This window comes from Passer domesticus, chromosome 3 (assembly GCF_036417665.1).
Source record: "Passer domesticus isolate bPasDom1 chromosome 3, bPasDom1.hap1, whole genome shotgun sequence".
Lineage (NCBI taxonomy): Eukaryota > Metazoa > Chordata > Aves > Passeriformes > Passeridae > Passer > Passer domesticus.
The window spans coordinates 104,487,045-104,557,357 of record NC_087476.1 but is presented as its reverse complement, the minus strand read 5'-3'; the positions used below and the strand labels follow the sequence as shown (position 1 = coordinate 104,557,357).

General features: G+C 43.2%; 4 protein-coding genes across 5 annotated transcripts in view; 3 read left to right on the top strand and 1 right to left on the bottom strand.

The window, feature by feature from the left end:
- Window positions 1-27,311: 27,311 nt before the first annotated feature.
- On the top strand, window positions 27,312-39,690 carry LOC135297372 (plasminogen-like). The gene is made up of 11 exons (XM_064414869.1): window positions 27,312-27,381; window positions 30,217-30,352; window positions 30,990-31,096; window positions 32,137-32,251; window positions 33,295-33,439; window positions 34,051-34,166; window positions 34,279-34,397; window positions 35,837-35,999; window positions 36,862-36,992; window positions 37,789-37,948; window positions 39,440-39,690. Exons 1-11 carry the CDS (start codon window positions 27,333-27,335, stop codon window positions 39,645-39,647), a joined length of 1,449 nt encoding a protein of 482 aa, XP_064270939.1. The 5' UTR covers window positions 27,312-27,332; the 3' UTR covers window positions 39,648-39,690.
- Window positions 39,691-46,841: 7,151 nt separating this feature from the next.
- Window positions 46,842-56,818, top strand: LOC135297369 (epoxide hydrolase 1-like). Of its 2 annotated transcripts, XM_064414866.1 has the most exons (10): window positions 46,842-47,107; window positions 48,430-48,453; window positions 49,330-49,543; window positions 50,330-50,510; window positions 51,293-51,523; window positions 51,892-52,021; window positions 52,344-52,558; window positions 54,387-54,495; window positions 54,833-54,958; window positions 55,924-56,818. In XM_064414866.1, the coding sequence occupies exons 1-10, from the start codon at window positions 46,857-46,859 to the stop codon at window positions 56,123-56,125; spliced, it is 1,683 nt and encodes a 560-aa protein (XP_064270936.1). In that variant the 5' UTR covers window positions 46,842-46,856; the 3' UTR covers window positions 56,126-56,818. The 2 variants fall into 2 exon arrangements, with proteins under 2 accessions (XP_064270936.1, XP_064270937.1); XM_064414867.1 differs by lacking the exon at window positions 48,430-48,453.
- MAD2L1BP (MAD2L1 binding protein) lies at window positions 56,225-59,636 on the bottom strand. The gene is made up of 2 exons (XM_064414868.1): window positions 59,422-59,636; window positions 56,225-58,795 (listed from the first exon to the last, which is right to left on the bottom strand). Exons 1-2 carry the CDS (start codon window positions 59,605-59,607, stop codon window positions 58,265-58,267), a joined length of 717 nt encoding a protein of 238 aa, XP_064270938.1. The 5' UTR covers window positions 59,608-59,636; the 3' UTR covers window positions 56,225-58,264.
- A 1,120-nt stretch (window positions 59,637-60,756) lies between these two features.
- The window catches only part of GTPBP2 (GTP binding protein 2), a 10,678-nt gene continuing 1,121 nt past the window's right edge, over window positions 60,757-70,313 (top strand). The window contains exons 1-13 of the mRNA XM_064414854.1: window positions 60,757-61,053; window positions 63,275-63,301; window positions 63,901-64,085; window positions 64,364-64,472; window positions 65,034-65,231; window positions 65,508-65,682; window positions 66,277-66,496; window positions 66,920-67,055; window positions 67,433-67,491; window positions 68,222-68,393; window positions 68,665-68,829; window positions 69,215-69,422; window positions 69,519-70,313. The exon at window positions 69,519-70,313 is cut by the window's right edge and continues 1,121 nt beyond it. Coding sequence (XP_064270924.1) covers window positions 60,871-61,053; window positions 63,275-63,301; window positions 63,901-64,085; window positions 64,364-64,472; window positions 65,034-65,231; window positions 65,508-65,682; window positions 66,277-66,496; window positions 66,920-67,055; window positions 67,433-67,491; window positions 68,222-68,393; window positions 68,665-68,829; window positions 69,215-69,412 — 1,827 coding nt within the window. The 5' untranslated portion in view covers window positions 60,757-60,870 and the 3' untranslated portion in view covers window positions 69,413-69,422; window positions 69,519-70,313. The remainder of the gene's footprint in view (window positions 61,054-63,274; window positions 63,302-63,900; window positions 64,086-64,363; window positions 64,473-65,033; window positions 65,232-65,507; window positions 65,683-66,276; window positions 66,497-66,919; window positions 67,056-67,432; window positions 67,492-68,221; window positions 68,394-68,664; window positions 68,830-69,214; window positions 69,423-69,518) is intronic.

The window sequence follows — 70,313 nt, the reverse complement described above, 5'->3', positions numbered from 1 at the left end:
TATTTAATGCATTTCACAGCATTTTCATAGCTTTGACTCTTATTGTCCTTTTATTGCCAATGTTTCTGTCACTGCCTTCTTAAGTGCTTAGTCTTCTGCTTTTTATTTAGTGTCTGCACCTATTTTTTCACCTGGTTTTAATGACGCAGGAATCCTTCAATACACTTGCGAGGGTCAAACCTTTGCACCCTCAAGAGTAGGATATATTCAAGGCAAAGCTATTGTGAGCTGTTCTTAATTCAATAACCAGTTACTTTCCTGTAAAAAGAAGGAAAGTGCCAATGATTTAGTCATCTGTCTCACAAGCTGCAAGATAAGAAGAAGACCTTGAATTTTCTTACCTTTATTCATACCTTCCTTGCTGTTACTCCTTTTAGCGTTGCAGGCCAGTCCAAATTAGCAAGACACCACTCATGTCATGGGACCCATCCAACTCTGGAAATCACAGCTACAGTGCTCTGCAATGTTTCTGTGACTTTGCAAATGAAAACAGGTGAAAATCCTCTCTGGGTATCGTGTTTAAATTCTCCATTGCACAGCTCTCCTCTCCATCAGCATTGACATTTCAATCTTGAGTCACTCCTCCTTTTCCTTTTTGGTCCTTTTAATCATTTCAACAAGGGAGAAAGTAAAGGGAGAAGAGAAAGGACTAGAGTCAAGTTTCCGTATAAATTTAGCTCAGTGGAATGGGCTAGGAAATACCAAAGGAGTTGGAAATTAACTCAGTTAGAAACCAAATACCTCCTGCCTACATGCGATGTTGTGGTTACCAGGATCTTTGTAATTTTAGAACTTATCCTCTTAATGCCTTTTTTTCCAAATAAAAATTCATAAGCAGCACTATTTCATGCATCCACAGAACAGCCCTTTCTTAAGGAAATTTTATGCAGATGTATAGTAAGATCAAAGGGTGGGTTGGATCAGAAAAAGTTCAGTTTCAGCACTTTTAAAAGCAAAGCCTACTTTAACTCCCCTCCCTTTGGCTGGTCCAAATACCAAGGTAGATTCAGGAGCAGAAAAAAAGTTTCAGTACTATCTTCTGCCCAAACTGAAGGATGATTTCAGATCACATGTCTGTACTTACACTGTATGTCTTTTTGCTGCCTAAGGACAAAAAGCTGCCTCCCACTTTTCTTATAGAATGCTCATTAATTGCAACCACAGTAAAATATTTTGTAAATTGGAGGTAGAACAATTAGAAGGTATATGGAAGGTATGCATTTTACTCCTGTTTTTGCTTTTTCCCTCAGGAAACGAAAACAATTTGTGGAGAAGAGAGATATTTTCATTGGTGTTACACATTCCTGAGTGGTGATTTTCAATCCTCATTGTCTTCGGGTAATAAACAAGAATAGTGAGCATGACAAATTGATATAGTCAAAGGTGGGCACAACTCTTGAAATGAAAGAGTACCAGTGGAAGTTAGCATGTCAGTGTTACCGTAATATTCGTGCAACCTTAAACAGAGAGCTCTCCTGATTCCTTCAAAGAAGAGGCTCTTCTTCCTTATAGTTTCACATGATGCCTGCTACAGAAAAGAGCTGAACATGTGACATGTGTGTGTGTGTGTGTGTGTGTGTGCTTCTAATGGAAAAAAATTTACTTTCTTACGTTATTCTTTGTCCTCAGACATTATTACTGGATGAGGAATTGTGAGAACTTCAGAGAGATGTATGCCATTTCTCAGTACAGTACCCTGAGTGTAGAGTAAAACGGATTTTTTTTGGTGAAGTTTGACTCAAGATATCTTGAAACATGAACTGAATTCATCCACAAACAGAAATATTAACAATATTCTAGTTTTTTTTTAATATCAGCATATATATTCTCAACAGTAGCAGTGTACACTGTTATTTTAAGGAAATAAATGATGGATGATAACATTAAAGATATTTTAGTGAACTAACCTGAGTTTTACAAGTGTGCATGAGTTTAGACTTTGATGACATACCTTAAGCAGATATGTTCTGGAGAAAATTTTTTTGTTACACCCATAACAATGCTTTAGAAGAAGCACACAAAAAGAAGTTATGTTACTTTGAACTGAAAATATTGATAAAGCACTGCAAATAGACCAGCTAGTATTCAGTTTCTCTTCTTTACACATTTATATTTTAAAATGTGGTCAGTTATCTCTACATATTGCCAGTGATGATATTTTGACTACACTGAAGTCTGTGACAACTCCCTTTGATTGCAGCAGCACTTTGATGGTCTTATTTTCATGCACATATTGAATGAAATATAACAGTAGTTTGTTCATTTGCCTGTTTAGTTTTTTTATTTTGGTTTGTAAAGAAGAAAGAATATGTTACCAATTAATGACAGGACAATAAAAGCTAAATAATAAAAAGAATAAAGCAGTTAGTGATAAGCTTAACATATGGAAATGTCAAAAACTTGTTTTGATAGTATGAACATGTTTGTAATATGGAAAATAAAGAAACTTTGTCAAAGTGCGTATGAGGGCTACTACTATGGAAAACAGCACAAATGAATGCTCCATCAATTTTACATCCTGACTAAAGGCTTTGAGTGGCAAAGCTGCTTAGATATAGCAATCATTGTAAGTAATAGCCTGCACCACGGTACCCCACTGGTCATCACAAAAACCATCACAGGCATGTACTGTCCTGTTTCAAGAAAATGCCAGAATGCTGAAACTTCTGAAGCAGCTTCTGAGGCTCTCCAAAGCCAGCCAGGTGACTCCTGCCTATAATGTAAATTCTCTCTCACTCCTGTAAATATCTATTCCTCAGAGTCTCTTCCTTTTCCAGGCAAGGGAAGTACTGCACCTTTTTGTTTTCTCAGCTATCTTTTGCCACATAATTGTCAGTATTCTTCCCTCAAACTTAATGAAATGGCTGAAACATTAGGCTACCTAGTTATAAGAAAGAAGAAATGTCAATAAAATTAGAAAGATCGTGCACATAGGAGTCTGTAGTCATATATAAAAGCTTGCATTATGGTAGAAGAGATTCTTCTTGACTGCCTGGTTAAGAAAGCATGTATGGTCAGCCCAAACCAATTTGTTGAGAAATCAGTTCTTTCACCTAGTATCTCAGCAGGGGAAAAAAAAAGGAAATTAAAATGCCCAAAGGTTCTCAGCTCTTCCCACCCCATTAATAGCAGTATGGTGAACATGTTGAAGTAGAATGAGAACTTGCTCAGCATATTCTTGGGAACAAATGGAAATTAAGCAAGCTTTCCTTCAATGCGACTATGTACACTGTAGGTGGATTTATCTGATCAAATGCAGAGATCTACAGTGTAGATGTCTCCTGACAAGTTCATCACACTAAATTCCTTTTGTAGTCAATGAGAGAAATAAGAATTCCCAGGATGTGGCTCATCCCAAAGTAGACATATAGGTTTAGTCAGACAACCTGTTTCCAAATACCTATTCCTCAGCTGGTTGGAAAGGGAATCTGAATGGTGACTAATTAGTTACAGACTAGTCAGAGATCAGTATTTACCTAATATCTTAACTTTATCTAAAGTTAAGTGGGTTGAACTCTATTCTACATTTCTTTTGTAGTGCAAGTAAGACACCAAAAGATTTTACTGTATATTCCCCAGGTGCTGCCATTTCACCTGTCTGAATGCTGGGGCTCAGGCGAGAGGTCCTGAGTTTCAGAAAATCCCTCTGTTAATCTATTTTTTGGACAGTCCTTCATCCTCCTCTTCATTTTGGGTAATGTTTCCCCTTTAAAATTCCCAGGTTTCACTATTTGAACCTGGTGAGATTTTTTTTAAATCTTATTTTGGTTGTCCATTCCAAAACTCATGTCCACCTCTTCTTCTTGCACAATAGTGCAACTTTTTCTTCATCAGTCCTATGAGAGGTTTGTAACCTGTCCTTAAGACATCTTTTCAGCTGATTTAATCAGATCTTTCTTTGTTTGCCGTGGCAGATCACAGAATCACAGAACAGCAGGGTTGGAGGGGAGCCACAAGGGCCATCCAGTCAGCCTCCTGGCCCTGCACAGCACCACCTCAAGGAGTCACACCAGGTGCCCAAGAGCTTTGTCCAAATGCTTCTTGAACTGTCAGATTTGGTGCTGTGACCACTTCCCTGGGGATCTGTTCCAGTGCCCAGCCACCCTCTGGGTGAAGAACCTTTTCCTGATATCCAGCCTAAACCTCTTGTGACACAACTTCAGGCCATTCCCTCAGGTCCTGTCCCTGCTCACCACAGAGCAGAGATCAGAGCCTGCCCCTCCTGTTCCCCTCACAGGAAGCTGTAGCTGCAGTGAGGTCTCCCCTCAGTCTCCTCCAGGCTGAACAGAACAAGTGACCTCAGCTGCTCCTCATACGCCTGCTCCTCAAGGTCCTTCACCATCTTTGTTGCCCTCTTTTGAACACTCTAATAGTTTTATATCCTTCTTACATAGTGGCACCCAAAACTGCACACAATATTCCAGGTGAGGTCACACCAGTGCAGAGCAGAATGGGACAATCACCTCCCCTGACCTGCTGGTGATGCTTTGAGTGTCTGCCTTGAGTCTTCCAAATTTAAATTTAAGCCCATCCATCATGAAAACAGAGCCTCTTGAACATCTGAATATCTGCCCACCCACTGCCACAGAACTGCTACTTTTCTCTTGATGTCAAGAAACCTATCTTGCAGGCTTTTTTCCACAAATAATATTTCAAGAGTTTTGACCATTGCAGGCACTTTCAAACAGTTTTCAGCACACAGACTTCTATTAGGAGATCCTATTATAAAAGTTTAAGCTAGAGACTGCTTCCCAGTTTACCTCACTCCTTGCTTTTATGGTTTTTAACAGGTCTGTAAGAGTTAAAAGCAGCCTTCCTGCTTGGAGTAGTATATAGGAGATAAGATTTCAACATGCACCATTTTGCAATGAACTTTGATAATTTTTTTATGTATGATGGCATGATACAATTCTCCAATTGCAGGGGAATAGACTGAAGGTCCTTTTCAGTCTTGTACTCCTTGTCACATGGGTAAACCTTTTATAGCACAGACAACTGGGCTTGGACATGCAGAGACCAGGATTCTGCTCAGGCACTGTCCATGATTTTCAGCAATATTATCTACATTTTAGTTAAGATAAATAAATGTATTTAGTAAGACAAAAGCACCTTTTACCTTTCCGAACACCTGGCGCAAACATTTAAATGTTATTTTGTGACATCTTCCATTCCAGGTCATGTTTGAAGATTAAAAAATGGAGATTGGAACAGAGGAAATTATTAACTTCATTTATCACATTTGTTTGCTGATGTGTAACTCTGGTAGGAATCAATGAAAGTTTATGCACTCACACACACAGCTTCAAGCCCAGCCAGCTGGGCTGAAATAGGGATTAGGAAAGCTGTCTTTCTCTTGCATTTCTAGGCTAGGGAAATATTTATTTGCTCTTACATTTGAATAAGTCAAGCCAAACCCAGGTATTTTGATTGTCAAGTTTGTGAATTTGATTTTCAGATTTTCACATTGTGATTTTTCAGATTTCCTGACCAACTCCTGTCACTGCCAGAGCATCAGACCTATGGTAGCTCAGAATTACAAAAATCAAGAGTCTTTATTAAGTTATTAATCTATTTTCTGAAAATAGTAATATATAGATTCAATGCACAAATATTAGCACTTGTGTTCCACATTAAAGACCTATCAACATAATCTGCAGATATAACTTTTTTGTTTGAGGAATAACTTTTGGAGGTGCTGGCACAGGCATGAAAATGAGTGCCATGCTCCTAACAAGCTGCTGCAAAATTCTCTATGATTTCAGGAGGGGATTAAGATATAGAATCCAGGTATCACTAACGTCCTCTATCAGGCTTGAGAAATTAGGATGTAATGACACTGGTATGAAAATGGCTGGCTGGGGTAGTGCTGAGAAAGTGCCCTATTTGGATACCTTGTTATCCAGGGTCACTTCCCTGGTTATCCCTTTATAGTTGCTTTTGGGGAAAGGATACAGTCTAGATGCCAATGTGTCCCTGACATTCTTAGAATGAGACTTTTAAAAGTCTAAAACCAAGTTCTATTTCATCTCAGTTAAAATGGCATCTATTAAACACCACTGAAATGTAGAACTACTCCTGTATCTGCTTGTCTTTTGCTAAGAAATGTTTCACAAATTAGCAATCCTAATTTTAATTCTCCTTTTCTGAAATTCAAACTTTTAAAAGGCATTGTGAGTAAAAGCACAAAGCATTCACTCTTTTCTACAGCTACATGTTGATGAAGATTTCTTATTGCATATAAAAATAGAACCAAAATAGACTTTAGGAGATTTAAGAATAACTTTCAGTTACCAAGATCTTGCAGGATTTGGTTTTTAGGGAAATGTAATTACCTTTACAAAATGCTAAGTAATCTGATAAACTTTTAAAAGGATTTATATTGCTTTTTAGTTTATCTGTAAAAGTTTTGGGCATTTGGGGTAAATAGTTCAGTAAACACAGTATACGATCAGCTTTCATGTAGCTTCAAAAATCTATGTTTTCCTTTAAACATTAAAAAGCCTATTTTGCTGATGTAACTGCATTTTTAAGATATAGGAACAAACAGGTAAGTACATTTTGTACAACTCTGTAATAATTAGAAATACCATGTGACAAAAGCATTGAAAAAATTATAAAATATAGCAAGGATGTGCTCTGTGTACTTTGGGTTATTAAAAACTGTTATTAAATCTGATTATCCTTATTACTTCCAGTTATTGCAGTATTGTGCTGCTTAAATATCTTTGATCACCCAGTTTCATTTCTAAGAGAAGTGTCTGCAAAGCAAATAGATCCATTTATTTTTGTTGTTGTCCTAATCAATTTTCCTGTGCTATTCCTGTGCTTATAATAGAATGGGCTTCAAACCGTGGTGACAAGTATTGCTGATGTTTTGAAATCAGTTCTTTACATTTTTAATGTAAACCGGTCAGACAGGTGTTTAAGCCACATTTTCCTTTTCTTGCTGCTGCTTAGAGATTAATTTAATTCTCTCTTCTACTCGACTATGCATCCCACCCAAATACTCTTCTGTTCAGCTTGAACCAGCTAGAATGCACGTTTCTTTATGAGAAAAAATGAATGAGTAGCTGAACTGGAACTATTTTGAAGCACACACAGAACTTGAGATTAGAGATTCAAAGAGCCACAGATGGCTCACAAATTCATTGCTTTATAATCCTGTAAGGGGTTGTCAGAGAAGTGTTCTGCCTCACTGTCTACATACTTCCAAGGCCCTCCTTCATATCACATTTTATTAATTTATAATTTTGCATATATTTATCCTCATGGCTCTGCTGTGAGCAAGGCATGCCAGGTAACTGGAAGTGAAATCTAAAATGGCACAGTGCAAAGTGTCAAGGCATTGATTGGGAAGAACCCTCTGCTATGCACTAAGCTAAAATTCATCTTCAGAAGCAATACTCTGTACTGCTAAAGGCTCCATCTTTGCCCTGCCTTCTCCTGTGTTCCTCACTACCTTTTCCAGAAACATTACCCTGCACCACTCCCAGGAGAATGAGCTTCATTCTGTTTTCTGTTTCATTAATGCATTTTCTGTTTCATTAATGAAAATGAAATAAATAACGTTTTAATACAAATGCGACATGGGAAGCTGGAGATAAAGTCACTGCTGTCAGTGACAGAGATGCTGTCAGTGACAGAGATGCTGTCAGAAAGTGTAGCAGCAGAACAGCTTGAACAAAACAGCCTATTGACCTTCATGTGAACAGGGTCTTCCTGTTGAAAATAACATAACTTTAATGAGTTTCCTTTCATAAGTACTCTGTTAATATCTCTAATTTTACTTTATTGATGGTGGTGGAATAACATGAACATTTCTGTAGGACCAGGGTTTGAAATTTGCTAAATATGTTACAAGTGCAGAATGTCAGTTAGGTAAGGCATATATCAAGTGATACTGGTTCATCAGTGGTGTATTTTGTCTCAGTTTATCTTCTAGAGTGAAAAAATTAAAAAAAGAAAGGAGGGGGCAGGATATTACAAAGGAATAAAAGACAGAACTCTGAAGAGGGTGCTGTGCCAGAACTGGGTGGGTAGAACAATAAATTTTGATCTTGTCATATTTGTCTAAATATTATGAGTGATCATTTCTGAAATATCCATTCTTAGCATACTTTTAAGCAATACTATACCATGGATTATCAAAGACAGTTGCTTTCTGATGAGGTCAATTTATAGTGAATAATTTCCTCCACATATCTCTCACTCTGACTTTTATCTCTTACCACAAAAGTAAGAAAGACAAATGTGCTTTGAAGACACTGTGTAATTCACCCCATTTTGATTAAAATGGTATCATCTGCTTCCAGTTTTGTGGTTCTTGTTCAGGCAAAACATGCACTTGGAAAAATAGCACTCACTTACACATCCTTAAATGGAGACAGGATTCTTTTGGTTAGGCAACAGATAGCATGTGAGAAATGAAACTGAAATAGTATCATTACATTGATGCATCTTTTTCTGCCAATATGTTGATGTTACTATATGAGAAGCATGCAAGAAGGCCTGTTTGCTCTTCAAGTGGATTCAAACAGGTATGATGTGTGTTACTGGAAAATTCTATTGTTTAATTAGTTTCCTCTCTATATGTTCCAAAAAAAGCCAACAGTTCTTTATGTGAAACTCCTTTAAACCTTGTAGGTTAGAACAATAGGTATGGCAATAAAAGTCAAATAGCTGATGCTGCATGAAAATATAGAGGAGTATTGTTGCATAGAGTAATATGAAATTAAATTATAATTTAAATAAATAAATAAATAGCTAAATAAATAAATATCTAAATAAATAGATTTTTCATTTCAAAAATACGGAGAAGACTGTTGAATTCCCTGTAAACTGTGGATATGTGTCTGGTGGTTTTTCCAGGGAAGGCAATGGAGAGACTTTTTATGACAGCTTATCCTATGGAAAAATATTCAGGCAAACACAGCGGATCCACAAGGGAAGCATCCATTTTTTTGGCTTTCAGGTTGCATGAACTGAGCCACAAACATTTGCAAAAAATAAAACCAAAAAAGTTTCACTAGTTCTGTAATTATATTTTCTTTTCCATTACAACTTTAGAGATTAAATTTTCATTAATGTAGGATTTGAAAAAAGTACTGCAGGAAACCTGGTGGGAATGAAAATAGACCATGGTGGTCTATTTCACAACTGGTCCTGACACCACACTGAATTACTGTGGCATCCCAGAGTGTAAACATGAGAGCAAGATATATTTAAGTATGAAACAACATTCAGATCCTTCTCTGTTTGCTTTATTTTGAATCAGCTATTTGCTTTACATGTGAATTTAGAGCATTTTTATTGTTAAGACTGGATTTATTCATATGAATCACTAAAACGTAATTTGACAAAGTCCAGTTGCTATGCATAGAAGAAAGGACTGAGGTTTGGCTTCTCCTAAGGGTAGAGTACTCCTACTTCTTTGTAGCCTGTAGTGCTTCTTGTTATACCTTTTTCTTGTCTCTTATTTTCACTTTTTCCTGCTCTCTCCAGTTTCGCTTTTCCAGCTGACTTTTCACATTTTTCTTTTCAGCCTCTCAATCAACCTCCCTAATGATACAGGTCTGAGCCTGGTGGAGTGAGAGCATGTAAAAGTCTCTACTAAAGCTCTCCTCAGCACCACTGATTGTTTATTGATCTTGTGTGCATGCTGCAAATCTTTCTCAGCCAGGGGTAGAAAATAGAGACTTTTGATCACTGGGGGATCTGACACTGAAGATTTCAAGTCTGTTGATTGACAAATTAGAGACTTCTACTTTTCCTTTTATTTGTAAGAAAACATAAGAATTTATCAGAAAGAACACAACTAAAGATAGGTTAAAGATAGGTCCAAACTGCTGGACTCCACATTTCTTATTTCATATGGGAGGGGGGAAATGTGAAAATGAGGAGAGAAAAAAAATGAAAGAATAGCAATTTCTTTCTTTTTTTTTTTTTTTTTTTTTTAATCCTGGACATTAATCTCCTAAATCTTACTCATGAAAAATTATATTTCAAGAAATTTTTAAGCTGTATGTGAAGGCTTCACATACAAATAAATTCAGCATGCCAAAGTGAAATTGAAATGCAAGTGCTCCTACCAAGTACCATCTGTTGCATGAAGTTGTTCCAGACATCCCTAAAAATGCCTTCTGGTCTCTGTTCTCAATCATTCCTGTGACTGCTTACTAATCTGTCTGCTGTTCCTAACTCACTTTTACATATTTCCTAAATACTGAGGGGGCAGGGGGGATTTTTAAAATTTAAATAATAAATGAAACTAAGGGACTGATTTCTGCTGTTTGTTACACATGCTGATATGCCAATGCAGAATTTTGAATTACCATGGGTCAGTTTCTTTCCCAGGATAGAAATGGCAAGCCTGGAGCTTGGTGATGCCACATTGTCACAACAGAACAGTAAGGGGTTTCCCAAGTGCCCTGTGTTTGGTTTGCATTGTTTGTGTTGTGTTAGCCAGCTGCTCTTACATTCCACACAATTGCCTTACAGCACTCAAAAGTAGAGGAGAATGTGCTGGATTAAAAAAAAATAATGATGTTTGCAAATATTAAAAATGACCCTTCAGTCATTTTTTTCGTAAATTGTGACTAGATGTAAATGAAGAGGATCCCTTTAAATTGCCCTTGAAATTTTAAGAGTTGTCATTACTCTTCAGGAACATATTGAAGAACAGCAATTCAGACATATGGCAAAATTGCTGTCTGCTTTCCAAAAGCACCTCTTTATAAATATTTGTGAGAACTGCAATAGCCTTTAAAGTGCTTTAGAGAGCAATAGATGGAAAAATTGAACAGCTTGTCATTCATCAGTGGCCTGGGCTGTGTTTTATGTGGCAAAGTAATCACAATTTGTAGCAAGGCTACCATTAGCTGTAAACTGTAATGGCAATGATAAGACAAATACTGTTAATTTCACTGACTCTTTTTCAGCTTTCTCATCAGTCTTTTTTCCCCAAATACCCCCAGAGTATTCTGACTTCTTCCCACATAAATCTCTGTTCGAACCTGCCAACAACTCATCTCTTTTTTCATGTTCCGTCCTAAATCACTATTTTCTGAGCAACAATTTTTTGTGTGTATGAAATTATTCTGTTTGTGAAGCTGTTGGAGATCCTGTCCCTGTTCTGACTCAAGATGCAAAACTTAATTGAGCTCTTTTAAATTCTCAGGGTGAGAAAGACCATTCCCCTCACTGTCCCACTCAGTGATTGCTGTCCTATCCAGTCATCTCAGTGCAAGCTCTTATGTGGGGAAATGCTCACTGAATTCATTATAACTATTGTTGGTTGGGAGTCCTCACTCAAATTCACATGCATATGTGCTCATGTGTCCTTCAACCTAAAAATTATACAGGACTTACCTTTTGGTTTTGCAATTTTTGATAAAGAGAACCTTTTTAATTTTATGGTAAAATCCTAATTATGAAAGAAGTGGTTCAATTTAAATAGGAATTTAGAGGGGAAAAAAAGGATAATTGGTTTCTACAGTTGCATATGTATTCTCCTGAATGTCAATGAGCAGGAATGCTACCTTGTGGGGCATTACCTCTCCAGTCAGAACATTTGTACAGCCAGCAGTTAAGATTCTACCAACACTGCTGGGTTTTACCAAGAAAGAAATGGACAATTGCCCTGCTCACTGAAAAGGCCCCCAGACTCTGTCACCTCCCAAACAATGTCTAGGCACTCTGTGAGCCCGTGCTGGCCAGCAAGGGGCAGAGCTATGCCAGGGAATGTGCTAAGGTTTGAACAGCTTGCACCATCACGGTGCAGATCCCACCTCTGTCACGTTTGGTTTGCTTGGACAGACGTAGTCTTTGTCCCCCCTTCAGCAAAGGACATCCTGATGCTGAAATCATTACCAGCTGGGCTGGGAGGACTAGGATCATTGCACAAACATTCCAGCACTGGGACGAGTGAAGTACAAAGAAAAGAATATATATATATATTTATCTAGGGAGTTAGTAGTACACCCAGTTCTGGGCATGGACACAGATCACCCTCTGAGATGGGCTGCTGAGGAGAGGATGGTCATTTGTGCAATGATCTGAATCAGCAAGAGAAAGTATGATCCTGGCACTGTGGCAGGTTATACCTGAGGTCTGACAAGAGTGGCAGATGGTTTAGGACTGGGTAGTGGGCTGGGGCAAGGGAGATGTCACAAGGCACAACCATAGATTAATGAAAGCAAATTCAGAAACAAACAGAAACCATAGTGCTTCCTCAAGTTCGCAGGATTAAAACTCTCAATGAAGGGAAAGAGGAAAGTAAAATTCTCTGGAAAAGGAAAATTCAGCTTACAAAAAAATCCTTTTGAGTACTGCAAAATAAAAAAGTTCTCAAACTTAGTCTTTCTTGTGCACACTTATTTATATACACAATTATTTATAATTGCCCACCTAGACAGTACACCGTACCACTGAAGAATAGGAGGGAACAGAAACTGTGGTATAGTCATTGTTTGCAGTCTGGAGGGCACATCCTGCTGCCTACCAAACACTCTTACCTTCAGCACCTGTCTCAGACTCTGAAGGAACTTGTAGAAAGTGGATTGACTGTAATGTGAGTAGATGGTGTGATAGCAAATGCACCAAAAATAATTCAGAAAATATCTAGGTCCAATTTCCAGATAAAATAGTGAGCTGAGATTAAATTCAAAGTTTCATACATATTCCTAACCTAATAGTGCCTTCTTAATAAAAACAACATGTATGCTTCTCTGGCAATGAATTCCTTTCATGTCTGTAGTATGAAGTTTTTCACCCTAGCCCACTGACAATGTTTATATTCTTATATCCTTATTGCAAGCCTGTAGAAAGTACATTGCTTTTAGAAGTTTATTTTTCTAATAATTTGAACCTGTCAATATATTCACTGATTTGCTGTACTATTGTGTATGACTGTATTTCAAGTTTCTGTTTGATTCCCAAAGAAAATCAAAGTATTCTTGGAGAATATTGAATTTACAGTTCAGTTCTTAGATTATTACTCAGGTGATTCATGCTTTAGCCTTCAACTAAAATGTAAGAGCTGAAAGGTGTGTACTGTGCCTTGACTTTCCTTTTATAGCACTCGAACTACATGACTGCACACCCCACTGTGCCATTCCTTTTTCTGTAACTGATCAGGAATACAGACTGCAGAAAAGGAGTTCCCCATTACGTCCCTGACTCCTAAATTATGTAAAAGACGTGTCCAAAAATTTTTAGCCATTGCAAATCAAAAATAACCATAATAATGAGGACTCAGGAGCCAGAATTCCTTGTGTCCACCAATGATCCTGGGCAGACCACTTGGATGCAGAGGTCCAGACCAAGAGGTGCTTCACATGCCTGTGTGTGGGAGCATGAGCAAATGGGGTTCATGACAGAATGAGTTTGAAGGGGTAAAGTCATCTCCTCTGACGTTTTGTGGAAGAAATCGCCTTCTCCTTTGTGATTTTATTACATTTATAAATTACATTTCTTACATTCTGCAGTACAGGTTACAGTGCAGTGCCACAAGAGCGCTCACTAACTGCAGCTGAGCACCTCACTAGGGCTGCCACACCAGCCCAGGAATCTGTACCCATGAAATGCCCTACACTATCTCAGACCAGCTCGGGAGTGTCTCTGCAGACGCTGCTCAGGTTAATTACTTTAGCTGCTGTATCTTGTTGATGTGGCTACCCTGCCTTTTACTCCAGAGCAGACTTCAAAGCTCTCTTGGGTGAATCACATACCTGGCAGAGACAAATAGAAGGAGCACAGGCATGATTGTAAGGGAAGAAACACAGTCTGACTCAAGACATTGTGTTTTCAGAAAAAACCCTGACATTGTTCTGTAAAAATATGAAAAGTAATGAAATTGATTGAAGATTGAAATTACATTAAATGGAAGTCCAGTCTTAGCTCCTGTCTGTGTCTAGTGCTTTTATGCCCTTATAGAATCTTAGAATCATAGAATATGCTGAGTTGAAAGGGACCTAGCAGGATCACTGAGTCAAACTCCTGGACCAGTGCAAGACATCCCAAGAGTCACACCATGAGCCCTGAGAGTGTTGTCCTGAACTCTGTCAAGCTCAGTGCCGTGAGCTTGTGATACCCCTGGAGAGCCTGTCCCAGTGCCCAACCAGCCTCTGGGTGAAAAAATCTTTTCCTAATATCCAGCCTCAACCTCTCCAATTCAGTTTCAAGCCATTCCCTCGAGTCCTGTCACTGGTCACCATACAAAAGAGATTTGTACCTGCCCCTCCTCTTCCCCCTGTGAGAATGCTAAAGAACACAGTGAGAACTCCTCTCAGTCTTTTCCAGACTCAGTGAACCAAGTGACCTCAGCTGCTCCTCATAAGTCTTCCTCTCAAGGCCCTTCACCATCCTTGTGGCTCTTCTTTGGACACTCTCTAGTAGCTTAATGTCATTTTTACATTGTGTCACCCAAAACTGCCCCCAGCACTCGAGGTGAGGCTGCCCCCAGCTCAGAGCACTGCAGGACAATCCCCTCCCCTGCCTGGCTGGTGATGCTGTGCCTGATGCCCCCCTGGACAGGGTTGTCCCTCCTGGCTGCCAGGGCACTGCAGACTCAGGTTCAACTTGCCATTGACCAGGACTCCCAGGTCCCTTTCCATGCACTGCTCTCCAGTTTCTCATTCCCCAGTCTGTACACACAACCTGGGTTGCCCTGTCACACCTGCAGAATCTGGCACTTGCCCTTGTTAAACTCACACTAACTGTGAGACAGAGAGAGCTCTTCCCTGGCCAAAGGTCTGGCTATGGCATTCATTAGCCCTTGTACATCTGTGGTTATACACTCATTCCCCTTCTGTGCCTCCTTTCTGCACATTATTGGTTACTGATGTACTTCCACTAGCATATTTTCATTCTTTCCTCTTTAGGGAGACTATGGAAAACCTTTTGTTTTTCTTATCCAAGACAGCTTTGTACAAAATGCAGCCACATCTTGGGATCTTGGTTATGCCCTGCCAAAAAACACATTCTGTCTTTGGACATGTCTTGGATGAAGAATGTGGTGGGAGCCAACTGATCCTGGGAATGGATTGCCCTCTCCTGGAAAGCAGTATGCATATTCAAAATCTAAGATTTCAACTGCTACCAAAAAATTACATTAAAATCTAAGGGAAAAAATAATCCATTATAAATTAAAATAAACTAACATTCTACTAATTAGCCAAAGGGATAGTTTGTTCTCTGCTTTCAGTATGCTCTGTATTTCAGTGCATTCTACAATAAAAACAGATTAAGCATCCATTTAAAACACCCCCTTCTCTGTGCAGCTGAATCTCACACCTATTTCTAGCTCTCATAAAGGTTGTATTTGTTCTGGGTCCTTTGCGCTCTCATCCTTTTCACTGATCTGCTGTTTTATTAATGGCCATACTTCCAGCTTTTCCTCAGGGACTCCCACAGGCTGTAAAAACATCAAGTTAAATTATGGGAGAGAGGTTCTCCATGGACAGGCTTCGGCTGTGAATGCTTTTTAGACAGCATGTGGCTCTGGTAGTCTCCACCCTCTAGGACTTTTAGTATGTGGCTTTGGTAGTCTCCATCACCTAGAACTCACCTAACAGGCATCGCAGCAATTGCCAATCATGAGGATCATTTTCCCCTCCAGACGCTATGCAGGCAAAATAAAATAGTCAGCAAAGAAGCCTTCTGTCTTAGAAGTTTCTTATACTTGGCAAGTGGCACTAAAATCACACATTGGTGTGATTTTTTGGGGGTCTGATTTGGTGCAGATGGATGGGAATCTTTCTTCACTTTTGTGCATGGCAAATTCAGAACTGTTCCTGAATCTCAGCACTGGAGGAGACAACATCCAGTAACATATGGGGTGTCCATATGGGGTGTCAAAGACACCAGTAACATATGGGGGGTCCATATGGGGTGTCAAAGACACCAGTAATGTGGGGTGTCAAAGACTTCTTCATCAGGCAGGTTGAGGCAAGTCTTCAGCATTGCTGTTGACAACCAATTACAGCACAAAGCAAAAATGGTATCAGATCCTTAGAACGCACCTTGTCTCAGTCTGTACACATCAGGGGCAGGATTTAACTACCCAAAAAGAAATTATTAGGGTCATTTAGAAATATTCAGGTTCTTGCCAGCAGAAAAGTTACAGGATACGAAGGAGACCCAGTTCTTTCTCAAGTGACAGCTGGAGCCTCATGAGAATTCCCTAAGGAGTCTAAAATAGTAGTAGGTACTTTGCTTAAACAAGCCACATCCCAGCTGTAAATCTCTGCCCTATGTGGAAATAATTTTCATCACAGTGAGGCTGTGAAAGGTTGTCCCATTATCTGTTAGGATACATAAATAAGTTTTACTTCTCTATAATTTAAGACATGAAATAGAGGAAAAGAAAACAAAGCTAAAATGCATTTAATTAATTTTTTTTAACTTTTCACTCAGTGGTGACTTTTGCTGTTTGTAACATTAATTTGCTTTTTTTAAAAAAATGCAATTAATTTCTCTGTAGAGTCAACAAAGATATCAAAACCCAGCCTGACTTCTTTTTTAATTCTTCAGCATTTGTTTTTAAATTCCAATGGCCAAATTTTTATTGCTTACAGTGACATGTGTGGATAGAAGTGCACTATTTCATTGCAGTTCTAAAGCCAGTACAATATTATCCATTAAGAGGTCGCTGTTTTTTATCCAATGTCCTTATTTGCCACTTCTGCTTCAGTTCAGTAGAGCTGAAAAAGCTTTTGAGCAAACCCATTGGTTTATTTCCCACACTGCATATTTTGTACAGATGAAAAAGAGCAATTGAATATCTATTCCCTAAAAATATGTATAGAGGTTATTTATTATAATAAATGCACATTTGTAGACTAGAAAGACATAGGACAAGTATTATTATGTAATAAGTTTTCAAAGAAAATAAAACCCTAACAGGTGTTAACATCTTGGCAAGAGCTAAGCAGATGTATCAGAGAGAACACTAGTGCAACAGTTCACTTTCTGACTGAACACCAAACCTGCAGTTTTTATCATTAAAGATTCCACTTTACACATGCAATATGCATTAGAGAGTATACTCAGGAGACTTTCATTATCGTATTTGATTGGATAATATTGTACTTTCAGCATTCCTATTATTAGAAGAGTAACAGTAGTTCAACATGAATTTTGCAAGTGTCTTGACTTCAGTATCTCAAAAAGATGCAAGACTAAAAGTTCTTTCATTACTTGACTTACAAAGCTTTCAAACTCAAAGCATTAAGGCATTACAGAATTAAATATCTATATTACTCCCCTAAAAATATCACTGTTCTTTCATCTTAATCACTATGCACTTAGTGTCTATGGTTTCACTCATGCTGTGCTTAATAACCTTACATGTACATAACAGAAACTGATAAAACTTTTAACTAGGTCTTTCAAAACCTTGCCTTGTTTCTGTGTTGACTTTCCCTGCCATTTTTACTAAAAAACTTACTCTAAATAACACAGACTAACAGTGCATAGATATTCGTTTTACTTCTCATATGAAAATCCTATAAAATGGGGAGCTAGAGAGAGAGGGGGATAAAAAACAAAAAAACTAAAATAACCAAAAACACATCGAAAAGCAGAAGAATTTGATAAAGGATTATTAACTTACCCAGGCAGTTTTTATTATAGTATTTACAATTCAGTAGACAATTAGATTAGTTTAAGACTACTAATCTGATTTGAGTTTCTGTAATATTTTTTTCACTCTGTTTTGTCTTCAGGGATGGTGCAGTCTGTTATGATAGCCTACATACTTCTCTGTTATATACTGGTTTAGAAGACATAGGTTGCATAACTTTATCGTTTTTGATCAATGATCAGAAATATCTGGCATGTCAGGTAATACATTAAGGATTTTATACCTTCCTCATAAAACCTTTCTTCATGATAGAGGAGCAGATACTATACAATCAGTAACTAGTTTAATTATTAATTATTAATCTCATTTGCTGAATTGTCAATCTCAACCTTGCTTGTGAACTAAGTTTTCTAGTTTATTATGGTTTTAAATCTGAAACATACAAATATTTCTAATTAAAATTTTCAGAAGGTGATGGTGGCTTTTAATATAATCAAACTTTTTTTTAAAAAAAATAACTGATTTGTTTATACCAGGTATTGTACAAGAGTCAAAAAACTGTTCAAAATGCTGTTTTGCTCTTAAACAGAAATTTTGTGGGATTAGGTCTTTCAACCAGATGCTCTTATTTAAAAAATTTTTTAAATTTCCTATTAAATCCAGTCAGCAGTTTGGTGTCCTGTGTGTGAGAACGTTGCATTAGGGAGAAAAAAATAATCTGTTACAAGTCCTACTTTTCTTAGAGGATTAATGAAAAAAGAAATTAAACAACATTTCAATATTTCTAGATTATCTGTCATTCCAGGATCATATAAAACATATTGATCTCTGCACATTTATTATAAAATGGAATTGGTTAGCTAGGTCATATTTTAGTGTTCTGATTAAGCCTGTACAAAAAGACTTCCTTCAAAGTAAATTATAAGCTCTTGCAGTGTGTGTGAACCAACCTGCTCTGTCTCGCCCCTGTGTATCTCTTGATTCTCCTGCTACTTCTTTTATTGGCCCAACCTATTTTTACAGCTGGCATGGCTGTAAAAATTAGATGAGCTTTAAGGCCCAAGGAAAGACTTGTGTGCACAAACCTGGTCGCATTTTTTGAACTGTAATAATTGATCCAACGGAAAAATACTCAGTCCACTTTTAAATCTTGTCTTGCCCGTGTTCTTAGACTGCCATTACAGCACAAACAAGCAAATAAAAAATCTTTTCCACCTTGGTTTGCAAGGGGTGGAACCCTAAGAATCAAAGGATTCTCATTCCCGAAAATTATTCCTGTGTCTTCAGAAGGTAACTGAACAGAGAAACTTTTTCCACCTTAAACGTTCTCATGCAGTTACAGCGACAAAAATACCCAAAAGCAGATGTAGTTATGGAAGAGTTCACAGCAATACAGGTGCTGCCTGTGCCCTGCCCAGCATAAGCTGCACTTCTGTGTATGTTCTTGACTCCTAAAGCCCTGTTTTTAAGGATGTTTTTACTGATGATGGGTACCTAAGCTTTCTAAAGATGATCTGGTCATAGCTTATCCATTACTTTTTGCTGAAGATGTACATAGATAAATTGCTAATCTGAACACTAAAAGTGTGCACCATAAAAGTGGATGAAAAAGCTTGGTTTTAGTTCTGTGTGAGGAACAATTTGTTGAACAAGCCACACAGCTGAGTTGTTGAATTTTAAATAGTGTTCTGATCCAACTGCACACTATCTGCCAGACATATTATCACAGCAATACCAAATACCCTTGACTGTGAACAAAAGTATAGATGCTGCTTTAGTAGCAACCCTCTTTTCTCCTTTCTTCCAGCTGTAGGTAAGGTTGCTGAAAGAAAATATATTTTTCAAACATAAGCAGCAGTTTATCTCCCTGTGAAAAGGGTGATAAAAGCCAATATACTTCCTGGAAGGATTCCCAAGATGAACAGCTAAATTAATTTCTGGTTTGCCAGATCAAGTGGGCTCGTTTTGCATTGTTAATGTGAAGCCTGGCTGCAGAGTAGAAATCACATTTGCACAATGTCTCTGAACATCAAGGCCTCTTTCCCAGGGTACCTAAGTATGCATTGAATTTACAAGTGTCAGGCTAAATTTTAAAAAGGCATTTGCAAGTCCCAAGATCTGCAAGTTTTGCAGATGGTTGAGGGGTTGTGCTGCTTTATTTATCATTTACTGAGCACTCTGTCCCTGGATGTGTGTCACATATGGAGGTTTGATTGCAGGGGAAGAGGAAAGGAAAACATTTTCTGTAACTGTCCAAAGGGACATTTTCTGGACCTGTCCTACCTTCACATAGGTAGGTGTCTCCTCACTCTCACAACAGGCAGTCAATTCAGGTCCCTTTCTTATACAAATACCTCCTCCTAGTGTCTCTAGCCAAGAAGCAACAGAGCTAAAGACTGTATTGTTTCAGTCTCTGCTGTGAAAAAAAGCACGGTGTCTCAAGAAACAAATTGCATAATCTGACAGTCTGAAACTCCAAAGCAGAGGAGAAGCAAGAGGAGAACCTGGGCAACAGCTGCACAGAGGATCGTGGTGCTGAGAAGCTGTTTGCTAACGCATCGGGGAAGAACGTGGCATGACCGTACGTCAGAAGAGGGAGAGAATAAAAATAGTGCATTACAGCCTGGATTGGCCAGCATGTCCTAATATAAAGAGTAGTAGCTTCTGCTGTAGGAATTTAACGTCAAATAAAGTTGTTTCCAAGGAAAATAAGACTGATGTTGAAATGAACTATGTCCAAATGCATGTCTTCTAGAGTGGTTTTAAAGGTGAAATAGTTTCAGCTCTTGTGATTTCTTAAAAACTTATCCTTTACAAGAAAGATACTACTTTTTTTTTTTTTCTAGAAAATCCAGTTGCAGCAACACAGGCTAAGTTTCGGATTTGCTGGAGAGCAGCAGCTGAAGACATCAGACATTCTTTCAGTCTTAGTTACAATTGGACAAACAGTATATTGTCTTCATTTTGCTAGACAACATTAGCTCCTACCTCTGAACTCAGCTGACTGCTGGCAGTTCATTTAAATTAAATGTATGTTGCCACTGCACTTGTTTGGTATTTCTGTTGTGCTGGTGAATCTCAGTCACTGACAAGTGACCTGTGACAGCTTATGCAGCTGATCACTGCCACATCTGTCAGGGAGAAAGGAGAGGTTTGGGTGGGAAGTGTTCTTCTCAGATGAGAAGGAACAAGATTTCCTTCACAGGGAAGTTTAGTTTAGGACAGAAAAATAAACTATGACACAATACCTGAGAAATATGAAGGAAACAAGGTGAAGGTAGAGCTATGTAGCCTGTACAATGTGCATGTAAAATATTGTCCAGCATTGTAGCTTTTTTTGATCTTATGGTCAGTTTTGACATTTACTTGAAGCCAAATAAAACACGTACTAATAGATGTCATAGCAGATTTTTATCTCTTTGCTCAGTGAAATTCTCCACAAAATGATTAAGTTCTTCCTGAGGGCTGTAAGAGGCAATTGTGCCAGTTTTCCCTGTGCCACTCCAGCTCCCGCCCAGCACCATTCAGGAAAAGTCACAACAGACGTAAGCAAAGAAAAAATCAGAAAAAAAGGTCCTTTTATGTGATGCATTTGTGCAAGCAAAGATAAGAGGCAGTCAGGTGTTCTGAACTTTCAGTTTCTCTGCTGAATTAAACTGCATTTGCAGATTTTTCTGTACAGAAATTCCTCTGGCCTTGGACTCCTTCCCGCAGAGCTGAACAGCAGATCAATCTAGGGAGAAGTGCAGAGGATGGCATGGGTGCAAGATGGAGAGAAATAAGCTCCTGTTTCCCCAGCTCCCTGTCCTGTAGCTGTCGGGCACCACGAGCCCTGTCTGTCCCTGCCCAGCACACAGGGCTCCCCCACAGCGCAGTGCTGCAGCAGGGCTGGTCTCCAGGTCCCACTGCCCTGACCAGCCACGGACCCCTCAAAGCCAGGCAGGCACAGCCCCAGCCCATGCCCATCCCCAGGGATGAGCCAAATGCCCGGCACTGGGGCTGCCCTGCTGCCCCCCAGCTACTGCTCCTATCTAGAGGTGGGAGAGGTCCATAGAGAGTGCCTTAGGGAGAAAAACTGTTTTCTCCATGGTCCTCGCATCAGGGAAGGGTTTGTGCCTTGCTGTTTGACCTCCTGCTCCCCCCTTGGTTGTGTCCACCAGTGATCCCTGCAGCAGGGAGGGTGCAGGAGCCAAAGCAGGGGAAGTGCCTGTGTGGCTCAGGCAGCTCCCTGGCACAGCCCTCTCCTGGCTGGCTGCACAGAGACCTTCGCGCTCTGCAGGAGCTGCCACGCTCCCTGTCTGAGGATGTTTCACAGCAGGGCTAGGAGACCTGCCGCTGTAAAGTCATCCTGGGACAGGTTTTTTTAGGAACTAAATTTCTGGAAGTGAGCCCTTAGCCCAAGATTTGCCATCTGCCAGGAGGGGACTTATCCTCTAACATGTCAGAGCACCAGCAGGCCTCTGGCTTTGTCTGCGGCTGCAATGAAGATGTTTGAGAACCACTTGTGGGAGAAGGGTAGAAAGGAAAACGCAGTAAACATCAGGGATGCAGCCCCGGCAGCCCTTCTTGCACTGCTTGTGTAAAAGCTCTGCTGGGATAAGGAGCAGCATGGCTGGCACAACTGGAGCACAAGTAAAAGAGTCTCAGGGCAAATGTCACAGAAGTGGCCGTAGGACTGTGGCTCTGTAGGGGGCTATGAGACACTCGGAGCAGTCATTACAAAACCTCAGCTCAGATGCTTCTCAAACAGCTTTTTGAGGCACTATCATCATATGCCTGCTTGCTTTAGCAGTGCTGATAGTCACTATTAATATGGAACGAATATTAATAATTCATATGAATATTAAATATGTGTATTATTTATGTGTGGTTTACTTGAGGTATTCTGCATATACTTCAAACTTAGTATTGCATCCAGTTGTCTGAATGCATTGCAAAAAAACCCAGCCATTATATTTGCTATATTATGTAAACCTAACACATCCATGCAGAGGAGGTAGTAGAAACTATGAGGCTTGTACTATTTCTGGCTAGTACTATTATTTTTTTGTAATTCTGTTATTTCTTGCCTTGCTAATTTCCCACATGCTGTAAGATATGAAAGAACTATACTAAGGCAAAACCCTTTAGGTTAGACATAGCCTTAACAGTAAGGATAGTTGTTAGCTGCATTCTTGAGAAGGGAGTCCTGGGAGGTTTTTAACCTGGGATTGTTCAAGCAGCAGTCAGGAAGGATATTGTAGAGTTGATACTGTTTGGAGGAAGGGAGACTGATTAGGTGGCTTCAGCCGGTATAAGAAAGGGCACAAACTTGGGTGTATGCACTACATTTCAAAGATTCAGTTGTTGGTATTCACATGCAGGGGGAAAAAAGACACGAACAATTGCAGGAGGAAATGAGCTCTAGGCCTGCACCTCAAACCTTCCTCAAAGGTAACAAGCTATAGTGATGTACAGTTTTGGAAGGAGTTTTGCCTGGACAACCAGCTGCTTATGACTATGGACAAGGGCATCACCTCTGAGCACACTCCATGAGAATACTCAGTTCTTTGCGTGGGTCTCATTCATTTACCAATATGTTAGGGCCATATAAACTAAAGTGAGTATGTCTCTTATTTAGCAAGGTCATTGTAGTCTAGATGTTTTCCTAAAGCATTTTATTATCTGATAATGCTACTATCCAGCTATTCCAAGTAAAGAGCTTTCAGCAGTCCTGGGAGCATGCAGGTAATGCCTGTAGTGCTGGTGCTGAGAAGCTGGGTGTATGAGAGCCTGAAGCAGCTGCTGGGTGGGAGCCAGAGCACAGTTTGGTGGATGCCAGCAGGACACAAAGTCTCCCTCGTCAGCTGCAGAACTGGCAGAGGCCAGGGATCAGGCCTAAACAAGTCTGACTTGCATCTCTCATCATAGCTGGGGGCAGACCAGCTGAAAACAACAGAGTTGTCAAGGTGAGGTAACTCCAAAAGTTTCAATTATGTTGTGAAAAGCAAGGGCAAACCAACCGTGCTTGGTGTGCCCCTGGGGCAGAGGAAGCTGTCACCTGAATGAAATTATGTTGCTTGTAGGCTTATACTGGAGATATCTTGAGAAAGGAGATTTCTGTGTGTTCCCAGAGTGATTTGGAAAAGATTTTTCTTTCTTTTAAGGGAGTTGTTCTGATCAGTCATTCTTTCTGGGGCAAGGATTCAGTGTGCTGTACTTTTCCCAAAGGAAACCAAAGTGCTCTGAGAGTGACCCACAGACCCACAGCACAGAACTGCAGCCTGCCAGCTGAGCAGGGCATGTGGATATAACCAATGGACACAGTGCTGTGGGAATGTGAGCATTTCAAGAATCACAGGATATTCTGAGTTGGAAGGGACCCACAAGGTTCATCAAGCACAACTCTTAAGTGAATGAGTCTGGAGTTCTGGAAACGTGTTTCTTCTCTTCATGTGTGTATTTGTGGAGAAGGAAGACAGAAGATGCAAAAGCCATTGAAAAGAGAAAGGACCATTATTAGTAATAGCTTATAGGGAGTTGCTCTCTATAGCTGTGCTGAGGAATTGTTTAGGTGTCACAAATCCAATTCACAGAATGAGAAGAAAAACGCAATAAAAAGGATTATTGAGTTCAACCATCATGGTGTAAGAAAATGTACAGATCTAAAATGTCTGTCAGATGTTTATCAAACCCGTTTCTGAAGTTTCTAGTTGTGAAGATCCGAAAACCTCCCCAAGCAAAATTTCAGGTCTTCCCTGAGTCTCCTTTTCTCCCGGCTAAACACCCCCAGCTCCCTTAGTCACTCCTCACAGGACTTGTGTCCCAGACCCTTCACCAGCTCCACTGCCCTCCTCTGGACTTGCTCCAGGGCCTCAATGCCCTTCTCGTAGCAAGGTGCCCAGAGCTGGACACAACACTTGAGGTGTGACCTCCCAGTGCCAAGTACAGGGTGATTAAAACTTACACAAGCCTGTCTAAAAGCCTTCTGATTCCACTGGCAGAATGGAGTGAATCAGTGGCTGGAAGTAACACCATGGTTAAATAACAAGTCCCCTGCTCAACTCTTCCAGAAAATACACACTCCAAGCCAGTGCAGCAGAGCTGCATGCTGTTCTCTAGCAAAAGTATAGAATGAACAAGCATGTACAAACCTTTCTTCCTCTAAGCTGCAAGGCTAAAGAAAGTATTTCGTAATTTGATACTGGACATTCAAATTCTTTTTTGTATGTTTTTCATTACTGTTCAGCTCTTTATCTGTGTTTTTCCAAATTAATTCTAAGAACATTATTTTGAACTTACTTTCATTTATTTGTTTTATCAATATTTAGTTTTTCTTTTCAATCTAGTAATTTCTCATCCTTCTAATTTTCCTATTTTTGATTAAAACTGTGCTATTTTCTCACAAAATTGTGGGGTTTTCTCTGCTCCAAAGAGGTGACTCTATTTTTTACTGCATCATAACCTTTATTATGTTTTTGAGTACCTTACAGTGTACTTTTTTCCCCTCACTCTTCCTCATTCTGTTTTTAATCTGTATTTCAATCTTGCATGTTGTCTTTCTTATATGGAGTATTGCATTGAGAAAACAAAGCTTTTGAACCTATAAGTTCAAACCAATCAACTTGAAACCTGTTGTATTAAGGTGGGAAAGAAAAGGGGAAACTGAGAAAGAAAAGCAAAGCATATTTGCATACAACAGATTTCCTTATAAACTTGAGCTGCAATATGAGCTAGCTTGTGGACAAGCATTGCCTGACAACGTATCCTGAGTGTGGTCTGATGCTTTTTTCCATGCTGGGGATTTAATGTCACTCACTTTTTCCAAAAGCTATCGTCTGCTGCACCCCTCTGGACACTGTCAGCACAGCACGTTCTCCAGAAAATCTCACGCAGCGTGAAGTGGAATTGCAGTATAGTTTTTGTCACAAAGATGTGATTTTATTTGTTGCTATTAGAACATGGGCATAAAAATCTCTTTGCTTTTGATTGTTCTAATATTTAAATTAACTCCAAAAGAAAAGACGTTTCCATGCTACTTGCTAGCAGATCTAGAGCGGTTTCAGACTTCTGCATCTGCAGTCTGTGGCATTTGCTATCTGAGGACAGGGTATGTAGGGCTGTCAATGACAGGAAAAGTGAGGCTTGGCTCCCCGGAGTTCATGTCCCTGCTCATCATGTCCCACTGCATCTCTTGGTAACTCCACTTCTCTGCTGTATTAAACTGGGAAATCTTCAGGTCCTGCATGCCCTTCTACCCACCTCCCCCAAATGGTTCTCTAGTCCTGCTTCCTCCCATTCATGTCCCCATAATGTCTCTGTGAGCTGCTCCTGGCTTCCATGAGGACAGCCTGTCTCTTCCACAGCCATCTGGCCCCAGGATTCACCTATGCACGTGCTGACATGATGGTTGGATACAGACGGGCTGGCAGCCAAGCAGAAATCAGTGGTGATTGCTTCCACCATGAATGTCTTCGTGGAAATTTTGGGTTCTTTGGGTTATTTTCTGAAGCCTTGTAGGAACATTCCTGTAGGAATATCCTTCTGTCAGATGTGATACAGGTTGAATGATATGCTCAAACCCTGACTGTGTAGGCTGGGATGCAGATGAGCTGTGGATGTGTTGGCATATAGACACAGCTCACCACAAAACAGGACCAAAGAATTGTTTTCCTGCTAGTGTCACTCCTGCCTGTTCTCACTACAGGTTACACACTGGCTAAGAGCCCTCTTAGCAGTGTGACAAAGCTGAGGCAAAAAGCCCACAAAAAGGCCACTCCCCCACTGCCTCCTCAGCAGCCCAGGGTGCATTTCCCACCTGTGCCCTGGAGGCATGTACCTTTCACCCCTGCCTTTAGCCCAGGTGATCCCCAGCACAGAGGGGAATATGCAGGACTCCCACCTTCTCATCTGCCCTCCCAATCCCAGCTAAAGGCTACCTGACTGGCCAGGCAAACCAATGGAAGCTCCTGAAGGCACTATGGCTGGCAATGCCTTGTTTGCCTCAGCTGAGCCCCATGGGCTTGACAGATGTGACAGATGTTGCTGAAATGCATGGGAAACCCTGCACACACCCTGAGGTCTGGGCAGACTTAAGATATTAGCAGCTTTGCCTGGAGGTGAAAGGCACATCATACACTGAACCAAAGTGAATGATGCCTCCGAAGTCATGAACAACAAAAAACTAAACCAGAAATGGAAAAAAGCTGAGGGAAGTAATTTTCTTTCCTCCAGAAAGGGCATTGGAGGCTGTTAAAAACAATTCTGATACAGAGTTAGCATTATCAGGCTCTGTTTTGTGGGACTAACTTACACAGGAGCATAAATCAGCAGCAGTTTCAATCTAAAGCAGTCTCTGACTAGAAATACTATTGGGACCTAAAGCTGAATACCCAGGACTACATAGAATTAGGTGAGTGGATTGTGTCTTGTTCCCATACTTTCCACCACTATGATCCTCATCTTTACCTTAACAAAGTGATGCCAAGCAATCTGAGAAAAAAAAATAAAAGAAGCGAAAACATGTCCCACAAAAGAAGAAAGTGCCTTCACATTTCCCAGTATCCAGTAGAAATTATTGAGCCTGATTTGGTAATCCATCCAATTCAAGGTTGTTTTGATAGCCACACCATGGATAGGGGGGCACAGCACAGGAGAATTATTAACTTAATCCTCCTGCCTTGTTTGTTTGATGCTGCCTCACTCCAGTGCAAGTCAATAAAACTTTGTGCACCAACAGACACAACTTCCAGCACCCGCCAGCTGGGCCAAAATGGGGATTAGCACAGCTGCCTTTCTCTTTCTTTTCTTGCTCAGCTCAGGTAAGAGTCCTTTGCCTCCTGCTTGCCTGGTTGAGCCTGGAGCCAAACACTAGCAGGCTCCGTGTGCTGAAGGTAGGTCCCTAAGTCAATGTGTCACTGCTCCCTGGACAGTGATGGGTTTGGGCCTTGCTGGTCAGAAAGAGCTGCTGTTGAGCAAAGTGAGAGCTGTGGTTGCCCCAGGGCTGTGTTCATTAGCAACACCAGAAGACCAGCTGCCTTGGTGTCTGTATGAGCAGCTAATAACTCCAGGGAAACCTTTCCCATGGCCAGAGATGGGGGCACCCTTGGGAAGCAGCCTGTCAAAGGCTTGTGCAAAACCCACAGCAGTCAGTGAGAAGTTCTCTCTAATTTCAGCAGGCTTTGGACCAAATGCTAAAGGTAAAGCTGTGTTTACTGCCAAGCATTGTTTAGCACAGTGATACTGATTTTCATCCTTTATGACAAGAGTTTTAAAATTTTGAAATTGAATATTTAAAACAAAATGACAAATTAACAGGCTTCTTTATATTCCAACAATGTCACATTTTCTGTTGTCAAACACTTACAATAAAATGTTCTCCCTTGTTTTCCTGAGGGCAGTAGGTAACCGTTATTTATTTAAATAACCTTTATTCCCCAGTAACCTAGATCACCTTTTCCAGGAATATGTCCAGAATTCTTTCTTACAGTTCCAAAAGATTATATGTGTTCCACTGATGGTAATATATGGGTTTCAAGGTTATCTACAAATTCTGTAAATAAATATTCTAGATGTAGTATATATTTCAATCAGATTTCAATCAGCTACTACACTCATACTTTGAAATTACAAATAATTGCATGGCACTTAAATGACTTTTTAAAAGTACTGATAAATACATATCAGTACAGTTTTTATTAATTTTTAATAGTTCAGGTCAGAATACCAGGGACATATAATTGTATGATTGTACCAGGTTATAAAAAACAACTGAGAAAGTGGGGTGTTTTATTTGTTCATTGTTATCAGCTCTGGCTGACTTGCTCAAAAGTGATGCTCCACAACTGCCTTAAAGCCAATTTTTATGTCTTCTGGGTTAGTACTGGTCAAATCTGGGTAGACGCTTATGGAACTTTAGAAATTTGTTTGTTCACATGTATTTGAATATTCTGTTTGATTATCCTGTGCAATATCTGGGTTTATATAGATTTTAGTCAGACTAATATATTCCCTGATGCCTTTTAAATCTCTTATATTATTTTCTTAAGTTTACACTTTCTAGTGTTTTTCAGACAACCAGCATCACCTTTTCTTTTCTAAGCTTTTGCCAGTCTATGTTGACTTTTAGTTTATGCATGTCATCCAAATTCCCATGTATTCATTCTCAATCCAACTGTAATTTTTTTTTCTTATAGTCACTGAAAAGGAATAGTATCCAAATTGAGCTGTTTGAAAAAATACAGAATTGTAAGATGAGTAAGTAAAGTTTGGAAAGGAGTACTTTCTTTTTCTAGTCCACTGGAACAGTGGCCTCAGTTAAGTTAGGAAAAAAATCAGCAAAGGAAGCACTTGTTTGCTAATTCCACCAGAGAAATTAGTAGGCTCGGCTACTGGTGCTCTGCATAGTCCTGCTGTAACAGTAGGACTAGATATGGGAAGCCTCAGTGTCAGGGATTTCTTAAGACATGCAGGTTTTCTAGCATTGAGACAACTCTGCAAAGATACACAGAAAATGCCCTCCGGCAATGAATAATCTTATTTTCATTAGTGGCCAAAACATCTGTTATTTTGAGTGGATCTGTGTCATATGGAGGTAGGTGATGAATGGCCCACATGTCATGGGAATTGGTAACACTGGAGTGATGTTGAAGTGAATTCAGCCCTAATATGAGTGTGTAAATGAAAAATTCACAACATTACCTGTGAGCATGCTGTACAAAATTATGAACTTCCTGCATCTGTCAATAATAATCTATATTGAAAAAAATGAAATAATTAAACCATATGACCAATTAAAATCATTTGTGCAATATTGTAACCTGATGCTGGAGACAGAACTAAGCTCTTGTAGAAATTAGAAACAAAAACATAGAATCTTTTTAGGTACAAAAAGAAAAAATCAATTAGATGGTAAACTCTATTGTGAGCTACAGTATTTTAGAGGTGTGTTAGAATTATTAGCAGGTAGACAATATAATTTTTATGCATATGTCACTTTCAGATCTAATAATACAAACTGATTTTCTAATTTAAAATCTTGGGTTAATTTGTTGCAACAGAGATGTAGCCTGACAATTTCATTACTAAGTCTGCTCAACCCATTGCAATAAAACAATGGTGGGCATTGTAAAAGGCTGTATAGTAACTTTGTCATTGAGGTGTCTTGCTTTAAGGGCAGGACATCTTGGAACAACAACTAGGCAGTGACCAATGAAGCTGCAGGGATTGCACAGTCTGCATGACACATAATCTCCCATCCACCTAATTCATGCTTCTCCAAAACCTTGATATGGGTATCACTTCCCTTCATCTTTCTCTGATTGTTGTTGACACCACTTAGTCTCTCTCTCCATTCCCCCTCACTCTTGTTTCCCATTTTTTGCTTTTAGTTTCAAACTCATGCATAACTCTAATCAGAATTGCCTCTACATCTTTCTTCTGCCTCTTTCTTCCCATGATCTGTTGCAGTCATTCAGCTGTAATTCTGTCAGGAGACAGAAATAACCTCAGAGTTTATCATCTTTTACCCAGAATTATGCAAAATAAATTGTGTCTCCACCTGTCCAAGCTACATGGAAAATGGGACTGAAATCCAGAGATCTTCTTAACTGCAGAATTCTCATTTGTAATGTCTAGTTCCTTTCCTTCCCTTCTAGTGAAAGGAGATATACTGGATGACTATTCAAGAACAGATGGTGTTTGGATACTTACACGAAAAAAACAGTTTTATGAGACAAATAATGAAAAAGAATGTGCAGACAAATGTGAAGCTGAAAGAAATTTTACCTGCAGGTAATTTCTGTTGAATCTTAAAACTGTGCCATTGTGGGTGTCTGCATATCAATGATATGTTCCTACCTTTACTCAGAACCACATCCCCATTCTGCTGCAGCTCTGCCTACAGCAGTGTCTCCCTTGCTGTGCCTTTAGCTTGTGACTTATCTCCAGCCATAAATTACCCCCAGATCACATAAAGAGTGGATTTACAACATACTACTCATTTTATAGTAAATGTTCCAGTTCCCGTTCTTATCCAGCATTTCATGGAGAACTGACTGAGCGTCTCTAGCTGGATGCTGATTTTTTTCACAAGAGTGCAAGGTTTCTTGTTCATTGTAGGGACAGGAACTAACCTGAGCAGCTAGGATGACGTTGATAATGTTTTGCCAAAGCAGTTTCTAGTTTCCCACACAATAATTTATTCATGTTGTCATATATCCTGAATAAGTGAGCCACTTGGGAGTAGTAGAAAACCCTAACCTCTTACTCATCTAAAATATTGAGTACAGTATCTGAAATATAAGAATGAATAAAAGATAGTGCTAGAAAATTAATAATTTATAGAAAAATACTTATGAGATAAATAATTTGAATTGAATTTAAAATATTGCTTCCTATGTCAATATTTCTTCCTTCTCAATTTCAACAGGGCTTTCCTATTCACCAGGAAAAAGCTACAGTGTTTAACACTGGCTGAAAATGCTAAAATGACAGTGACATTCGCCAGCGCAGACACAGTTCTTTATGAGAAGATAAGTATGTTACAGTACAATGTTACATATTTACTCATCAAGCCTATTCTAATGGCATCCTTCTCTTCTCTGCTGCAGTGCTGGAGCAAATTCCTGTATAGGGCAGAAAACTAATAGAGAATTTGGGGGGCAAACAGGAATAAGCCACGTTGCTAAAACTGCTGTTCAAGAAGGATCAAATACCAAGGCCTAGATCCATGGTGGTCTCCATTTGCCATTTGAACTGGAAAGTTACTTGTTGCCTTCCTCCCAGACCCAGTTATATAGTCTTCACCTCCTCTCCCCAGGTGTCAAATGTATCCAGCTTTATTATTTAGACAGGCTACAATAATTTAGGAGGAACCCTAAAGCATTTTTTCCTAGCAGATTGGTCTCCTCTCCTTGCTCTAACACTTCCATTTTATGTTTTGAGGTTTGGGAAGATTCTTCTTGTGCAAACAAGAATGGGGAAAAGGAAGGGGAAATCAAGATCACTGACCTCAATAACTGGAAACTTTTCAGTGTCTGTTGCCAATAAAAGCACCATTGACATGACTTGCACTCTCTGTCTTGGAATCCCACTAGAAATACACCTGGGAGAGGCTGAGGCCAAGATGAATCAAAAGTTTGGGGGCCACTTATGCGACAAGTGTGTTTTGATAACTAAGTATTTTCTGGCTTAAAGGGATAGCTGGGTGACACCCACACTGCAAATGTACTTATGAACAAAGCCTTTCCAAGAATCCCTGGCTGCTGGGGATTCCTATTTATCCCGGTATTATGATAGTATAAGCCTGCATTATTTTCACATCAAAAACTTGATATAGCTGTTCTCTTTATTATATAGCTTTATAAAAATGCTTCAGAAATTTTTCTCTTTGGATGCCTAGCAGCTGTAACTAATTTCTTTAAAAATACATTATAGAATGTTTGCAGGCACAAGGGGTTCAAAACAGGAGTAAAACATGGACCATCATGTACAGATGAGCTTTAGTTATATCTGCAGATTTTCAATACCAGGAAATTAATGTTGTAACTGAATTTACAAATTTGATTCCATTTCAGTTTACCTTATGCAGTGTAAAAGAGGGATTGGGACAGACTACAGAGGAACAGAAGCCAAGACTCAGAGGGGTATTCCATGCCAGAAGTGGGCAGAAAAAATACCCCACAAACCAAAGTATGTGCCTATTTACATTTCTTTTTGCTGTTCTAAACCTTTTCCAAGTTTCCTCATCTTCATATATATATATACAGATATATAGTGCAAGTTATCAAATCCTGTTGTCAGATGACTTTTAAAAACAGCTTTATCTTTATCTGTCTTGTTACTTTTGACTCCACTGCAATGATCTGGATAAGGAAAGGATGCATTTTCAGCTAGAGAAGTTGTGTCTATATGTGAGGTGTCTTAAGCAGATTAAATGCTCCTTCTCTCACCACAACGAAGATTTTTGCTGTTGGTAACAGTGGGGTCATAATTACTCTCCTCTGTATAAAGTGACATCTGTCCAACTCTAGGCCCTCCCTACCTGCCATACAGATAGTCAAAAAACAAAAAAATTGAGAAAAGTATCCAAGGGCCAAATGCATCTGGCTAGGTAGAGTCTTCTCAGGGCTGGCTGCCATTGGGCTTACTGAAGCAAGTGGGGAAGCAGAGGTCCTGTGTCCGCTCATTTATGTTGAAGCTTTATTTAAAAAATTATTTTGTTTTTATTCGAATTAAATGCACTTGGATACTCTTGTTTAGATAATTTAAAAGTAATTTAGTCTTCTCTGGGAAGACTGCTGTAGGAAGAAGCCTAGCTTCACTTGCTTCAGATCTCTGTGAGACCCAGTTATGTTTGGTGAATAGTCTCTAGAAATACACAACTTTTAAAGCAGCCCCACTAAGAAAAACACATGAGAGAGCCACAAGTTGTAGTGAGCTGATTAGGTCAATTGGATGCACGTATTAAAGATAACAATAGTCCTTTGAGACTGTCATTGTCCTTACAGGCTGTAAGCTCACTTCTTGCTGGCAAGTGGGGCTTGGGAGAAAGCTACTAATAATTGTAGTTAGGAATGATCTTTTGGTTTTCATTTATGGCTTACAATGGGAAATAATTTTCCCTCATTTTTACTGTGAATGAATAAAATTCACAGCTAGCTGAACAGCTTAGATGTTTCCCTTCTGTGCCACTAAAGTACTGGCATTAAAATAGAAATTTAATACTATTACAGTTATACACCTGAAAAACACCCCAGTGCAGGGTTGGAAGAAAATTACTGCAGAAACCCTGATGCAGATGAAAGTGGACCCTGGTGTTACACAACAGATCCTGCTGTGAGATTTGATTACTGTGCCATCCCAGAGTGTGAGGACCAGGTCATGCACACTGGAGAAGGTATATTTACTTTTCAGAGAAGGGATGTTCAATTAGGTAATATTATTCCTGCTACTTTTTTGTGCTTTATTTTTACAGGTTTTTGGTTCTTTTTTTTTCAAATTAGAATTTAAATCAAGATGAACTTAAGAAGTTCTCAACAGAAAGGTGGTTTTCCTAATTGGCTTGAGTTATCAAAGTTATTTTGTAAATATGGAAGAACTAAATTTGCTGATATTGTTTGCTTTATCTTTATCTGCCTTGTTACATTTGACTCTACTGGCAGAGAACTGCAAAGATCTGGATAAGAACTATATTGCTCTTACACCAGTAATTTATTTAATTGTAACAAGGGTAAAGACTGACCCAAGTGCTGTGCAACACACTGAACTCCCATTGCTAACAATACATGCAGACACATGACACATTCCTCCCTGCAAGTGAAATATATTCCTGAAGCATTATTGATTTAGCCAGGCTGTAATGCACAGTTTCCTGAATTCCTTTCATTGTTAGCTGGAGCAAACCCCACTTGTCCTTTCAGCATAATCTCCCATGAACAGGCTGGTGGTTCCTCGCTTTGTTTTCCTTCTGCCTAGGACCTGAGGGGGAGTGCATGCAGTGTAACGGCGAGGATTACCGCGGAGAAGTTTCCAGAACAGAGTCTGGACTGGAGTGCCAGCACTGGGGTGTCCAAGAGCCTCATATGCATGGATTTATCCTGAAACAGTGAGTGACACTCAGCACCGAATTCATTCCCACAGAGGCTGCCTGCAGACAGCCTCGTTGCTACACATGGCTGTTGCTGACTCACAAGCTTCTCTTCATTTTCAACGCACAGCTATCCAGAAAAGGACCTGAAGATGAATTATTGCCGCAATCCTGATGGTGAACTTCGGCCCTGGTGTTTCACTACCAACCCGAATAAACGCTGGGAATATTGCAACATTCCTCGTTGCAGTGAGTCTGATTTCCTGAGATCACTCCAGAGGGTAGCTCATTAAAATTATGCAGGGAGGGGAAAGAAAAGAAACCACAGTTCTGAGTAACCCAGAGGTATCTCTGTGAATCAGGGAAAGTGCACATTAATAAGCAGAATCACTCATTAAACTTCTATTATGTACAATCATGTATGGTCAGTGAGGATGAAGGCGCCACAAAGTGCAGTACAGCCAATGATGTTATGGGAAACCATAATTTGCCCTTAACCACTTTACTTTTCAACTTACCTGGAGGCAAGACATTAAGGTCAAATCAGGTGGTAGTTTACTGCTGATTTGCTAACTCACAGAAATCATCTAAATTACCATGTGGCTATAGTGTGATATTTTACCTGAATCTTATCTGCACAGCCAGCACTCCTTTTTCATAGCAAGGCATGAATCCTGAGAAACAGGTTCAGGCCTCAGGAGTAAAACCTGACTTATCAGTGAGCTAGCTTAACCCATTAAGTTGAGCGCACTAAATCTGGATATTTCCAAGGCACTGAATTAAGAGGTAACATTCCCTATTGTAGAAGTGTATTGCACTTCGAGAAAAAACAATTATAAGTGTGTTTTCTCTCTGTAGAGATTGCTTTCTTATGTATCTGCACTTGCCAGTGCTCTAAGCAGTGTGTGTTTGCTAGAGGTAGTTCTCTTAGCATGCTCAATTACAGATGGCAGAATAACTATCTATAGACTTTTGTATAATAAGTTGTGACAGTTACCATAGCATTTCCATCCTGCACTTAAAGTTTAAGGAATATACCAACCTTTTAGGGTCATACTCATGTCCTTGAGGAATTCTGTATATTATGGGTTTGTGCTGTAAATTCATTTTCCATTTGCCCTCTGCAGGTTCTATGCCTCTGATCATTACTCTTGTTTTCTTTGCTGTTCCCCACATGTCAGACCATTTCACTTTCTTTCTTTTTTTCACTATTCCTTTTCTCCCTCTTCCCCAGCTCACTGACTGCAGAGGTTCAGCTTTCAGGGCTGCTCTGCTTTCTCTCACAATTTCTTCTTGGTCCTTTCTGCCCTTCCACACTACCTGTGTGTTTTATATTACTGTACTCCATCTCACTTAGGTTTACAAGGCTGTACAAGACTACTCACTGCCTTTCCTGTTCTGTTCTCAGGGGAGAGTAGGCACAGAATCTGGCTCAACCCAGCAAAGTTATTTACTGGCTGCTGTAAAAGGGCAGACACAGGGCATCCATCTGGCAGTCTGGAGGCCCATAAAAATGTCCTCTTTGATTTTGACATGGCTTTTAACCAGTGTAACCTCTGCTGAAAGAAAAAAAAATCCATCTTCAACATTACAGAAACAAAGGTGTTTATATCTTTTTGAAAGCACTACTTACTAGTATTTTCCTCCCCTTCCCTTTCCTTTTCTTTTCTTTTCTTTTCCTGTTACAGCTACACCCCCAGCAGTCTCTGGCCGAGACTCCCAGTGCCTTTCAGGGAGAGGTGAAGACTATCGAGGAAGGATAGCCATCACCGAATCGGGCAATGCCTGCCAACCCTGGAACACGCAGTTTCCTCACAAACATGGCTGGACTCCTGACAGATATCCCTGCAAGTACGCTGAGCCTCAGCATTCTAACAAATACCAAGGGTTATTCCCTATCGATCCAGATGCAGAGGCAAGAGGAGGACAGGTTTTCCCCATTTATGTTGTTAAGTTGTAATTCTCACTGTTTGTCAGTTCTCATTACTTCTGTTCAGGTTTTGCACTTCATTTTTTTCTGCCTCCCTGTTTATTCTTATGTACTTTTCTCACTTGTCTCCTCCACATCCCACAGCTGAGCTATTTTTAGTTCACTGCTTTTTATGTTAAAAATCCCTTGGCTGTGTTTTGGCACATTTTCAATGCATTACTCTTCTGAAGAGTGATGGTCCAAGGACAACATATTCCCATACATCCTTGTGCTCCAAGGTCAGAGGAACTGGGTTTGCAGAGCACTACCGATGTGCAGGAGTAGCTGGGACTGACCTGGTTTATAGCTCTGTAGTTTGATCCTGCAAGTTTTCCTAAAAAGTGAAACCCTGTTCACTCTCACAGGGCACAGAGCAGCATGCACCAGTGCTCCTTTGTAAACACTTCCAGTCTGTCACATCCAGCCTTGCCTGGCTCTTACTGTAATCTCAGGGATATCAGTGCCTTGTGTTTTGAAGTCAGCTCTTACTGCTGCATCTTGACCTCAACAACAAGAGCAGAAAGTGTAAGCATTGGAAAAGTTTTTCCTATGTCTTAAGCATTCAGACTGTGAAGTTGAAGACCATTGGTTAGTCCCAAAGGAGCGATGCATGGGTTAATCAATCTCCAAAAGGAATATATACACCACTGAGTTGAATTCTATGTGCAGTAGTTGCTAATGGTCATGCATACAACTCTTCTGGATGAGTGGTTTAAAGTCAGTGTTCCTGTTTCCTGTTTCAAGGGGCTTAGAGGAAAACTACTGTAGAAACCCTGATGGAGAGAAGAAGCCTTGGTGCTACACCACCAACAGCAACATTAGATGGGAATATTGCACAATTCCTCCTTGTGACAGAACAGAACAAGAGATTGCTGGTATGAATAGTGGACTGTAATTGAGATAAGGAGTTTAAAACAGTGAAAGATTTATTGTTTCATATTGTAAATGTATTAAATCTTTTTCTTTTTTTCAGTCACTTTGTCACTCTTAATGTTTGTCTTCCTGGCATGTTGCAAATTCTGACAAATATTAAACTTTCAGTTAGGGAAATACAGTGAAAGATGCAAATCACAAGCTGAATCGACAGAAGAATTACAGGATGAAAGATATTTATGTTTTTATATTCCTTTCTTCCTAAAGGTAGGCCAATTATAGCAAATTAATTGAAAAATTAAACGGCTTAAAGAGATGAAAAATTGCTAAACAAAATTAACCCCTATTTTTGGAAGTTAATCACAAATGAGAGGACAAGACTTTCAACACAATTAAAAATCACATAGAAACATTCATTCATTTAAGCACAAAATTAACAAGTCTTACAATCAAAAGGATAATAGAGATACTGAAGTTTAACATAATGTCTGTTTGAGAAATATAACGGGCAAAATTACCAGTATCTAATCTTTGAGGATTTTGCATGAGAACTTTCTTATCTTTAATTCTGACATGTTCGTTTATGCCAAAATGAAACTAACTGGTGAACCCTTCACTGAAAAACATCTAACATAAGATGTTGAAAGTTTTCTCAGTATCTTTGGAAATGCCCTTCTGCTGCAGGTGTGATGACTTCATTCATTTTTGTCATCCTTTGTGTTTGAGGCTTTCTTGTGCCCACTCAGCAATAACATTAAAATTATAATGTCGAAGACCAGTTTCTGATGCTCATTGCAGATGTGCCTGTACTAGTTCCCCTAACAGAGGAGTGCTACCGAGACAAAGGCCAGAGTTATCGTGGCACAACTTCAGTCACTGCCTCGGGAAAGAAGTGCCAGGCCTGGAGCTCCATGTTCCCACACAGGCACATAAAAACCCCGGACAGATTCCCGGACGCGTACGTTTATCTCACCTCTTCTCGCTTTCTCCCTATTATCTTTGCACATCTATGCTTTAAAACACTGCTAGGGAATATATCGATAAAAGAGAACTTTTCTAAGATGCAGAAAAGTTTTCTGTTAGTCTCATTTGTAAGAATTTTCTTTTCTTGTTATCAAAACTCTGAGTAAAATACAGCTGTGTCCCTTACTATTAAATATGATCTTCTGCAACCAACAACAGGAGACTTGTATCCAGAGACAAGGCATCTACTGAAATATGTGTTTTATTTATGAATTCGAGACTTTTTGTTGTGGCCTTTCTAATGATTTAATCTGGGGGAGACACAGCATTTATGATACAAAACACGCAGTCAGATATGTCATGTTTAGAAATACCAGCTAAGTGTTCTTTGCAGTTGGAATTTGGCACCCAAAATTGTGTACACTGAAATTTCCCCCCTTGATTTATCTTCCTCAGATTAACAAAACTGCACCAGGAATGACTGGAGCAGTGACAAGACAAGCAAAATAATCATTAATGTGCCAGTTTTTAGTAAGGAGAAGAGAGCAAGAGGATTACAATTACAGGGGCAACTGGGAGGAAATCCATCATGCTTAGTGGATTATAAGTAGGAAAGTTGATACCATTCTATTTTTTCCCCTTTGTATGCTGTCACTCTAAATAATTTGAAATTTTCAGTCATATATTGGCATGAAAAAACTGAAACATCCTCAGAGGGGATGGATGATATCTTTCAAAAACATTTTAAAAAATTGAAATTTTGCTGGTAAAATGTGGAATTCGCATGTTCTGTCATATTCAGAGAAAAAGCATTGCAGTTCTTTTTTACTCTGAGACTGTGCTGTGATTCAGGAGGGGGAAATATTGAAACTCTGCACATTATTGAAAAGAGAAGCTCTCCTTCCACATGCCCCAACAAGCACAGACATGGGAGTGGTCTCACTGAAGTCAGTAGAAATGGAGTTTTGGGGTGTAAGAGGGGATCAATTGCATAAATATTTGTTTGCCAGTCTTCTGAATATGAGAAGGAACCTTTTGACATCTATAAATTTTGGAAAAGCCTAAGTTGCCCTCAATAGTATGAATTTTCCTGCATATTCATTACTAATTCACACATTCTGTACTAATTCACAATTGTGTATGCTTACACACACCTACTTGTAAATTTTTTAAAATTGCCGTATGGGCCAATTATTTAGGTACTCAGTACATTGAAATATTACAGCCAGAGTATAAGCCAGTAGTTGAATTGTTTCCTTATGTGTAAATATATTCAAGACTCCAATGCACATGTGAAATACAACTCTTCACTAGCATCACAACCACAGATGTGCTTGCTGGTATGAAGATATCTGACCATAAGTAAAATCAACAATAAATCTATTTATTTGTACATAGTAGATGTGCATAGTACATCTTTTTGCCAAGATATTCCTATGCTTATTTTCAGTCTTATGCAGCATGACTGCTGACTTTATTTTTGCAGGGATTTGAGGGACAACTATTGTAGAAACCCAGATGGTGACAGCAGCCCGTGGTGTTTCACCACTGACCCCAACACGATATGGGAGTACTGCAACCTCAAGAGGTGTGATGATCATGCACAAGAGCCTGCATCAAATGCCTCACCTGGAATGATGGAACACAACATTGGCTCATCTACCTCCACCACATCTGGTAACAGCTGGCTATAAGTGTCACCTCCTGTACAGTCTGTGGGTAAAGGAAATAGCAACCTATCAAAATTATTCCTGAGTGTCATGGTTTAACCACAGCCAGAAACTAAGTACCATGCAGCTGCTCACTCATTCCCCCATCCCTTCTTTGGTGAGGAGGAGAATTTTTTTAAAAAGTAAGACTCGTGAGATAACAATGGTTTAATAATTGAAATAAAATTATGTACAATAACTATAATAATAATAGCAGCAATAATAATAGTAGTAATTGTAATGGAAACATGGGAGAGAGATAAAACCCAAGGAACAAAAGCGATGCACAATACAATTGCTGACCAATGCCTAGCCTGTCCCTGAGCAGCAATTAGTGGCTCCATCCAGTGTATGCAATGTTTATGTATGTTGTTCTATGGGATGGAACATCCCTGTGGCCAGGCCAGGTTGGCTGTCCTGGCTGTGCTTCTGCCCAGCTTCTTGTGCACCTCCTTACTGGCAGAGAAGGAGAAGCCGAAAAGTCCTTGAGTTAGAAAAAGCACTACTTAGCAACAACCAAAATATCAGTGTGTTATAATTGTTATTCTGATATTAAACCTAAAACATGGCACTCTACCAGCTACTAAGAAGAAAATTATCTAAGCCAAAACCAGGACACTGACTAGGCTTGCAATGTAACAATTACGTCCCTCCTGCTGCTCTCAGATCTGTACTGCTGTACTGCTACAGGATATATACCAACTAAAGAGCAAGTGATCTTTAGTTAGTATATGTCCTGTAGCCTATGTCATTTTACAGTGCATTTTGAAGGATGTCTTTTTCATCTAGGTGAACAAGAGGAAAACAAACATTCTATTATTTCTCAAGCTGTGTGCTATTGAAATATGTGACTGTTATTTATCATAAGAATTTTGCTTGTGTTGTGCTTTATGTTTTCAGGAGGGTGACCTTAGCTTGTATTGTTCAAAGGCAGCTTTGTTTTGCAAAATTAGATAAATGAGGTTTTGCTCTGTCCTGTTTTCTTACTTCCTTAATTAATAGCTCACATTGGTCAAAGTGGTATTACACCTCTTATAGTGGAGCTTTCATGAGTTATTTATTTTGCAAAGGAAGGTGGCAGGGTTGAACAAAAGACACATTCCTAAATTGAGTTGGGTGCTCTTCTTACATGCAGCAGAAAAGAAGTACTTGTAGCAAAATGCTTGGAAGCAAAAGTTGCTCCTTCAGTCTAATGTGCTGCTGAAATATGGTTCTCTCATTAAAGTACTTACTGATAACAAATTAGCAAAAATCTTGAAGTCTTTCAGATATTTGCAATATGTTACAGAAAATGTTTAGCCTGAAGTTCCTTGGTATAAATGTATAATCACTCTGAATTTATGAATGGAAGTGTTAAAAATCATTTCTTTTCTGATGAATTTACTTTGGGAAGCATAGATAACTGTGGGTTAAGAATAACCTAACTCTGACTATAAGCAGGTAAATACATATAATTTGAACTTTCAAGGCTCAGAAATAGTTTCAGAAGTTCAATGTTTCTGCATGAAGCCTAGGAGCTAAGGTATATGCAGTATTTTTTTTTCTTAACTCACACTGTCAACCAGAAAATCAGGAAAATTGGGTAAGGTAACATCTTACTCATATTAGCCCAGTGTTGTGAATATCCCACTCACCTGAAGCAAAGCCTGTAATATACTGCCTGCACTTAGAGACTGTGGGCAGTGTGCTCATTGGTAAAGTCAAAAATCATCAGACACAGGTATTCATATCCTGCTATGCCTGCATTTCAAGGAATTTCAAGCATTCAAACAGTTAAATTATCTTTGTCCAGATCAAGTAGATTTGGGATATGGAAAATTAGGAAAGTTCCATTTTTGTGTGTGTAATTGACCTCACAGTGATCCAGGGATGTCCTCACATCCATGACTGATGGATCTTCAGACCAAGAGCATGGCCTGGATGCTTAGAGACAAGGGGTTTTTTACCCCCAATTCTTTTATTCCAGCAGGTCTAATAAAACACTTTCTCTCTCTACAGTCCTCGTGTCAGTCACATTTTAAAGCCTTTGGAGCTACAATATTATTCCTGCCAGTATTTTGCTGTTTGCATGACTAGTGCCCCCATTACTAGAGAAGTTACTTCATACTCTCTTTTCCTCCCTAGGCTGAAGTTGGAGGATCCCTGGTCTGCCAAGAGAAGAACAAATTTGTCCAATATGGAGTCACTTCTTGGGGACTGGACTGTACCCAGCCATCAAAGCCTGGTTTTGTCCAAATTCCTGGTTTTGTTTCTTGGATCAAGAATGCAGCCCCACTGAATGTGGGTGCAGGCTAATTTTTCTGGAAAGCAGTCGCTGTGTCAGAAACAACATTCCAAGTATGGGTCTATGACTAGTTTTAAAAATTATGTAATAATTCATAGGAATCCTCAATAAATACCACTACTGGTTTAGTGTAAGTAGCCAGTGCAAAGCAGAAGCCAAGCTGACCAATTGTTGCTGTCTGTCAGAGTATCTGTGTTGTACCTGGGTGAGTCAACCGTGGTGGCATGTCACAGCAGCTCCTACTTCACCCCTGTTACATCCCAAATACTTAATCCAGGAATTAAATTGAAGGTTCCTTTACACTAGTTGGCACAAAGAGAAATCCCAACCAGATACTCTCAAGAGGTGAAAAATCACACAAAAGCTTACTGGCAAAAACATAGAAAATAAAGGGACTTTGACAAAAGGATTAAATATGACACCATATTCACCTATCATAGCATTACTTAGCATTAATTTAGTACTTAGCATTTATTTAGCCCATTTCACCTAGAAACCTTTAAACCTATGAGATCTTACATTGCCCACAAAGTTTCATGAAAAGAGAATTAGGATAAGAAAGAGAGAGAGACAGAGAAAGACAGAAGATATTTAGAACACACGTAGAACTAGCACCTCCTAGGATTCCATTGTGGGTAAGACAGGAGCTCCAGGGAGCTGGCAGGGTCAAGACCATGTGCTGGCCTTGTGCTCCATCTGTTAAGCCTCCTTGGGCCTTTCCCCTAAGGAGAGACTTCCAGTCACTTGGCAGTTCAGGGGCTGGGTTAGCACCATCCCCCCATGTCAGTGACTGATTGATTGATTGATTGATTGACAGCTCTGCCAGGGCTGAGGGGGTCTGGGGGCAGGGCAGGGCACCACCTCACCTAGAAGCACATAAGCAAGCATTTCAAGCACCCCAAAAAGTGGCTCAGAACACTAAACTTATCCAGTCTCTGACAAGGATCCTGCGTCTCAAGACATCAACCAGGACCACGACAGTGGGACCTTTCCTCTTTTGGTCTAATCAGGGTCCCATCTAGCAGGCAGAGTAGAAAGGAAAGAAGAGGAAAGCATATTGAAACTCATATAATGGGCAATTGCTATAACAATAAAACCTAATTAATATCTTTTTATGCAGTTCATTCCCCCCACCATCCTATGAGTTCAAAAATCACAGGATAATCAGGCTCCAGGGGGCGAGTTCATGCATCAATCTTTTAGCACCTAAGGAAATCCAGCAGATCATCTGTGATTCCCTGTGCTCCTGGAGGCATCACTTTCCTACTTTGAGGTTTAGCATTCCCTAACATTAGATAATTTACACAACTATTTGTGATACTTGTTGGACTTGTAAGCCGAGTTCCAAAAATAGCTTGGCAAATTCAATTTAGGCCACCATGCCTTTTGGTCCCCACAATCTTACATGTCCAGGCATCCCTACAACACAAACAAATACACACGTCCCAGATTACCCCCCGTATCCCTCCCACCAAGAAGCTTTCAGGGAGATTCCCAAAACCTGTTCTCAGGGAGAGAGAAAAGGTCAGTGGACATCATGGGAAATGACATACAGTACAATTCTACTATTAAAATGATCTGCATTGCCTCAGGGGTGGGAGTCAAAGAGAAAGTAACACTCATTCATGCCAATCTCCTCAGCATATCATTTTGAGGGTCATGATTTCAGACCACAAGCCTTTTCAACTTAACCAAGCCCTTCAGTGGCTCTCCAACTTAAATCTTTCTTTTAACCCTTCCCTGTCTACAGCTGGAAAGAATCAGGAGCTGGTTTAGCACAGCCTCTAGTGATTGATTGATTGATTGATTGATTGATGGACTGACAGCTCAGCCAGGATGGGGGTCTGGGGGTGGGGCACTGTATCCTCAGACTATCCTCAACCACACACCAGCACTGGTTTGAGACACCCAGCTTATCCAGGCTCTGAGAGCCACCCCATATCTCAAGGCAGTAGGCCAGAACCACCACACTGGGACCTTTTCTGCTCCAATCCAGTAGATAGAGAAGAAAGGAAAGAAGAGGAAAGCATGCTGAAACTCCTGTAAGGGGCAGATGCTATTCATAAATCTAATTAATATCCCTTTATGAAGTTCATTCCCTCCAGCACCTTTTGAGTCTAAAACCTGCAGGACAATCAGGCTCTGGGGGGGAATACATTCAGCAATCTTTCAGCACACAGGGAATCAAGCAGATCATCCATGATTTCCAGTGTGTTCTTAGAGGCAACATTTTCCTTCTGTGAAGTTTAACATTATCTAATATTACATAATTAACATAACTATTTTTGATACTTGAACTTGTAAGGTGAGGGTTTTTTGGTTCCAAGAGGTTTTTTTTGTCTCAGGCCTGATCTTTAAATTTTGGAAAGAATAACAATAATTTGGGAGAAGGCCAACACACGGTATCAGCTCCTTCTTGGGCACTGTAAGGAGGCCCACCACTTCCCACACACTCCCAGTACTTTTATCCCATGTTGGAGCAGAGAGGGATCAGTTCTCCCCCTCTAACAAATTTAAACTTTTCATGCAACAGTATTAAACAGTATGGTTAAAAGACCAGAGTCCTTTACCATGTGCTTTCCCTTCAAAATGCTTTATTTCATTTCCCCAGTAAAATTTTCAAAAAGTCTTTGACCTTGTAACTTAACCAATTCTGTTGCAGAGTGTGGTATTATCACCTTCAGCTCTGCTAATTCCTTAACAAAAGGGCAGGGCTGAGTGTGAATGTCCAAGGGCACATAATGATTACAAAATCAATAACGAGAAATCAACCACATGCTAAAAAATTCCTACATGTTGTTTGAATGAAAGGCTTGGAGAGTGCCTATGCACATCTAAAGTGCTGCTCTGCACAGAAGCTTTGACCACCCCAAATTGGTCAGGAGCCAGTCAAGCGTCACATGGAACCTCAGAGTGAGAGGCCCTGTCTGAGTAATAACGGTGAAGTGACCACGGCTCATGGCAGAAGGCAGTAATGGTGCCCCTTCACATCTGAAATATTTGCATTCAATGCCATCCATGACACATCCTGATGGCAATGTTCAAATCCAAACTCATGTCCTGAAGCCAGGGAAGGCACAGCAGTTGCAGCAGAAAGAACACCCGGGCACATGCAGCCTCAGAGCTGCTGCAAGGAGGGGCAGGCAGGCTGCACAGAACTCAAGGGCTGCAGCACAAAACAACAACATGGGAGCAAGTTAGCACTGAGAGGCACCAATCATCAGCCCTGGCTGGATAATCAGAGGTAACTGTTCGTACTGGAAGAACTTAGTAAACATTTAATTTTGAAGCACTATTTACTCCCTGATTGTGGAGGTCTTGAGAGTGTGTCACGTGCTTTTTGCCATGGGGACTGGATTCATAAACATCAGTAAATAACTGAAGGCATATACATGAGTCACTACTTAGGCACATCACAAAGTTTTTGATTTAGCAACATTTTGATTTAGGAAACCCATGGGGTTATTGTGGAGTTTATGCAGTGTAAATGCTTCTTTTACTATGTACTTGCCTGGGAACATAAGTTGTCAACATAAAAAAGCTAGAAAGCTGTGATTCATTTCTGTTCCGCCTGCTCTTGTAATTCTCTCTTTTGTTTATAAAGCCTTCCACTAATGTATTTTATTTGGAAGCTTAATAACAGAGACAGCACAGTGGAAAAGAATCTTTAACTACAGGCTTCTGAGAGACAGAACAAACTAACAGAAGGATGAATATCAGTCTTTCTTGACTGTAAGCAAATAAAACCCTGGTGACAGTCTCCCTGCCTCTGCCCTTCCACTCATGGAAGCTAGGAGAATAGTCCTTACTGAAGTACATGTTTTTGCTGAAAATGTAAAAGGAAAATACTGAGCATAGTGCATAATATGCCAGTGATTAACCTTCCTCTTTCATGTATGTATTCTTTTTTCCGTACTGCTCTTCTGGTCACTTTCCCCCCACCCAAAACTCCTTAGGCTTTGAACTCTCCTTTACCCAAGCTGTCAGATTCCTATGAAGGAGAAGCCTTTATCCAGGACTATTTTACCAACACGAGGAAAACAAAACCTCAGTACCTGAACAAAAACACAGCATTGATTTCAGTAGAACATTAAAAACTGAGCTTTTCCTTTATGTTTTGGCTGCTGCAAATCATGGGTGCACCTGGAACACAGCCAAGTGATACACAGGTTGCAAGGGACACCTGGAGGAGAGCTCATCCCAACACCTGCTCCGAACAGGTTCAGCTCTGTCAGATTGCTCAGTGCCTTGTTCCTGTCAAATCTGGAATGCCCCCAAGGGTGAAAATCCCAAGGGTGAAAATTCCAAGGGTGAAAATCCCACATCCTCTCTGGACCCCTGTCCCAGCATCTGAATACCTCGGTGGAGGACTAACTTCTCCTCAGATCTAACCTTATCTTGTTACAGTTTTGGTCCTTGCCTTTTGTCCTCCACCTGCTGCTTCTCCGGGATGACTCTGGGTCCATTTTCCCTCAGCTTTTCACTGGTTACCTGTAGACAGCGATAAGATCCCACCCTTTACTCTTTCCTCTCCAGGATGAAGATGCTTCTTCACCTCCTCACGCACCACACGGCCCAGCCAGCAGCTTGGTGGCCCTGTACCCAAAGGCTGGGCCCACTCCGCTCTGTCTTCTGCCAGCAAGGCCAGAAGAGGCTGTGGCAACCCAGGGGTGGTCTCTGAGGAGAGTGAAGGATCCCTTCCCTCGGGCTGCTGGCCGAAGTTCCCACTACAGGGCTTTGCACGGGCAGTATAACCCAGCTGGCCTTTGCTGGGGGGACGCGGTGCTGCCGCAGCCGAGGCCTCAGGGCACCTCTGCAGGGCTGCTCTCGGTGGTTTGCAATGGAGTCGGCAGTGGGGCACTGCTGCTCCTGCTGCCTGCAGGAGCAGGAGCAGCTCTCGGTGGCTTGCAATGGAGTCGGCAGTGGGGCACTGCTGCTCCCGCTGCCTGCAGCGCTCGGCCTCCGCCGGGCTCCGTTTGCAGCCGCACACTCGGGCAATAGGTGGCACTGAGGGACGGTGTGGTTTGTGCTGTCCCCGAGAAAACGTCACTGCGGAAGAGAGAGCCGGGGAGCAGAAGCTGGGATTGTGTCCTCCCTCCCCCGGAGCAGCAGCCAGGCAAGGGGCAGCAGACATGTGGCCAGAGATCCTTCCGGACGCATGGTGAGATCTCCTGGGCACGGGGAGCGGGGCTCCAGCCTGGGCTCCCTGCGCCTGGGCTGCGTGGAAGCGCCGGGAGGGTCAGCAGGGGTGGGAGCGGGAGCAGGCAGCTGAGTGCTGCCGGGCATGAGTGCGGAGGAGGGCTTGATCGACTGAGCCTTGCCCGTGTCCCTCCGGGACAGGCTCGCTGTGTTAGCAGCGCGGGGTTTGCGCTGCTGCCTTGAGGGCTGGCTCCACGCCTCTGCTCGCCGACCTCCAGGATGTGAGTGCAGGGGGATATTCCTACCTGTTGCATAAGCTGTTTGTTCTTAGGAGCCATGTTCTTCCCTGTCTGGAAGTGATTTAAGTGGAAAAAAAAAATCACACATAGGCAATCTGAGCAAATGTTAGCAAATTGCCTTGGAGGTTACTGAGATATCCAGTACAGGCTCCAGGGTCTGCACTTCAGACAGCAGAGGGAAACAATTCTAGGTGATAACAAACACCCAGTGGGGTTAGTTTTTCATGGATTTGCAAGTCTTTTTCCTTTTTGGCATTTGTTTTGATTTGTTTTCTCAAAGTATTATAATTATTGTACCAAAGAACTCCCTAATATGGCTGCGTTGCGCAAGGCAGAATAACAACACTTGCTTCTATTGTTTCTAGATTTTAGATTGTGCTTTTGTACCACTAGGCTTAAAGGGAACCGAGGAGGATACTTTCTTTTCCTAGCAGACAGGGCAGACCTAAAGGCTTGATGTCCAGTCAGGAGTAGCTAGAAGTGTCAAAGGAACAGCAGCTCCTTAAACTCTGGACAAGGAAGGGTCCACAAGCCTCTGCTGGTGGCAGCCCTGCAGCACGATCAGCACCACATGGCCGGGAGCAGAACTTTTCCAGCTTGAATAATTCTATGAACCCTGGAGCTTGGAATTGCCCTGCTGAGGCTGTGCACCTATTGCAACACAGCAGTCAAAGTAAACTATTTTCTTGGCTGAAGCTACACAGCTGCCCACAGGATGAAACACTGCAAGGACGCCTATACTGCCTTTCACCTAAATTGTGCTGAAGGAGGGAATATTATGGCAACAAATTATCTAGCTAAAGCACAGCCCAGAAACACTGTCTCTTTGTACAGAGGCAGTGCTTTGTGATCCCCTCTCCTCCCATCCTATCCAAAGAGTTCGAAAAATAATGGCAGATGTTGCCAGGTGGCTAAAGAGCTTGTGATCACATCCCTGGACAATGAGGGGTGCTGGCAGGGGACATTCTTTGCACCATCCAGAAGGGCTGGAATTGGACAGCACTATCAGACTGTAAGGATCTTTCTGTTTTTTCCCCTTTTGTAGGGAGAACATCATGTCCCAGATCAGGTGAGTGGAATAGCTGTTCTGTGCTGTAGTCTCCTCTTTTGGTTAGTGCCCTGACTGGGGCACAGCATCATCCCTTCTGTACTCCGGATGACAACAGCAACAAAATCTTCACTCACAGACCCCTTGCAGCCCCTTGCAGGAGCCCCCAACACCTCTACTAATCCCCAAGGGAGACTGGAGAACTTGAAACACAAGTCAGAGGGGTGGGAAGGTACTCTACATTTAGGAGTGCATGTCTGTCAACTCCAGCTCTGGCAGCTTGGCTCCCACACCTCAAGTGTGGGACCTTGCTGTTCAGAACAGAAACAGGGACACCAGCAGGCACTCTTTATTTGAGAGCTACGGGAGAGAACCAGGATTGCCCTAAGAGACGATTGAACCTGTAGGGAAGCTGTGTATGAAGCACTGGTGAGAGGAGCATGTCCAAAACATCCTGCTTTCTTCAGCATCTGAAGACTTTTGTCTCTCCTTCTGCTCCTCAGCCCTCTCTACCCATGTAGTTTTTATTCCTGGACAAGTCCAGCTGCTGCTCTCTCATTCACTGCAGTACCTGCCTCAAAGTTGCTTGACCCCTATCCTATTGAACTTTGTCCCCCTGGGCATCCTGGTTCACAAGGAAAGGGACAAGTGAGACCTGTGATCAGCAAGTCCTGATCAGCAAGGACTTGAGAACCCTAAGAAGCCTTGGTAGATAGAACCCTGCCCCAAATCTTACCTGTGATCTTCAAAAATGACAGAAATGTCCAGTCCTTGCTGACTGCCTAGGATTTGGAGGCATCTGTCCCTGCTCAGTCCCAATGGATGTGCCAAGAAGCCTCAGCATAAGTCCCTTTGACACTGCTATAATTGAACACAAGCAATTTTATGCCTCCCTAGGCCTTTTGACTATTCTCAGAAGAATGCAATCCTGATCCCTGCAGCTGCCCTGGGCGTTGGAGGGATGCTGCTTTACTGGCTCAGGTCTGGACGCAAGATCAAGACTATTGACATGGGCGATGGGTGGTGGGGCGCAGGCGAGAGGCCCCCCAAAGGGAAGGAAGACACAAGCATCCGTCCCTTCAAGATTGAAACATCTGACAAAGAAATCGAGGTACCACTGGCTGGGGGGTAAAGAAGGGCAGAAAGCTGCAAGGGGAGGCAGTCCATCACCCACCTCACTGCCTCAAGGGGATGCCTTGGGGGTCACAGCAGGGCACTTCCATGTGCCAGGGCAAATACCCAGCTCCATTAGATGATGCTCTGGATTCTTTACTAAGGGGATTTGACTCTGATCACTTGCAATGTCCCCTAAAGACTTTCTGAGACAGCAGCCCCTCTGTGCAAGCTGGGGCTTCTCCGCAGAAAGGCCATGCTTTGAGCAGCAGACTTTGATAGTGGTTCTGTGGGTGCTGGAGCAGGGCAGGAGGGTGTTGGGACAGCAGTGGCACCAGTAGGGCAGGGCTGAGGAGCTTCCAGAGGGGAAAGGGCTGTAAGGCTGAAGAGGGATGGTGTCTTGACTGAGTCATAGCTCCTCCATCCCTGCATGCCTGTCTCTAATTATCTGACCAAGCAGCAGCCAGCAGCTCAAGTGAGATTCTTATTCTCCCAGCCAGCAGCGCTGCCAAGCTCCTAGCGCCAAAACCCTGAAGTGAGTCAGCAGCAAGCCAGGACTATGACCAAGTATTCCTCAGTGCCCATGGGGAACTTGTAACCTGTAGAATATTGTATTCCACATACAAACAATTCAGGTGGTCAATTAGAGTATGGCACTTCTTCAGGAGGGCTTCTGGTGTCCCAGAGAGCCATAAAAAAGCCAGCAGAGCCAGGAGAGCCTGTCAGTGCCTGCCCTGGCATAGGGCACGTGGCAGCAGCTGGCCAGCCTGGCTTCCTTCCACAGGATCTGCACCAGCGCCTGGATCGGTTCCGCTTCACCCCCCACGTGGAAGGAGCCGCCTTCCACTACGGCTTCAACTCCAGCTACCTGCGGAAGGTGGTGGCCTACTGGAGGAATCAGTTTGACTGGCGCAAGCAAGTGGAAGTGCTGAACAAATATCCCCACTTCCACACCACCATTGAAGGTGAGGGGGCCTCTGTGACTTGAGCAGGTCTCAAGAAATGCACAGCAAGAAGGGGGAGATGTAAAAAGTGACAATATTTGAGATAACCTATGCATAACAGCTTAGTGATACAAGTGAAATATAATTAGTGGAGGCTCTATTATTAATAACCTTATAGAGATTGAGGCGATTACACAGTGGTAATAAGATAGGTCTGCTTCAAGATGGGCTTCATCTGGCTCTGAACCTGTACTAACTAATGATGAGGTGCTCTTCAGTGATTGCCTTGAAGCCAAACTGTGAAATTTAGCCAGACTGAGGCTGAAATATCCCTCCCAACCATACAGTAATTTAGCCAGATGAGCTTAGCCAGACTTTACATAAACGATCTCTAGATTAGGGTAGAAAGACTACATAATTGATCTCTATGTTAGATTTCTATCATGCCCTTTTTCATGTTTCACTTTTAATTACTATAATGTTTTTGCATGTATCTTACCTCCATTGTGCTATTCATTCAAGTGCAGTTCTTACTTATATACCAGTTTCTCAGGAGATGGATGCTAATCTCCAGTGACCCCAATATCTGTGGCTGGGGTCAATATCTCTGTCTGTATGTAAAAGATGAAACAACCAATACTATGCCAGGCATCCCCTTTCAGCCAGGCATCTTCTTGCAGTGGGCTGATTGTGGAATTTCTGCTGCAGATGCTAATTACAGTTTTGTCTCCCTCCTTCTACAGAATGCAGAGCAGAAACTGTGGTCCCAGAGCTTTAATTTTTCTTTCTTGGATGTGTGGCAGGGATTGATATCCATTTTATCCATGTGAAGCCATCCTATGTTCCTCATGGTCAAGCTGTTCGACCTCTGCTGATGGTCCATGGCTGGCCCGGCTCCTTCTATGAGTTCTACAAGATCATCCCTCTGCTCACGGAGCCAGCCAAGCATGGCCTGAACGAGGGTGATGTGGTGTTTGAGGTCATCTGCCCCTCCATTCCAGGATACGGTTTCTCAGAGGCTTCTCACCAGAAAGGTAAGTAATGAAAAGGCTCTGTTGGAATTGCAGTTTTTGGAGTAACACCTCAACCATCCCAGGCAGCCCTGGGCACCACAGTTTGTAGTGCAGATGCCTGGCTCTTCACTGAGGCCCATGTGGCTGAGGCTCTGGGGCTGGCTGTGAAGATTTGCAACACAGTGGTAACTGGAAGCCAGGTCTGATTTGCTTTCCACTGAATTTCTTTCATCTTGTGCTCACTTTCTTTCCAAGGAGTGAGGCAGAGCAGCATTGTACACTGTCCCTTCCCACAGCTCCACACACACATGCCTCAATCAGGTCACAGTGTTTGGCCAGGGAAGGAACACTAGGACCAACAGGTCTCCTGTGTTTCCCTTTACCTACAGAGTTTGATTCCATAGCAACTGCTCGGATATTTCATAAGCTGATGAACAGATTGGGCTTCAAGGAATACTACCTACAGGGAGGGGACTGGGGATCTCGCATCACCACAAACATGGCCCAGATGCTGCCACAGTAAGTAGCAAATGAAATCAGTGCAGAAAAGCTGCCTCCAGTTCCTACCCTACCTTCTGGCTCCATAGTCCTGCCTTCTGATTGCCCTGCTTCTCATGCCCTTCTGCTCTCTCTTTCCTTCAGGGACAACCCCATCCTGCATATTCAATTGCATTCATATGCTTTGTGTTGAATTTTTTTTTAATCATGATGAACCTGAAGGGCTTGGTGTATTTAATTCAGTCCAGTGTTTATCTCACAGCTGCAGTCAGACTTGTTTTCTAGAAAACTTGGAGACAGAAAATTGCTTGATTTAACCCTCTATTCTTTAACTTACTTTTAGATCTGTGAAAGGGCTTCATCTGAATCTCGTTTTCGTCAGCACACAAGGTTTGGGAAAGATGATCCGTACAATGCTTGGGGCTTATGTGCCATGGCTTGTAGGCTTCACTAGGGAAGATGCTCGACGTTTCTACCCTTTCATGCAGAAAAACGTATATGACGTCCTACGAGAGTCTGGATACTTACACATCCAAGCCACCAAACCAGACACTGCAGGTAATGTACCTTCCCTGTATCCCTGTGAACGTGGTACACTAATCACTTGTGTTACATGAAAACAAAGGCCAGCCAAATTTGAGAAGCAATGATTTCTGTGACTTGAGTGCAAGACTCATGGGGGTAATGAGTTTATGGGGATGAGAGCTATATAAAATGAAGCTAAAAGATGGAGATTTCAAGTATAACTTTTCAAGGTCTTTTAAGTAGCACACCACTTTCCTTGAGAATGAACCCATTTCCATAGAGTCTCTCAAAAGTAAAACACAGGGTTCTGAAATTGAAGCTTTGAGAAGTAAATGGGGCTGAAGAAAAATATCACAAGCAACGAGGTGCAATGTAAAAGTTGCAAAAAGGTAGACAAAGCTCAAACACCTGAAAAGCCAGAATGCTGACATCCTGGGGCCAGTGGATAAGGACTGTGAGGAAAGATATGGCCATTTCATAATGCTAAGAGGAACTCTTTGCATCAGTCCCCACTAGAGAGGATTCTGGGGTATTGTTTTATTGAAGTAATCCCACATCAGGAAAGACAGCAGAGCTGTCTCAGGCTGGTGTCAGATTTGGAGACCAGAGAGCAAACAGCCCCCCATCCCAGCAATTCACCAAAGGAGAAGAAGAAGCTCAAACTGGAATGTCAATGAATGCCTAGACTATTGCTTGAAGTGAATGCAAACCCAAAGAAATAAGAGATAAACTATACATTAGGTGAGAGGGAGTCGCAGCAGTGGTGGTGTTTCTGGTTGCTTGAGTCTTTTTAAGGGCCAAAAAGTGAAGGGATCCACAGAAAAATGAAGATTAGTATGTCTAGTCTCTGATCAGATATCTGACAGAGTTGTTTAAACAAGGATAATTACAGGGGATAATATCACAGGGAAATCATGCTTCAAAAATCAGAGCTCTGGCAGAATCAAACAACTGTAGATCCACCAATGGAACTTCTATAATTTCAAAAAATGTTTTATTGAGACTCCTTCCCCAGTATTCTTAAGAAATTGAACTGCCTAAATAAAATAATTAAAACTGGTCAACATGAGAATCCAAGTGTAGGAATAAATCCACAAGTTCCAGGGGAGGAGAGAATCACAAAAATCTGTGCTGAAATCTATACCCTTCAACAAGATCCTAATTTCTCTAGGAATAAAAGTTAATAATTAGATGTAAAATTGACAGTTATCCAACCTTTGGTTTATAAGTGACTGGTTGATAAAACCAGCCAATAAAAACTGATATCAACAAAGTTCAAAGCAGTTTAAGAAAGTCACAGTTCAAGTTTGGCTGCTCCCATATGAGAGAATCCATGAGTCAGGGGTAGTGCTCTCAAAAATCAGCTGGTTCAAAGATTAAGGCAATTTTGCAAACTCTAAACATGAAAAGCAACACCACATAATCCATTATATTCATGATATTCTGAATCTGTTGCATTCCTGTTAGCCCTGTTTCATAAATATATTTTAGAATCAGAATACATCCCATCCTAAGCAAGACAGTGCTCCCAAATATTTTATCTGAAATTTCTTTTCAGGCTGCCATCTCTTTACATCTGAATTTTCTCCTTCTGCCACAGATCACCAAGAAGCCAATGGAACTTCCTTAACTCCCAGCTTATTTTGTATAGGAATTATCTGAATTTGTAGTGCCCTCAGATATAGCCAGAATTCCTCTGCAGGGAATTTGTCACAAATAAAGTACTATAAGGGATAGATAAATACAGACTCTACTGAATTCTCTAGAAAACTCTGAACTTTTCATGAAAGTCCAGTTTAACTTTCACTGAAGTATTGCAATACCAGGCAACTGCAACAGCTCTTCTCTTCTCCTCAATTAGGCTGTGGACTGAATGACTCCCCAGTGGGACTTGCTGCATATATTATGGAGAAATTCTCAACCTGGACAGACAAATCATTTCTCCATAGAGATGATGGAGGCTTGGAAAGGTAAGATGTCAGGTTATGATGTTACTCCATGAGAAGTCTCATTAAAAGAATGAGTGGTGGGAACTAATATGAGGATACAGGTAAAACACTGGCCTGTCAAAACTGAAATCTAAGGATGAAAGGCTGATGTGACAAGCACTAGTTGAAACTTACAGCAGATTGCCTGCACACGACTGCTTCAGCACCAGGCGGTTTTGCTCTGAACACACAGGTGCCAACTAATCTGCTGCTTGAAAATAAGTGGAGATTTAGAAGGACAGCAGTTCTTCAGGGCATGAGCCCAGTATAGAGCACTGAGGAACAGCTTCCAGTTAAATTTCTTCCTCTCTCTCAACAGCAAATACTCTCTTGATGAGCTTTTGACCAATGTGATGATTTATTGGGTGACATCCTCCATCGTGTCCTCAATGCGATACTACAAGGAAAACTTTTCCAAGGATCCTACTCTAAGTGTTCATGACAGGTAATTATATGTGGCAAGTTACAAGCAAGATTTGCAAATGAGGTTGAAACATTTGCCTGTATCAACAGTTAGATCACTTAGAACAGCACATTTAATTAGTTCTAAGAAAAATGAAAGCCCACAATTCTTACTTGCTTTTGATCAATATTAAGGGTCACTTTTCTTTTGAACCTATAATGCACACAAGGTAGCTTGTAGCCAAGACAATGCAAAAGACTCATCAACAAAGCACCAAGCACAGACCTATGTTCAAAATAGAAGTCTACAGACTTATTCACCAAACATGACTTGTAGCCCAGTTCAGTAAAAACAAAACAGAAGATCATGGGCACACCTATGAGAGAAGTATAAACTGAATTAGGAAGGCTACTGCTTGCTGGAGGATAAGCTAAGAACTACAGGAGTTAAGCACAAACCTGGGGTAGCAATTTGGAGAGCAGTACTTGAAGCCCAGCACCTTGTGACAGCTGGTACATTAACACGATGCTAAGGGAGGTTGACCGCAAAACATTGCTGAGCAGATTTCTCCAAGTAATTGATCATCTGAACAAGTGGGGGACTCTTTTTCTTGGTGGACTGAACCAGGCCCATTTCTCTCCAGAGGGTCATTTGTTATGCATTTGGTGCCAAACTCTAAAGCAAACAGGAGCTAGCTCATTTCTCAGAGGTGTGGTATCTTGTCATGTAGCACAACACTCACAAAAGTTAAACTCAAAGATGGGAAACATTTCAAGATCAACCTGTGTGCAAGGTTGGCTCCACTTTACACCTCTACAGGTATCATCTTCTTAAACTCAATGATACCCAAATAGAAATGAAGCTCCTCAGTGGAGTGCAGACCAGGAGGTGCACTGCACAAAGTGGGGAAACTTCTCCAGCTGAATGTGTGCCCAGACACATTCAGAGGATTTTATAGACTTCCCCCAGGACTTGTTTCAACAACGCAATTAACTTATGTCTTCTAGGGTTGGCGTATATGTTCCCACAGGGATTGCAGCTTTTCCTCAGGAGATTGTACATGTACCACGTATCTGGGCAAAGAATGTCTACAAGAACATCATCACCTACACTTACATGCCACGTGGAGGGCATTTTGCTGCCTTTGAGGAACCAAAGCTCCTGGCACAAGACATCATACAGTTTGTCAGAAAAGTGGAACAGCTGTGAGCCTGCAGTTGAAATATATGCATAGAATGGAAACAAGTGGTTTTACCAGTGGCAGAACCTTTAGACTGAATTTGTTTAATCACTCAAAATAATCACATATAGAAGCCAGCATTTTATTTTGATAATAATACAGTCATGATTTTTAAAATCGAGTTGTAATGTTTTCATAAGGAAAAAAAACCAAAACAAAAAAACCCAAAAAGCATCTTGTGTTCCTTTGTTCCCAGCACCCTATCATTGCTGCATTCATAGTTCAAGTACAACAGAATATGTAAACTGTTTATTGCAGTACATTGCACTCAACTGAGGAAGAGAGGTGAAACGAACTGGCCAAGGCTTCTGCTTAAAAGCTTCTTTAAGCACATTGCACACTTTAAACTTGCATTCTTAAACGTGTTACAAGCAGCTTTGGTGGAAGCATAAAAGGTTTTGATCTCCTAAGCACAAACACTCCTACATTCAAGTTATATTTCCTTCAAGAGACCTGAGATTTCATATTCAAGTGGGCAGCTGCACATAAGGCGGCTTTCTTAACTCAAAGCTTTTCCCCTAGAATGAGCTTAAGAAGCAGCTACTGCACATTGTAAACAGATAGTAATGGATACTACAGCAGAGAGGGCACTCTAGTGTTCTCTAAGCTCAAAAATTTCAAATGAAGTTCCTACTGCTTCTATCATCTCATTCCATCCAAAAGGTCAAAGTTAAAATATGCACCAAGCGTAGAGGGTTACCTAAACCTTCACCCTCTTCACAAAGGACTTTTACCACCCCACTGTGCATTTTTGCCTAGTAACAGCAAGTACCCTCGCTACCAATACGTTCACTTTCTCTTCAAATGGGATGGAGTTATTTCAAGGTACTGAAAGCTCATTACAGCACAGATAATAGCCCAGCTGACTGGAGACAACTCCAGCAGATATCTAGTTCCAACACACTGCTCTCAGGGCTTCTCTCCCTGTCCTATTCTGCGGTAGATACCAGTCCAGAAGAAAAGGCTCAAGTTCTGATTCTAGGTAATACAGTCTGACTAAGAACAGGAATTTGGCAGGTAAAGATAGTCCTGAACTTGATCACATTCCCCTGATTTCTATGCATTTCAGAAACATTTAAGTCAAAGTTTCTTCCTCGAGTGAGAGTAATCTTCCATTATTGCAGCAGCACTTCTAACATTCTCTGAAGAGGGTTAGCAAAGAAACTGCTTACTTTTAATCTTATATCTAACCAATTGTCAGGGCTGTTAGGAAATATTAGTAAAAAAAAAAATAAATTGCTTATTGCTACCCTGCCTCCATGGCACCGGTCTCTTTCCATCTCCAAGACAGCACTAGCTACAAGATTGCTCAGTTGCTGAAAAGTCTTACTTTTGGAGTGTTAAGGAACAGAAAGTGAGTTACAGGGAAGTGTAATTGCATCAAGTAGATGGACGAGCACTTGAGTGCTCAAGTGGGGCGCACACCACGGCAGCTGAGGCAGTGTTGCCAGGGGGCCCCTGGAAGCAGCTCTGCCCATCTCCACGGCAGCCCCGGCAGCTCCAGCCCTTGGCAGAGGAACTGCCTTCATCCTGCCCCATTTTTTACTAGCTGGAAATAAATCCGTCTTCCACAACAGTGTTACCTCTGTGTTCTGCTCAGGTTTTGCCCGCTGGTTTTCCTGCTATGGTGAGCCTTTTAAGGACTGCAGAAGGTTTTTCTTCAGAGTTATTTTGCAAGAAGTAACCTTCACCTAAGAAATCCTATGGGTAACACGGCAAAGGCAGGGTCAGAAAACGGCCATATTAAAACTCAGGAGGAGATTGGGTGTATCCAGTATGTACCAGTTCAGCAAGCACTCAGCAGGGAAATTTTACTCATTAATTAATTACACATCAATTCATCCCATGTCACAGATCAGGTCCCTAAAGAATTGCTGGACCTGTGTGCAACTGTGCCTTAAAGTGGATTTGCCCTCAACAACAACTCAGGAAATAAGGACAATAGAGGAGTGCAGCAAGATACAGGAAGGCAGTAGACACCACGAAGCAAAAAAAAAAAAAAAATTCAGACAGACATGGTTCAACAATACATGGTTACATTTGCTAAAATTAACACCTAAAGAAAAAAAAAGTAATCAATATTCCAATTAAATTTCTACGGAAACCATTCATTCACTAAAGCCTTTGAGGGTCACTGGTGCTTGGAACCAGACGTAGTCCTCCCAAGCAGGTGCTGTGAGCTGTGGAGGTGAGGCACTAACATGGAGATCTCCATCACAGGACAACTTCACAGTCAGCTTCCTCCCTCGGGTCGGCACTTGGTAGTTGAGCTTGGGCCGGAACCACTCGACACCACAGTTACGGTGGCCCTGGACCAGGACGAGAGTGCCTGTGACAGGGAGAGCCTTGAGTTCACTGAAGACATCAGCCACAAACAGGCGGTGAAAGAGCTGGCGAACACAGGGCGCAGTCTGCAGGCTCTCTTCAGCAGAGCCCTCACAGAACCCTTCCAAATTCAGCTCATAGAGCTCCTTGGGGTTCATGACGTTGCCTCCAAGTAGGAAAAGAACCCGAGGAACAAGCGTCAGACTAAACAGGACTTCCAGGTGCTGGAACAACCCCTCCAGCTCCATCAGCAGCTGCTGGCACTTTCTGCTTGCCAGGCCCAGGGAACGTGGTTTCTCAATTCCATCTCCATCCTGGAAAACAAAAACTCATATTAACACATTTTGTTATGAACATGTATTATACTCTGCAGAAAGCATGGCCCATCCCAGAGGGTCAAGGAACAAGCAATTTGTGTTCATTTTGAGAGCAACAGGTACCCACAGGGGGAAGATGCACATCTTCTCTCCACATCAGGAGATGCAAGAGGAACACAAAAGCACAATCCATAGCTACTCAGCTGGAATCTGAACAGGAGCTACTGATGAATTCCAATAGGAATTAGAAGCCCATCTTTCAAAGATCAGCCATTTCTCTGAAATCACTTAATAGTATTTTTGTTTGGGTTTTTTTTTGCTTAGAGGTAACAAACAAAGCAGCAACACGCTTTGAGCGGAAAGCAGGAAACAATCAACAAAGAGCAATTTGTCGGCACCTTCAGCAGCCTGAACTTAACGCTGCCTTTGCCTCGTTTCGAAAAGAGGTAACATTTAAGGACGCAGCCACAACAAGCTCTTTACTTTAACAGCGCCGACACGTTGCTGTGCGAGTCCCCGGGCGAGAAACAGAGCTCGCAAACAAAACTCAAACTCCAAGGTCCCCCCAATCCCCCGGGGCCGCCTCCGAGCACGGGGACGGCCCCGCGGCCGCCGCGCCTCACCTGGGCCGCCCGCCGGCAGAAGTAGGCCAGCTGCTCGTAGGGCAGCGGCAGCTGGTTCCGCTGGTGCAGGACGTGCTTCAGGAGCTCGCAGGCGAAGCGGTAGCCGCTGCCCCGGCACACAGCTCCCGGGAACTCCACGGCCACTGCGGGGCTGCCCAGCACCGAGCTGTCCCGCCGAGGCCTCATCCCTCCTCCCGCGCCGCGATCCCGGCCCGCCAGCGCCTGGAACGGGAGCCCGTGGCGCGCGCCCCCAACGGCCGCCGCGGGTTTAAATGCCGCCGCCGCCGCGGAGCCTCACGGGAGCGCCTCACGGGCCGGGCCGCGCGCCCTCCGGCGGCGACGCAGCACGGACACGGCGCCTGGTGGGCGGGACAGGAGGCGGGGCCTCCGCGTGGCCCCGCCCCTCCGTTCCCCCCCGGTCCCGTCCCGGGCCCGCCCGGCTGAGGCCGTGCCGGAGCCCGGGGCGCTGCTCGCAGGGCTGTCCGGGGAGCGCCGCAGGAAGCGGCTCCGCTGTCCTCCGCCCCGCTCCCGGCAGCTCTGGCGGCTCCGCTGTCAGAGGAGGAGCCGCCTTCGCGCTGCGGCGGGGAGGCGGGGAGCGTGCGGGGAGTGCCGTGTTTGGAAACATTGTGCCCGCCGCCCCATTGGGTGCCGCCTCAGCGCACGGCGAGTGGAGGGCGGGATGGCGAGAGGAGCCGCTCCCGGCTGCTGTACGGGAGCCGCGGCCGCCTGTGCGGAGCGCCACGGAGGGCGTCAGTCGTTCACGAACAATGACCCGGTCCAGCCTCGCTCTCCCCAGGGCATGCGGCGGGGAAAGAGAAGGCGCAGGGGCCGTGGAACTGGAGACTGGGAATACACTTAGTGAGGGGATGCGGCGCACAGCTAAAGGTTCTTTCGCTGTTCCGGCCCGCCCCAGTTGGATCTTGATGTGTGCTTTGGGATCGCTTTGTGTCAGGCTGCTGCCTCCGCGTAGTCATGAGTACCTCCAATGCCAAACAGCTTCGAAAGTGCTCCAGTTTCCCGACTCCAGAATGGCTGATCGCTCGATGTCAATAAGCAGGGAACCCGGGGCTGTGAACTGCCAAAGGGATAACCCACGGGCGTCCGCAGATCCCGGGGAGCGGGATCCGGGGAGCGGTGGCATCCCGCGCGTTGTCAGCTGCGGCCGACAGGTGGCGCCCTCTCCCTTGGACTCCAACTCCCATCAGCCCCCTTGGATGGAACCCGTACGGGAGCGAGCTGGTCGCTCCGCGGGGCACGCCGGGAGGCGTAGTTTCGAGCGGGAGGCGCGCGGTGCGTTCTCGGCGTTGTAGGCGGGCGGGACTCGCTTTCCCGGGGCGCCGCGCGGCGGTCGGTGACGCCGGGGCCGGAGCCGGGCCGGCGGGGCCGGGCGGGGAGCGGAGCGGAGCGGAGCGGGCGCTGCAGCAGGGCGGGGGGCCCGCGGTGTCCGCCATGGACTCGCGGGTGTCAGAGCTGTTCGGGGGCTGCTGTCGACCGGCGGGCGGCGGGGCAGGCGCAGCGCTGCGCGGGCGCGGGGGGCCCGCGCCTGGCGGCGGCGGTGGCTCGAAGACGAAGAAGAAGAACGGGCGGAGCCGCGGAGGGAAGGCCAACAACCCCCCGTACCTGCCGCCCGAGGTGAGCTGCGGCGGGCGCCGCGTCCCGTCAGGCGCGGAGGGAGCGAGACCAGGCCCGGGGGCGGGGGGCGCTGGCGCTGAGGGGCGGCAGGGGCCGGAGGGCCGGTGCCCCCGGAGCGGTCGCTGCCCCGGCCGGACCCCGCCGGTGGCGCGGCGGGTCTGGCTGGAGGTGCCGGCGGTGCCGGGGTCGGGCTGACAGCAGCCGTAGGAGCGGTCGTGCCGCCCGGCCCCGGGAGCTCTGTGCCCGCCTGCCCCGGCTCTCTCCGGGCCCTGCTGGCGGCCCTGGTGCCAGCGAGCTCCGTGCGGGGTCTGCCGGACCCTGTCCGGGGTGGTATCGCACTGCCTGGCGGCTGTCTGCGGGCGCTTTGCCGCCGGCGATCGAAAAAGCTTCGAAAATAAAGCTTTGCTCGCCTCGTACTTCCAAACATCCCGCTTGCATCTCTCTCTCCCCGAGAGACGATCGGGTGGGTCTGAGCCCCTTTCCAGGTGCCGGACGGGTTCTGGTGACTCCCTTGCCAGCTAATTGGACAGCTTTTCCCTTACATAGGGCTGCAGATGTATGGGCAGAGGGTGACACTTGTCTCCTGCAGCAGGAAGAAGTGGCTTTGGTAGTGGCTGGCTGTGTGCTCAGCTGGGACAGTTGTCACCGCTCTCTGAACTGTCACTGTGGGGAGAATTACGTAGGCTCAGACTCAATTGCTCAGCCCCTGTCAGTGAGCTTTCTGTAAAATATATAATAGCCTGTGCTGGAAGGGAGCAATTCCTACACAAGGCAGGCCTGGGACTCTTGGGAAGATGTGAAAACAGCGCTGTGCTACTGTTAGATCTTCTGCATAGGCAGGACTGTGCCCTGCAGCCGCAGTTTAGTTCTTGTTCCTTTCAGCTGGAGGCTGGAGAGTCCCCTGTGGTTTCAATTCAGCTTCCTGTTTCTGGCTACCCTGTGCAGTGTGTGCCCCAGCAAGTCTAGGCTTGTTGCTTTTCTAGTCTCAAGTGCCTTGGAGAAGACCCACTCCCTTTTTTAGATGACAGTGCAGTAGGTGAATGGGTTTTGCTTAGAACTGGAAAGCTGGTAGATGGCAGGAGAGGAAAACCTGCTACAAGTACCTTGTTCTCACAGCACAGCTCTGCTGCCAGAGAACTGAGCTGACAGTTGAGAACTTCTGTTGGCCTTTTGCCACTGTAAGCACCGCTGTGGTTAAGAGCTGGGCTGGAAGGCAAGGAGACGGCTGTTGCCTCTCCTGACATGCAAATAGGTGTCCAGAGGAAAAGGAAGTGCTTACTGTTGCCAGCCCCATTTAGTCTGACAGAGTATGTGGCTTCCTGCGGGCTTGAGCCCTTTCTTAGTGGTCCTTATGCTGAATCACTGGGGAAAATTACTTAAATATTGTATATCTAATTGTAAAACCAGATATTCTCTTTGGAAAGCTGGAGCCTGTTTTGGTTGAATTGAGCTTGGTGAGTACCCGGACCTTTCTGTTACAACCCCATCTGGCCTTCCCTGAGAAGGTACTTCTGAGCATATTGTGTACAGACAGTCCCAGTCAGGTCTGGTTCTCCAGAACTCTGGCCAGTGACTAGCTGGCAAGTGAGTCATTACCTTGCTTCTTTATGTCTGTAGTCCTTCCTTGTAGAGAGAAGATACGTAAGGATGTAGAAGGAAGTAAATGAAAAACTATTTGAGTGAGGGAGAGTATCATTGAGCAGGAGAGGAAGCAGAAGTTATTGTTCTCAGGCCCCTGTTTCTGTGCACGTTGGATGGATGGAAGCTGCTGGATAGAGTGGGAGTGGGATGCTGTGGGTGGCATTTTGTGGGTCATGGATGGTGGGTGAGGGGGAAGACTTTAAATCATATGCTGGCCTGGACCTTTTTGGAACTGGAATGCTCTGTGTGTGTGTGACTGTTAGACTGGCCCTATTCTTTACTGTCCAGAAAATAATTCCCACCCCTCCCCGGACAGTATGACCCTTATGCCCCACTCTAGTTTTGTCCTTTGGTGTTCATGATGTGGGATACCAACAGCACAAACAAACCATAAGGAAAGTTCTAGTTGAGTGTAGGAAGGAATGGCAGAAGGCTGGGACCTAACACAGTCTCTTTCTGCCACTTTCCCTCTCTTTGAAATCTTCAGCACCAGCTTCAGAATATATGGGCAGCTGGTGCCTGTAGAAATCCCTGCGGGCACAGCAACTAACTCTTCTGTCTTGTTTCATTCTCTGACCAGGCAGAAGATGGGAACATCGAGTACAAGGTGAGTCTTTTGAGGCTGCAGAAGGAGGTCTTCCTCCCAGAGGGTTATTCTGCAGTGAGTAACTTCACCAAAGACAGCCTATGGGTAACATGGCCAAAGAGAGGACAGAAGAGTGAACAGTGCACTAAGGAACTACCATTCATCTTCTGTGTCTCTGTGCCAAGCATTACCCATTCTGCTGAGCTGGAAAACTTGATCTCAGTACTGATTTTTAGGAATCTCTTCTAGTATGTGATACCTACTGTATTTTTCTTGAGAGAGAGATGCAGATATCCCTGAAAATTACTTGCCACTTTCTTGTGGCTGCTCTCCCATTTGGACTTACTGGTTCCTGGGTCACAGATTGGTCCCAGTGCTGTCTTTAACCCTGCAGCAGGCAGGATACAAATCCCTTTGTCAGAATGCGGGAAATTTCTTCTACCATATATTTGTACCTTTGTGAACCCCCTTCTCACCTGTCCCATGGCTTCTGTTCAGACACTAACACAGGCTGTGCTTTCTAGAGGTGGGTCAGAGTTGGGAACATTGCTGCACAGAACTGGGCAATGGGACTGCCTCTGCATCCAGGCTGTGACTAGAACAACCCCTCTGTTAAACAGCTAAAGCTGGTGAACCCCTCGCAGTACCGCTTTGAGCACCTGGTGACACAGATGAAGTGGCGACTGCAGGAGGGCCGAGGCGAGGCCGTCTATCAGATCGGCGTGGAGGACAACGGGCTGCTGGTGGGCCTCTCGGAGGAGGAGATGCGCGCCTCGCTCAAGACGCTGCGCCGCATGGCAGAGAAGTACGTGCTCCCTTTTGTCTGCAGGCCCACGAGCGTGGTGCCCTGGAGCCCCTGAGCAGCTGGCTGCTCCATCCTACAAAGCCCCTGTATGACTGACGTTTCTTCAGTCCTGAGGCTCTGGAAACATGAGGAAAGTTCTAGGGCTTCTGTCTGGAAGCTTGAGGCTCCTTCCCTGCTATCCCCAGCCTTCATCCCATTCGCTCTGTCAGCTGTTATTGTAGAGGTGTAAGAGCTGTCTAGTACAAATGTCTCACTCCTTCCTTTTGTCTTTGTGGCAGGGTTGGGGCTGACATTACGGTATTGCGGGAGAGGGAGGTTGATTACGACAGCGATGTTCCAAGGAAGATAACGGAGGTGCTTGTCCGAAAGGTGCCTGACAACCAGCAGGTAGGGGCCTGTGGTTTGGCTGTCTTCTCCTGCCGGAGACCTAGAGGCTTTGTACGAGCAGCTTCCTTTGGGTTTGGAAGCCCAAACCCTAGAGGCACTTTGTCATAGGTTGGCCCATAGCAGGTGCTTTAAAAGGCTGCCAGAGTGAGGCTTGATGATAACGCTTCTTATCTCCAAGACTGTGATTGATGTGCAAGACTGTGATGTCAGTGCACCAGATTACCTGGATCAGAGGTGAAAAATTATTTTGCTTCTATGGCAGTGGTTCTGATGCAGACCTGTGTGCAAACAAGGAAGGATTTAGAGGTCTGCTGCAGCAAATAGCCTTATTTGTGATATCAAAGCCTGATATGTCACATCTCAACTCTAGAGAGTGTATCATGACTGCTGGGCAGTGGTTTGCTGGGAGCAGGAGCAGAATCTGAGAAAGATTAAACTGCACATTGTCCCTGATGTAGGAAAGCTCTCTGAGCTGCATCTCCACTCCCCAGTAGTGCTTGTGCACTCAGCACAGCAGTGGTTAAGTTTAATGATTTCTTTGTTTGTTTTTTTTTCCTGTAGTTTCTAGACCTTCGAGTAGCTGTCCTAGGGAATGTGGACTCAGGGAAGTCAACACTGTTGGGTGTGCTAACACAAGGAGAGCTGGACAATGGGCGGGGCAGAGCACGCCTCAACCTCTTCCGGCATCTCCATGAAATCCAGTCAGGAAGAACATCAAGCATCAGCTTTGAGATCCTGGGCTTCAATAGCAAAGGAGAGGTAAGAGAGAGTGGGTTGCTGAACTCAGAAAGCTGGAGGAGACTAGGATTACCCTCCTGTTAGAACTGTGAGTGGGACAGGAGGGAAGAGAGGTGGCACAGTACTCTGTCCCTTAAGCTAAACCTGAGTGCTGGTTTTATATTTGCAACAGACACTGTTTCTTGCACCCAAGATGAATGATCTCTACTTAGTAATTCTGACATCAAAATGGATAGATAAGGGTTTTCTTTACTTGCCCACTGGGGCTGCCTCTCTCACAAGCTCCTTATCCCTTAGGTGGTAAATTACAGTGACTCCCGGACAGCAGAAGAGATCTGTGAGAGTTCTTCCAAAATGATCACTTTCATTGACCTGGCTGGCCACCACAAGTATCTGAAAACAACCATCTTTGGCCTCACCAGCTACTGCCCAGACTTTGCCATGCTGGTGGTTAGTGCCAACACTGGCATTGGTGAGTGTCACCCTGCCTGCATGGTTTGAGTGCAACCTGTGAAGAGGAATGGAGAATGAGGGGGATGGGTCCTTGTCAGCTGTGAATGTCTTTCAGGAAAGTTTATCAATTTGTAAGCTTCTACTGATATCTTGTAAGCCAGTGTCTAGGAGTGACTGGGAGGGGAGTAGATACATTAAACTGTACCCTGGACTGAGAGGCTTTGTTTGGGATTTGGGGCAGTGTTTCTCAGAAAAGAAAACAACTGTGATGTATTCTTAGGGTTGCTGGATCCCAAAATCTTACAAAAAGGCGTCTGGAGTTCTCCCACATCTATCTCTGACATTTTTGTGACTGTTCTCTGGCAAACTTTGGTCAAAGAATGAAAACTACTGCATCTTTCTGAAGCAGACAGATCAGTCACAAAATTTCTTAGTGGTTTTTATTTTTCTGGACTGATGTTTAGTTTTGTTTAAAAGAATAACTGTGCTTTTTCAATGCATGATGAACTAAGCAATTACAGTGAAATCTCTAGAGTGGGCCTGTGGGAATGCCAGGAGACACAGCTGCAGTGGTGACTGCTGCTGCACCTACACTCTCACTTGTCTCCTGCAGCGGGCACAACACGAGAGCACTTGGGCTTGGCCATGGCCCTCAAGGTCCCCTTCTTCATTGTCATCAGCAAAGTCGACTTGTGTTCAAAAGCCACCGTGGAGCGCACAGTGAAGCAGCTGGAGCGAATCCTGAAGCAGCCAGGCTGCAACAAGCTCCCCCTGCTTGTGAATTCAGATGATGATGCAGTTACAGCAGCACAACAGTTTGCACAATCTCCCAAGTAAGGGACTGTTCCTTTCTTCTGTTGGGAGCAGGCAATTCAGACTGGGCTGCCATGTGGAGCTGGGGAAGGGTGAACACAGGGGAGGTGACTACATCTTGAACATCTCTGCTCCTTGTCAGGTTTCCTACCTTTGCATTCTCCAAGAAGGCATTTTCCCCTCCCAAACTTTTTTCTGGGTTCTGGGAGCAAAGGCTACATTAGTTACTTCTTCATGAGAAAAGTGTGTGTTGAGAAGGGATTGGTGTCTCAACCAAACATTGAAGCAGGGGTTACTGTGGAGCTGTATCTAGCCTTCCTGCTTTACCCACTTACTGGTACAGTGTCCATCTTCTTGTGGGTCTCAGAAGATTCAGAATCCCAGAAATCTTCTGGAACTGTGCTGTGGCCTTCTGCTTATTTCTGTCTACTTGTGTCTGACAGCATCACCCCAATCTTCACACTGTCCAGTGTTTCTGGGGAGAACCTGGATCTCTTGAAAGTCTTCCTCAACATCCTCCCTCCACTGACCAACAGTAAAGAGCAGGAAGAATTAATGCAGCAACTTACAGAATTTCAGGTGGGTAAGGGTAGTTTGTTTCCAGCTCTGATACTGGACTCATTGCTGTGCCATGGGAGACATTTGAGGAATTTGGACACCACGGGTAGAGATGGACTACTGAGAGACATTAAAAAAAGGACTTGGTCCTTGATAAAAGCCTGATAGGCTGATTCTTCATGAGATATCTGTGTCAGGGATACCATAATTTCTCTGATTGCTATTTAAAAGGAAGAGCTTTGTTCCTCTAATAGGAAGGTAGTGGGAGCTGGTGAAGCTCTGAGGTGGTGTCTGATGATCAGCAGAGATCACCTCCTTCCACACAAGGGCTGGGCTCTTTCTGGAGTGCTGTTCATAGCTGTCTGTCTGAGCAACTTATTCTTGTTGCCTTGCTGCAGGTTGATGAAATTTATACGGTGCCAGAGGTGGGGACTGTTGTGGGAGGAACTCTGTCAAGGTAAGTGAGCCTAGGCAGATACGTGTGGATGTGAATGGTTGCTGGAGCTCCCACAAGGTTAGAGTCACCTGCTTCAGAAGTGGAAGCTGTGTGAGACTCAGTCCAGACTGCTGCCAGATGACTGAGCCAAGTGAGAGCAGAGCCCTACAGGGTGTTGGGAAGTGACATGAGCAGACCATTGGTCATGTGGTGGCAAGCAGACAGTCTCCTCTAAAGTTGCTGGATTAGGAATGTGTCCTGAAGCATGCTGAAAAAGGCATGCTGGAATCTAAAGTTGGCAGAGGTTAGGTATGATCCCAAGGAGTTGCTTTCTTCCTTCCTCAGATGCGGGGAGGAAATGTAAAAGGTAGATCCTCTGATTCCAGCAGGGGTTAACTGCACACTACCTCATGAAAAGGCTCTGTGTTCAGGAGCGATTAGAGCCGTTTGGCCAACAGCACACCCACACTGAAGGAGTGTTATCTGAGGTCCCTCCACCAGAAACAAAGCAGTGTGGCAGAGCAGTGGGGGTGCAGTGGCCCCTCCCTGTACATGGAATTCTTAAGAGTGCTAGTGTGACTTTCACTCCTGCTGTAAGAAATCCTGATTCTCAGCAGCTTTGTCTCCCTGTTAGTTGGCCCAGGGTAAGAATCCAAAGACTTGGCTGAGGAGAATTTATTCAGGTTAATCTTGAGGGGTGAAATGTCATTGTCTCCTGATTAACTGTGTCCTGCTCTTCTGCCCTGGGCAGTGGGATCTGCCGAGAAGGGGAGAACTTGGTGGTTGGTCCCACTGACGATGGGAAGTTCCTTCGGCTGAAAGTGTGCAGTATCCAACGGAACCGCTCTGCGTGCCGCGTGCTGCGGGCTGGGCAGGCAGCCACCCTGGCCCTCGGACCCTTCGACCGCTCCCTGCTGCGCAAGGTGAGTCCTGCTGATGCAGGTCATTCACTGGTCCAGTGAGCGGGGCTGGAGGCTTCCCTAGGCATCCTCCATTGGTAGGGTGGGAATGAAGTAGAAATGTTTGCAGGAAACTTGCTGAAAGGGGAGGGAATGACCAGGTTACAAATTACAATGAGTACAAGGCTGAGAATGGATGTAAGCCCAAGTCACAGAGTGGAGGTATATTTGTGGTTTTGGGGGCTGTTCAGAAGGGGACTGGCCCTGACTGGCTGAGCCTTGGGTTTTTCTGCAGGGCATGGTCATGGTGAGCCCAGAAATGAACCCCACCATCTGCTCAGTGTTTGAAGCCGAGATCGTGCTGTTATTCCATGCCACAACTTTCCGGAAGGGGTTTCAGGTGACAGTGCACGTGGGGAATGTGCGACAGACAGCTATCGTAGAGAAGATCCATGGAAAGGTAGGCCATGGGAAGAAAGGGGAGGAAGATGGACCTCCCTGTGGGGTTTGTTGGGTTTGTTAAGATTCCACCACACCCTCTAGTAAAGTTGGGGGCTTGCTGGTATTTTGGGTAGCTGTGTCCCTTCCTAGGAGCAGACTCCATCCCTTTGTCCTGCCCATTTGGTTGCTTTTAGTCCAAACATTTTAAAGAAGAGAGGTGAACTCTATTCTTCAGAGCTTGTGTCTTCATGTCTCTTCTTATGTATACAGTAATGGGAAGGGCTCAAGCCTTGCAGCCTGAAGAAGGCTGCTCATTTGCCTCATCTTCTTACCATCCACATGTACCTCTTCCTGCATGTATCAGCTTGGAAGATGGGTCTAAGCTCTCCCATTTTTCTTTTCAGGACAAGCTGCGGACAGGAGAGAAGGCAGTTGTCTGTTTCAGGTTCATCAAGCATCCTGAATACTTGAAGATTGGAGCCAAACTGCTTTTCCGTGAAGGAGTCACCAAAGGCATTGGGCATGTCACTAACCTCCAAGCCATCACCACCAAAGAAAATGGCCTGGAGGAGTCCCTGGGGCCTGGACAGCTGAGCTTCTGACTACCAGCAGGTCAGAGAAATCTCCACTCACCAACACCTGGGGAGAAGGCTGGAAGCTCCTGTGGCTTTCTGAGCAATGCCTGGAGCTGCTGCTGTCCCGTTCTAGTGTGGATGTCCCTCCTCTGCACTGTGAGATGGAGCACGAGAGAGTTTCTTGCATTCAGTGCCGTGCGTGGGACAAGTTAAGCATGTTCTCCACATCGCCTGCAGCTTTCATTTGGAATAGATTCCTTCAGAATAGATCAGAGGTACCTGCAGACCTGGGCAAGCAAGTATTGGCTTTGTTTACTGTTTGAAAATTGCTGGTTGGGAGGCGCAGCGACCTTGAAGACAAGCAGTGAAGGGATGTTTTTCCATCTCTGACACAAGGTCTGGTCCCATTTTCGCCGTCTGAGCACTGAGTTGATAATAGTGTTCTCTGAAATCATCCTTCAGTACATCCTTCTGGGCAGGGGATGGAACAGGCCATGCTACCCACAACAGGGACTTGGCTGAACCTCGCAGAATGTGTTCGGGACATTTTTTAACCGTTTGAATCTTGGTTGGCTTTAGTCTACTGTGTGTCCATTTGTGCATTGGTTTTGCGTTACTCCAATCTGAGTGTCTTACTGTTGGACAGACGTCCTGTTCCCTACTCACATGCACACATTTCTTCAGCATCCCTCTTTATGACTTCCAGGAAGCTGTGGCTGCTCTGAGTGGCACAGCCTCCTGATATAACATCATGAAGATGGAGTTTGTACTTGCATCTGTTCCTTGCAGCAGCTGGACAGGACGCCATTCTCTGGAGCAGAGCAGAGCCCAGGCCCGTGCTGGTGTGAGCAGGTTGTTTCCATGGATGTTCACTTGAAGGTGCCATCTGCACATTGGTAGCAATGGTTTGCAGTGGGCTCCCTGGTGT

Bases quoted from the DNA above. Each gene is read 5' to 3' on its own strand.
- LOC135297369 (XM_064414866.1), top strand. From the start codon at position 46,857: ATGGAGTCGGCAGTGGGGCACTGCTGCTCCCGCTGCCTGCAGCGCTCG. The intron at 50,511-51,292 runs GTGAGGGGGCCT...GATGTGTGGCAG, and splicing joins CTTCCACACCACCATTGAAG to GGATTGATATCCATTTTATC. The intron at 51,524-51,891 runs GTAAGTAATGAA...CTTTACCTACAG, and splicing joins AGAGGCTTCTCACCAGAAAG to AGTTTGATTCCATAGCAACT.
- LOC135297372 (XM_064414869.1), top strand. From the start codon at position 27,333: ATGGGGATTAGCACAGCTGCCTTTCTCTTTCTTTTCTTGCTCAGCTCA. The intron at 32,252-33,294 runs GTATGTGCCTAT...ATACTATTACAG, and splicing joins AAAATACCCCACAAACCAAA to TTATACACCTGAAAAACACC. The intron at 33,440-34,050 runs GTCATGCACACT...CCTGAGGGGGAG, and splicing joins TCCCAGAGTGTGAGGACCAG to TGCATGCAGTGTAACGGCGA.
- MAD2L1BP (XM_064414868.1), bottom strand. From the start codon at position 59,607: ATGAGGCCTCGGCGGGACAGCTCGGTGCTGGGCAGCCCCGCAGTGGCC. The intron at 58,796-59,421 runs GTGAGGCGCGGC...TTTGTTTTCCAG, and splicing joins TCTGCCGGCGGGCGGCCCAG to GATGGAGATGGAATTGAGAA.